The sequence below is a fragment of the Folsomia candida genome, unplaced genomic scaffold (genome assembly GCF_002217175.1).
Source record: "Folsomia candida strain VU population unplaced genomic scaffold, ASM221717v1 Fcan01_Sc040, whole genome shotgun sequence".
In the NCBI taxonomy this organism is placed as follows: domain Eukaryota; kingdom Metazoa; phylum Arthropoda; class Collembola; order Entomobryomorpha; family Isotomidae; genus Folsomia; species Folsomia candida.
In genome coordinates, this window is record NW_019091232.1 from 73,680 (window position 1) to 145,768 (window position 72,089).

The 72,089-nt window shown below is 32.5% G+C and overlaps 2 protein-coding genes across 5 annotated transcripts; both read right to left on the minus strand.

Annotated features, from left to right (window-relative positions):
• Nucleotides 1–2,267: 2,267 nt before the first annotated feature.
• LOC118433069 lies at nt 2,268–14,691 on the minus strand. Of its 4 annotated transcripts, none has more exons than XM_035844646.1 (7): nt 14,227–14,691; nt 13,099–13,373; nt 7,286–7,806; nt 6,835–6,913; nt 6,699–6,738; nt 6,071–6,277; nt 2,268–3,625 (listed from the first exon to the last, which is right to left on the minus strand). In XM_035844646.1, exons 2-7 carry the CDS (start codon nt 13,323–13,325, stop codon nt 3,215–3,217), a joined length of 1,485 nt encoding a protein of 494 aa, XP_035700539.1. In that variant the 5' UTR covers nt 13,326–13,373; nt 14,227–14,691; the 3' UTR covers nt 2,268–3,214. The 4 variants fall into 4 exon arrangements, with proteins under 4 accessions (XP_035700539.1, XP_035700536.1, XP_035700538.1 ...); XM_035844643.1 differs by lacking the exon at nt 14,227–14,691 and adding an exon at nt 14,066–14,219; XM_035844645.1 differs by lacking the exon at nt 14,227–14,691 and adding an exon at nt 14,112–14,178.
• Nucleotides 14,692–37,398: 22,707 nt separating this feature from the next.
• LOC110861304 lies at nt 37,399–39,477 on the minus strand. Its single transcript, XM_022110408.1, has 3 exons — nt 39,161–39,477; nt 38,780–39,080; nt 37,399–38,733 (listed from the first exon to the last, which is right to left on the minus strand). The coding sequence occupies exons 1-3, from the start codon at nt 39,475–39,477 to the stop codon at nt 37,399–37,401; spliced, it is 1,953 nt and encodes a 650-aa protein (XP_021966100.1).
• Between the last annotated feature and the right edge of the window lie 32,612 nt (nt 39,478–72,089).

Consider the following 72,089-nt stretch of genomic DNA (forward strand, 5'->3'; position numbering starts at 1 on the left):
GTGTTTAAAAATATTCCACGCCATGATAATAAATGGTAATCTGTGATCACGGTGAAAATGTATGAGTTGCAAAAAGCAATTAAACTAAATCCAGATCAATTAATGGCAGTATGTTTGGAATACGTCAAAGTTTCAACGATTTTCCCATTAACGGCATGCCATTTATTGGCATTTATGTCCAATATTAAATCATATTTCATCCTAATACCAATTTTTTAATGAATAGTCACAGAATTTATGCCATATTCAAAATGAGCATTCACTTATTTTCATAAAAGCTAAAAATGTGTGATTTGTGCGCCATTGCAAAAATGGAGTCCTTGTAAAATACTTTAAGATGTAGAATTGATTAACCCTGTTCAGAAGCCGTTTATAAATTATGTAATAAAAAATCGCGATTTTTTAAACACAGAATTTACGTCAAGCTCAAAATGATGCATTTTCGTGTTTTCATATAGATAAAAAATGCCAGGTTTGTAACCCATTTACAAAATGTGGCCTTTGTTTAAAGTAATTTACATCTTCTGATATCGGTCTGATAGGCGTCGGCATTGTAAATTACAATTTGTAATGAAAACGGTACTGGTCCATGGAAAATTGTTCCCATATTTCCAGGGAATTTAGACATTTATGACGTGACCTTTTCACTTCACCCAGTATGCGCAAGGAATTTATTTTCATAAAAACAATAAAAACGTAAGATTTGAAAGCCATTTACAAAATATGGAATTTGTTTTTAATATTGAAGGTAATTAAAGATTACTGAAGACCCTTGTTCAACTAGTAAAATTCAATGTTTGTTTTTTGTGAATAAAGAACGTCCGGGAATGAATGGGAATGCGCGCTCTAGCGAGTATATTGACAAATCAATAAACCCGCGAACTATAATAATTTAAATTTCTGAAAGCCCAATTCATTAGGGTCAATTTGGTATATCACTCTTAAATTTCAAAAATGGATAAGGGTAGAAGAAGCTTGTTTGAAAGGGAGCTGTTAGCAAAACGAGTGATGGAGTTCTACAACACGACAGCCAACCGAGACTCCAAGGTGACCTGGAACTTTTTTAAGCAGGAAGGAATTCCAAGTTCAAATGTGTATTCCTACATAAAAAAGTTCAAGGATTCCGAAAATGTGCAATTCAAGAAGCCAGCTGGTCGTCCGGCGAAGCTAGCGACCACTCGAGTGAAAAATAGAATTGAAAAAATTTTCAAAACCAAGCCATCAACGTCAGTAGCTGTAGCTGCCAGGAAAGTCAAAATTTCCAAAAGCTACCTGGGGGAAATTAAGGTCCATAAATTAGGAATCAAAGCAAGGACCAAAAAACCTGCACCAAATTACAAGCCCGTACAAGAAAGTCGGATCAAGGATTGCTGTCAAAAATTGTTGAAGAAAATGCGTGGAAAAGTAGTGATCCTGGATGACGAAACGTATGTTCCGGTTGACCCTTCAAATCTTCCAGGGCGTCATTTTTTTCATAGCTCGGATCCCTCTGAAGTGGCTTATGAAGAAAAAGTACGAAAAAAAGACAAATTTCCAAAGAAATATTGCATTTGGCAATGCATCTCCAGTCACGGACATGTATCAGACCCGGTAGTTCTCGAAGGGAATATCAATCAAGATATTTATCTGAAAAATTGCGTCAAGGCTGGATTGGAAGCATTTATTAATAGGTTTCACAAAAATGATAAAGTTTTGTTTTGGCCTGACCTCGCCACTTGTCACTATGCAAAGAAAGTGACCGAGTACCTCAGAAAGAAAAATATTGATTTCGTACCAAAAGATATCAACCCACCTAATGTACCCCAACTCCGCCCAATCGAAAAATTCTGGGCACGTTCTAAGTCAGTATACTCCCGGCTTCAAGATGTGCCTGACACCTTTCGAAAATTCAAAGGACGATGGAAGAAAATCACCTCGGAAGTGGCAAAAACTTCGGGAAAAAATTTAATGAAAAATCTTCGCAAGAAAATCGAACTAGTCGCCAACGGGGGTGTGGCGGCCTTAGCTATTAATTAAATTATGTAGGTACGTATTTGGTATTATACATATGCAAAAAGTTTAAAATTCCGATAACTCATTGTGATTTTATGACCACATTTTCAGACCATTCCCATTCATTCCCGGACGTTCTTTATTTTGAAACCACCACCGACACCAAATTTTTTTAAACAATTAAAATATAATTCCCATCACCACAAAATCCTAAAATTTTAGAATAGCATTTTAAAAATAATGTCAATCTTCCATCATAATCAGCATCCTCCTCCTTCTTTATTTTTAATGACAAAAGTAATTACAGATTGTTTTCAAATAAAAAATTAATTGATGAAGTTCCGATATTATTTTCGACCAATATTTTGAAACCACCATCAATACCAAATTATTTTAAACAATAAAAATACAAATTTCCACCACCACAAAATTCCAAAATTTTGATCTCACATCATAACACGTTCTTATAATACGCCAATTTTATAAGTAGCCCCAGAAATTATGCAATAATCAATGGCGACGAATTTACATAATTTCACTCCGATAGAAATTTGTAAGACAATCACAAAATGCAATCTTTAGTTTGAAGCATTTAACATATTTTAAGATGATTTGAAATATGGTGGATAATATTATGGAATACATTACAGTGTCAAAGTCACCCATTTTGGCATTTATTGCATGTCCGTCCGGTAATAAAAAATATGACATGACAAGGCCAATTTTAAATTAAAAAATTTTGACTTCAAAAAAATTATCAGAAAATTTATGCTACATATACTCGAACGAAATGGATCGATTATTTACATGCAGATTGAAAATGCTTGAATTGTAAGGCATTTACAAAAATAGGAACTATGTATTACTTTTAAGATGGGTCCAGGTATTTTAAGGTACGCCTACGCATATGTATGTATTATGTTATTTTGACACAAACTTTTTTAAACAAGTAAGATAAAATTCCACCCACCACAAGATTTTAAAATAGTGAGCGTATTCACGTCAACCTTCGCATATCGTTCTCCTTCCTTTTTAGTTTTAATGACAAAATTAATACAAGATTATTTCAAAATAACGGGATTAATTTGTAAACTTTAGTTTTTATTTTGAAATAATATTTTGAAAGCACCACCACCACCACCAAGTTTTTTTTAAACAATTAAAATAAAATTTCCATCACCAACCATAAAATTCCAAAACTTAAAAATATTTTAAAATAAATTCAATCTTCCAAAACACATGCACGAATCTTGTCGTTCTTATTTTTTCCACTGGTCCGACTTGTCGTAAGCCCTCGTTTCCCGTCAGTCCCACCACATCCCCGATTATTCGGGGCGGGACCGCCCAATCCTAAATTAACCCGGGGATGGGTCGGCACACCCACCGAAAACGGAGATGAGCTCGTCTGCACCACGCGACGATGACCATTTCCGTCATAACTGAATTTTTTACTTGTCGTCGACGACGTGGTGGCAAAATTATCCACTTCGAAATTTGCATCGTTCTCCTTCTTTGCGGCAGCAGCGGCGGCCGACTTATCGCGCGCTCTGCCTCTTGCAATGTCCAAAACGGTAGAAACGACCTCTTCCGCTATGCCGAAGGGGGCAACAGCTCGCACCACGGTGGTCACGATCTATGTATTAATTTATCACAAATTCAGTATTTTGATGCTGTGTTCTTCCCAGGGTTTGTATTTCCGGGGCTGTTACACCCACAAAAGGATGAAAATCTACGTGGAGAAGGCAACAGTAGCATAGCTGTTTACGTTCATTCATTTCACTGATTATGATAGTGAATGAAAATGAAATCCCTGTCATTTGAATGAAAATGAATGAAGGGTTCCGTCATTTCAGATTAATGACTGTGAATCAGAGGGTTTTTCACTTCTTTCATTTTTCACCCTATGCTTAATACATGGAGCGAAATAAGAAATGAAGTCGGATGAAGTGAAATGAAATGAGTTTGAAAGAAAATGACTGAATGAATGAAAATGTTCAGTCTGAAATTGGGCGGGATGACTGGCTTTGAATGAAAACTTAATATTTGAACAGGTAGATATGAACAGTCGTACGAAAATACGGGTTTTGTCAAGAAAGTACTTAACTTTTTATCGGGGACAAAATACTGTATTCATAAAAAATCTTGAAAACAATACATGAAAAATTTATAATCTTTGAAATTTTCAAATTCTTTACAGCAAAAAAGCTATTATCGGTTTTCATAAGTTCAAAAAAAAGATTTTTTCACGATTTATCAAAACGACGAATTCTGACACCGATAAAAATGCTTTATCAATGTGAAAATCCTGAGAATCTATAAATCATAGATGTCTGATTTTTATTAAGATAGATATATACAATGAAATAGTGTTTTTTTCGCGCTCTAACTATTTTCTAGTTAGATACCTTAAAATTTGCGTAAAATTGAGTAGATCAAAAATCCGTAATAAAATTGGGGGGCCCATTGGTGGATTTTGAGATCTGAGCCAAAATGTGCGAATTTTTTGCAAATTTTGGATTTTGATTCAAACTAGTCCAACTTTTGGTCAAATATCGCGGGAAATAATTTTAAAAATTATTTTACACTAGAATTTGGCCGCTGCCTCGATTTCTGACCCCAATTTTCCTAGGTGCTGAAGTTTGCAAAATAATTGCATTTTCCGTATTAGTATGCCACGATCGAATTATGGAATTTTGGTTAGAATTTTAAGTTAATCCATAGGTGTAATGATCTAGCGGAATCGCTAGATACAATTCGTTACTTATTCCGAATGTTTAAACCAATTGGGAATGTTCTGAATAGCCAGCTATAGCCGTAAATTTGGGACCGTAGTTGTAACACATTTTGCAACAAAATTTGAACGAAATCTAAATTAGAATATGAGTATGGAGTTCATGTTAATGTTACGGATTTCTGATATGTCCTTTTGCCAATTCAGAATTTTGAAATTAACGCAAAGTTTTGTTAACCACTCGGAATTTTGTTAATGCTGCGTGGACTTGTTTTCATTACTTTTCCTTAAATCTTGAAAACAATGAATTTTCACATGGAAGAAATTTCTTGACAAAACACGATTTTCGTACGACTGCTGCCTTCTCCACGTAGATTTTCGTCTTTTTGTGGGTGTAGCAACCCCAGAAATTCATGTAAAAATTTATTGTTTTCAAAATTTAAGGAAAAAAAAGATTAAGGGATCGGTAATTTTTATACCTTTTGTGTTTTAACATCGATAAAACATTTTCATCGGTGTCAGACTTTGCCGTTTTTTGACAAATCGTGAAAAAAAATTTGTATGGAGCCGATAATAACTTTTAATGGTGGTAAAGAAAATTTTTAAAATTCTATATTTTTAAGGATTAAGGATGTTTTGATTTTTAAGCTTTTTCCCATTAAATCGTGAATACACTGTATTTTAGCAGAAATAAAATGTTAATTTCTTTATATGAAATTTCATATTCAGATTTTCGTATGTTTGTAGGTGCAAAAGGTCTGGACATTTTTCAGCTCAAAATACTGTATTTGTTTTGAAAAGTACTTCACAAACCTCGCATATGAACAGAGCAACATAACTTGTGAAGTCTGCGAGATTGCATAAAACTACGGTTGGATAACCATGAGGGATTTTTTTTCGCAAATGGGCATGGTCTCATTTCGTAACATTATTTCGCAAACTCATCCTCACCGTCACAATATTGGATACAGCATCAAAATAGGTGTTTTTAGTACATTTGCGAGATTTACGAAGTCATATTTTGCGAATCCCCTCAAAACACAAATTTTTTGATATTCGCAAGTGTTCTAAATCAGTTGCGATAAGACGTTGCCTTAAGTACACTCTATGTACATGCATAGATTTTAACAAAGTATTTTGCAAACCTCGCAAATTTAGTGTACACATTTTAATAATAAAAAAAGTGAGAAAATTTTCAGATTTCCGTCTTTTTATAGCCTGGACACATTTAAGCTTAAAATACTATACATATTTTGACGACGTATTTCGCAAATCTCGCAAGTTTACTGTACACATTTTGCTAAAAAAACTACGACAATTCGGATTATTTGTAATGTATTTTAAAACCTTTGTGAATCCGTCCGTCACCGTTTTCCAAATTTCGTGCCTCGTATTCAGCCTCATTTGTCGGAGGCGGACGTTCATTTCAGAACGTCTCTCTTCTTGCAAAAGGTTATTCGATATTTCCAACTTTCTCGAGAAAACGTCCAACCCACGAATTCCGACACGCGCCAAGAGAAACATGACGCCAAAGACGAAAAGGTCTTTTGGACCCTACATGCATGCATAAATTGTTACCAAATTTAAATAACTTGTCCACATTCCAGGTTTATTTTTAGTCGGGTAGAATGAAGGTCTCCCAGCGTATGCGATCCGATTTTGAGCAAAATAGTGGAAATCGATGACAAATTTAATTAGGAAGAAATTTGCCAAAGACGCGATCTCCCAATCGGCACGTTTGGCAGAGATATTCGCATCCGAAGAGGAGAAAACGTACAGACAATTTGTAAAGTGTAAATTTTGTAAACTTTACTGCGCTTTTCTCCTCTTGGGATGCAAATATCTCTGCCAAACGTTCCCATTGGACGACCGCGTCTTTCGCAAATTTCATCCTAATTAAATATGTAATCGATTTTGCCAAAAAGCGGATCGCATGCATTTGGAGACCTCCATTCTTAGTTTTATGTATACGAACCAATTTGTCCAGAATTTTCTCCACCAACCATTTCCACCATCTGCGTAAGGAGTAAAATTCAACAACATTTTAACATAAGATAATTACATATTATTGAAAGTGAAAACAATTGATTGATTATCGTGATCTTTTTTACGGCTCTTCCGCAACCGGAGCGGGTTTTATTTCTTTGATTTGGTAGATCAAATAGGAGATGAGGACGCCAAAGATGATTTCTAAAAAGGATGCGAATAATTAATTTTACGGAACAATTAACACATATAGGACTGGATGTCTCATTACCAAAATCAGCTCATTTTTAATCATTTCGTTAGGAATTTATTTGAAAATTCTGGATGTAAGTTTGTAGAGTTATCGTTCCCAATTTTTTTAAATATGCACTAGATAGATTTTGACACATTTTAAAGGAGGAGATCTCAGTTTAAACTGCCTTCAAAAACTCAAAGCCATTCCATTAATCAACTCACTGACTGCAAATTTGTCGTGCAGAATTTTAAAATAAATTTCCAGAGGGGATAAATGATTAAGAATATGCAAATTTTTGAAGATTTTTATAATAAATAATTTATCGTAAATTAATTACTTACTCTCAATTGTCCAATTAATCCATAAGTATTTCGACAAATTCACATTTTGTGGGTCAGCCACCACTGCCTTATTTTTCTTCATCGAAATTACCGGAGTGGACACCTTTTTAGTCACCCCTTTAGTCAATCCAGTCTTCGTCACACTCGTCACACCAGTGACGTTGGTGGTCCCACTTAATTGACGCTTTTTCAGGGAAGCGTGGTCCCCAAAAGGTGTCATTAGCTTATGGTCCGAAATGATTTTAATCTTGCTCTTGCTTTCCCTCCGGGGGCAGACGAGTTCCGGTTTGACCACGCCGACCAAAAGGCCACCAGTACCACCACCGCCTCCATTTACGGGTGGCGTTATGGGGCTAGGGGTGACCTTTGGGGTCACATTATTGACATCCAGATTTGGCAGGGATGACCCCAACCCGGTCGTGGCGATGGAGGTGGAAGATGCGACTTTTCGATGTCTCATCTCCCTCAGGGGGACCGGAGGGGTGAAGGGGGACGGGGTGGAGGCCAGTACCGTCGTGTCCCTGGTGAGTGGTACAAATTTTGTAAAGAGACAAATTTTTTAATGGCTTTTTATGGATTTTAAGAATTTTTTAAGTTTTAAACAATTGGATTTCAATTTTTTAATATGAAAATTATCAAATACTATTTAGGAGTTTGATCAAATTATTTGTTTTCCGGCATTTCAGAAACTTTTTGGATTGGTTTTTTATTATATAAGATTTAGACTGTCGCTGGTTGGTGGTATGATAATTTTGTAAAGAGAGATTTTTTACGGATTTTATGAATTTTTTAAAGATATGGACTTGAATTTTTCCAAAAAATTTGATAATTTCCACATACTAATTAGAATTTAGATCAAACTATACATTTTTCCGCATTTTAGAAACTTTTTAAAGTTTAGTTTTAGAGTGGTAGTTTTTTAAATGTAAGATTTAGAGTGTCGCTGGTGAGTGGGGGTGATAATTTTGAAAAGAGACAGACTCTTATAATATTGATAATAATAAGGATTTATTTTTCACGTAAAATCAGTCCCTTACATTTTTTTAGCAAAATAAGATCAAACCCCATCAAGTGGAAAATATTTCCCACTTTACCTCATTTACAACATATCATACTTTATAGTTCATAGAATTTTCATCACATACCGTAAAACCTCTATTTATAGCCCTATTCTAATTATAGCCGGGTCTAGAGACCAAGATTTAAAAATTTTAGCCGGGTCTCTAACTATAGCCGGGTCCCCAATTATAGCCGGGTCTCTAATTATGACCCGTCTTATCAGCTCTGTTCCTGTTCACAGCCCATCCAAAAATGCTGTACATTCGGTGAATCCACGAATGAGGTCAAAATTTACAAAACTGTTAATTTCATTTGACCAAGAATGCATCTAATCATGACAAAAAGTGATTTTATAATTTTAAAAATTTGCGCGGAACAAAATTTGGCCGGGTCTCTAATTATAGCCGGGTCTGTGACACCCAGTTTTGTATTTTAGCCCCGGCTATAAATAGAGTATTTACGGTAATTGAATAATATAATTCGAGTAATTATAATTTTAACAAATAATCTCTTATGTAAAATTTTAGTTAAGATCTTGAGTTCATTTTTTTAAAATGTGCTAAGCATCCATTGAAATTTTGATTCCGATTTTGATTTTTGTATTTCAAAAACTTTAGTTAAATTTGTTATGTAAGATTTGGAGTCCAATTTATAAAAAATGTAAAAGCATCAATCCTCAATTGAAATGCAGATCGCTGATCCATTTCTTCAAGTACTTATTAGGAATAAAATTTGGGTTTTGCTTGCAATTATTTTCCATATTTTGCAAATCAATTTTTCTTATTTCTCGAAATCGAAATTTGCATTTTATTTAGTGGGTTCTTTTCGGAGTTCATATTTTTATGGAAGATTTGGGGTACATTTTTAATAATATGTTGATTTTCAAGTAATAGATAAATAAAGGTAAGGTTTTGTTCAACAATAATTCTGAATCAGAATTTCTGATTTGAAATTTCTAATTTGAAATTTCTGGCATGTTAAAACTAATTTTTGCATTAGCTTCAAATTCGCTGTTTAAGTTAATGTTTCGAATAAAATTTAACAAACATAATTTTGATCTTTCTCAATTATTTTCCGCATAATAATAGCAAATTATTTATTTCTCCGAGTCGGGGTCAATTCAAAGGACAATTTATATTTCATCCTCAATACATTATAATTTGAAATGGTTAGTATTTTAAATCTAGTTCAAATTCATTTTTCGAGTTAGATTTTTCATGCAAGATTTTAGCCCAATTTTAAAAAACTTAGTAATCTTCAAGTAACAATTAAAGCTACGATTTTGTTCGACAATAATTATAATTTGAATTTTTTCACATTTTAGAAACTATTTTTTTTATTGCTTACGATCGAAATTGAATGTTTATTTGATGGATGATTGGGTTTATTCAGAGTTTGTATTTTTATGTAAAATCTGTACTCCAATTTTTAAAAATAAATGATTTCCAAATACTATTTAAAACATTAGATTTTGTCAATTTGTCGTATTATGGTTCAATTTTGATGTAACGAACAAAGTTAGGATTTTTTTTCTCGATTATCATAATTTGAAAATTTTCCAATTTCAATAACCAATTTTATAATTTCTCGAAATCAAAATTGACCGTTTATTTAATGGAGTGTACTCACAGTTCGTATTTTTATGTAAAACTTAGAGTCAAATGAAAAAAAAATTAATTTACAAGTAACGAATAAAGCTGAGATTTTGTTCGATAATAATTCTAATTTGAATTTTTTCACATTTTAGAAACCATTTTTTTATTTCTTGAAATCAATCTTAACTTTTTATTTATCGAATTGTTGAATCTATTCAGAGTTCATATTTTTATGTAAGATGTACAGTCCAATTTTTAAAAAAATAATGATTGACAAATAACTACTTAAAAATACTAGATTTGGTTAACTTGTTAATTTTAATGTAGCGAACAAAATTTGAATTTTGTTCTCAATTGTTGTAATTTTAAATTTTTCGAATTTATATAACCGATTTTATAATTTCTCGAAATCAAAATTGATTGCTTATTTAATGGAGTATATTCAGAGTTTGTATTTTTACGTAAAGTTCGGAGTAAATTTTTTTTTAAAGTTTTTAATTTTCAAATAACAAATAATTCTAGTTTGAATTTTTTCACATTTTAAAAACCAATTTTTGTTATTTGTCGAAATCAAAATTGACTTTCTATTCAGTGGATTATTCAAAGTAAATATTTTTATGTGAAATTTGGAAATTAATTTTTTTTAATTTGCAAAATTCGATTTTGTCAACTTGTTTTTTCAAATTTAATATTTGATGTAACGAATAAAATTTGGTTTTCGTTATCAATTATTGTAATTCTAAATTTTTGCATTAAGATTTTGAGTCCAATTTTGAAATTTTAGTGATTTTAAAGAAACAAATAAAGCTTAGATTCGTTTGGTTGATTTCAAATTTAGATTTTCAAGAAATTAATAAAATTTTGCTTTTACCCTTTGAATAATTTGAATTTTTAGTGGCTTAAGAACTAATTCTGTTCTCGACTTCAAATTCAATGTTTGAGTTAGCATTCTTATGCAAGATTGGGATTCCTATTTTTAAACATTATAGATTTTTTGATTGATTTGACAAGTTTTTCACATTTTAGACAGCACTTTTTATTTGTCAGAATCGAAATTAACTGTTCATTTGATAAATTATTGAGTTCGTATTTTATGAAGATTTCCAGTTCAATTATAAAAAATTAAAGATTTTCAATTAGCAATTAGGAATATTAGATTCTGTTCAGATAATAATTCATAAGTGTGAATTTTCAAGTAACGAATAAAATTTAGATTTTGTTTTGAATTCCTGGAAATCTAAACTTTACGCATTTTAGACATAAATTTTGTATTTCTCAAAATCTAAATTAACCATTTATTTAATGTACTCTATTCAGTTTGTTCCTGTTTTAAAAGTAAGATTTTGAGTCCAATTTTTGAAATTTGTTGATTTTCAAGGATCAAACGGAAGTAAGATTTTGTTCGAAAATAATTCTAAATATTTTTTTGAATATTTGGAACCAATTTTTTATTTCTCAGAATCAAAATTGAGTGATTGTTAAGTGGAGTCTATTTATACTGGCGTTACATTACGTATTTTTACATTACATTACATTACATTACATTACGTATATTTATACGTAAATGCGAACTCATTTACGTTGGTAAATGCTAACAATTAAAAAAATAGAATGTATACGATTTTTTTAAAACCCAGACTGAAGTTTGAATTTTCAAGTGACGAATAAAACTGAGATTTGTTCCGCATTATTGAAAATTGAAATTTTTCGTATTTTTGAAACCAATTTTTTATCTGTCAAAATCGAATTTAGTGGAGTATATTCAGAGTAAGTTCATATTTTTATGTAAGATTTGGGGTCCAATTTGAAAAATTTGTTTATTATTAAGTCACAAAGAAAATTTAGATTTCTTCTTCAATATTTCTAATTTTAAAATTTAATATTTTAAAAACAATTTTGTTCTCAATTTCATATTTAGTATTTGAGTTAACTTTTTGTGTAAGATTTAGAGGCCAAATTTAAAAATTTGTTAATTGTCGAATAAAAAAAAATACAGTTTAGATTGTTGGGTTAGAACTTGATTGAAGTTTTTTGAATTTAAAAAATTATTTTCAAAATCAACTTCAAAATCAATGTGCTAGTTGGCTTTTTATGTAATTATGAGTCTAATTATTGGCAATTTTGAGACTAATTTTATTTTCTCAACTTCAAAGTATGTACGAGTTCGAGTTTGTTTATGTAAAAGTTGGCATCCAATTTGATACATTTGTTGATTTTGAAGTAATAAATAAAATATAGATGTTCCAGTATCTCAGCATATTGCCGAAAAACTATGCTTCGAATGTAATTATTGTTTTTCCCGTTATAAATTTAAATTTGCCCCCTTGAATTAAAATTTTCCCCCTCAAATTCAAATTCGATTAGTTCAAACCAATACCAAAACACAGGCCGCTTAGGTAAGCCAGATTTACACTAAAGGATTACTTACCCAGCCTCACAGTAACTATTTTTGGTCAGATTTTTTTTATAAAACATTTGTTCTCAAGTTTAACTTCAGCATATGAATTATTTGGAGTCCAATTTTTAAAAAATGTTGATTTTCATGAAATAAATAAACCATGCATATTGTAATCTTGTAGTCTAGACTCTAGACTCAAAGTCGAAGTCGAAAAGCACCAGATAGTTTTCCAAATTTGAATTTTGTCTTCCCTTTTAAAATTTGAAATTTTCCTCTCAAATCCAAAATTGAGTAGTTTAAATCTATACAACAAAACGTAGCTATATACACGAAAATGATTATTGCTTACCCGGCATCACAGTAATTATTTTTGATTAAACTTGTTTTTTAAACTTTTGCTCTCAATTTCAAATTAAGGATATAATTTAATCTTTTATGCATGATTTGGATTATACTTAAATTTGGTTCTTTACATTTATAATTTAAAATTTTTGGCATTTTTTAACAAAATTTTGTTAACTTCAAATTCAGGTTTTGAGTTAACTTTTTATGTAAGATTTGGAATCCGATTTTTAAAATTTGTCGGCTTTCAAGTAACAAATGAGGGTTAGATCATTTGAAAACCATACTCAAATTAAAATCGAAAAACTTCTTATAGTTTTTCAAAATTTAATTTTTTTCGTTTTCAAATTTTCCTTTCAAATTCAAAATAGAAAAAATCTTTAAAAAAAAACCGTAGCTAAACGAAAATGATTACCTACCCAGCCTCAGAGTAATTATTCTTGGTCAGAATTTTACACAAGTTTGACATCGGCTTATCCTGCTGGGTATCGAACGACGATATCATAGCCGCCGCAGAGACGCGTCTTCCTTCGTCAAAGTGCAACTTAAGTGAGGTCCCCCGTCCCCCCAAATTGTGAACATTTGAGTTGGACCGATTCACGCGAACGGCAGATTTCTGCATTTCTAACGCTTTACTTTGGATCATAAAGGTAAGGAAATTTTGCAGATTTTTGAGGATTATGTTTTCTTTGAACTTTTCACAAATTAACGTTGGACTCGATGACTCATCGTCAAAATCAGCACATTTTTAATCATCCCTCCGCTCTGGGAACTTATTTCAAAATTCTGGACGACAAATTTGTAGTCAATGAGTTGATTAATGGAATGGCGTTGAGTTTTTTGACCAGTTTCGACGAGTTCCAATTTTTCTGAAGGCTTCTTAAACTTGAGATCCCCTCCTTCAAAAAGTGTCAAAATCTGAAGTGTATATTTTCACAAAAATTTGGAACGACTTGCTCTACAAATTTTTGGACCAGAATCTTAAAAATAACTTCCCAGAGTTGAGAAATACGGTAACTTGTGACTTTAATATAGGACTCGATGATTCATCGCTAAAATTAGCAGCACATTTTTAATCATGTCTCCGCTCTGGGAATTTATTTTAAAATTCAAAACGATAAATTTGTAGAGCAGCGAGTTGCCAATATTTTAAAAATATACGATCCAGATTTTGACACTTTTTGAAGGAGAAGATCTCAAGTTTAAGAAACTTTCACAAAAATTGGAACTCGTCGAAACTGGCTCAAAAAACTTGACGCCATTCGATCAATCAACTCACTGACTACAAATTTGTCGTCCAGAATTTTAAAATAATGTCTGAGAGCGGATAAATGATTACAAATATTGCTGATTTGGACAATTTAGCCATGAGTCATCGAATCCAACTTTAAGAATAATTAGCAATTTCTCAAGATTTGTAATTTGCAATTACAAAATAATCAGTGCATTGTTCCAGCTCAACGTTTATAAAGATATTAATACTTGTCAATTTGTTGGATTGGCTTGCTGCTCATTATTCTCCACGATTTGTTGATCAAACCTCTCACCGAATATGTAAATGCGTCATCAGCTTCAAAAAAATCTTTGATGACTTAAAATATTGGCTGGATTACTGCAGGGGGGACGCTACGTAAGAATTGTCCAGAATTTCTTGGTAGAATTTGCTTAAATTGTGTATTAGGTACGTGCACATATGAATGTAGCTGGATTTTTTTAGCCCGAGTCAGGGCTCATGTACGCGTTGTGATTGTGTCTGTCTGTCTATCGATCGATTAAGCTGGTAAAACTTATCCAAAGGCAATTTTTTGGTACAATTTGTTTAAATTTTGTATTCGGTTACGTTGTACGTGTGTGTGATACATCGATACGATTTTTTAGCCCAAGCCAGGGCTTGTGTACCCGTCATGGTTGTCTGTCTGTCTGTCTATCGATCAATTACCGTCATCCCTAATTTCTTGGTACAATTTATTAAATTCTATACTTGGTACGTGTACATATGAATTTGGCTCGATTTTTAGGCAAAATCAAGGCTTATGCACCTGTCATGGTTTTCTGTCTGTCCGTCTATCGACTACACTCGTATTATTTAAAACTTATCCAATAAACTTAAAATTTTGGATAAACGTATAATACACTAAAAATTAGGAATCAATTTCTAAAATTTTCAAAATCTATAAAAAAAATTATGGTGGTCGTTACACTTCAATTATTGATAACACCCTGACTCGGGCTAAACAAGGCTGCAACACTGAGAATTTCCATGCATCCAGAAAAAAACGGTACGAAAATGACAAGAGCAGTGCCAAGAATAAATTAAAATTTCTTGGTGACACGAGAGATGCTGAGAACTAATTGATTTTTCTCGACAAGTGTTTACCTCCACTGTTTACAAACAACTTGACGTTGTTGTTCTGTTTGTTTGTAGGAGTGGATTTCAATTAAAAGTGAGTAATTCGCAGAGATCACTTGAATTACGTAAGGAATTATATAAGCAGTGTTTCGTCTGCAAGTATTAACCACTTGCAAGAAATAAGGGAGAGAAAGTGGTTTCTTTCAGGGAAATATTTTGACCTGCAAGAAATGTAAGGCGCTAGAATAAGCGCCCCGCCGCTATAAATACTTCATACAGCGCGTGGCTAGATGGTGCTTGTTTCTTGCACTTTCTCCCAGTTTCTTGCACCTCGCATTTCTTGAATTTTTTGCACCTCCCATTTCTTTCACATCGCATTTCTTGCATGGCTTGCTTCGCAGTGCAATAAATTTACCCAACCCAGAAGATACGCGTGCAATATGCATCACGTGAATACATCGTTTTTTTACAATTTATGAAAATAGTTTAATATTTACTGAGGAAAATTTAACCTGGTAAAAATCAGTAGGGAAACAATGCCTCAAAAATTAATAATTTTAAGAAACTTATTTGTATGTAGTTTGACGTCAGAACAGAATTTGCAAATTTAAATTGACCAATACGATTACATCTGAAGTAGATTACGAAATCAATCAATCTATTAATTTTTATATATTCAAAATTTCCAAATTACTCCGTTCCGGCGTCAAATTCTGTCCAGTTAAAAAATTTTAGTTGGCAACAAAATTGCAAGATTTATCTTCAAACAAACTTTACGAGAAAAATATTTGTTATATCTAATTTGTAAGACAGATGTACTATTCAAATTCAGAAAATAAGTTACTTATTTTGAGCTTTTCTTTAATGTTTACTGTAAACATGAAGAAAAGGCTTAACATTTGTTATCAATTTGATGCGTTAAATTCAACCTTGTAAAAATTAAGTGGAGTCAGGAGTGTAGAACAATGCCTCAAAAACTTAGAATTTTCACAAATTTGTTGCTTGCGAAGTTTAACGTCTGAATAGAATTATTTGGAAATTTTGGATCCACAGATAGTACTTTAGGTGTCATTTCTACTCCTAAATTTTATAATTTTGTTATAAAATGAAAGACGAAATTAGAAAATTTGTAAAAAATGCGTAAATTATTTTTTAGCATTAGGCGTATTCAACGACAACGTATTACTTCGCATCGCAACTCATTTAGCAAACTTGCGAGGATCAAAATATTCGTGTCGTGAGGAGATTCGCAAAATATGACTTCGCAAATCTCGCAAATTTACTAAAACACCTCTTTTGATACGGTGTGCAAGGATTTCTGGAATTTCTCGTGCTGGTTATGGAGAGGACGAGTTTTTGCGATATATGAACATGTCCAATTGCTGGGTAAATTTCAATCGCTTGGTTTTCCAGCAAAATTTTTGCGAAATTTCGTCTCGAAAAACTTCGCAAGTTATGTTGCGATGATCAATTTGCGAAATATGTGACTGTTGACATGAGCAAATGATTTTCATGAGCAAATGACCATATTGACAATTTGATACGATTTTATATAATTTAATTATGATTTCTACTTATCGACTTTGTAAAATGGTTAATTAATAAATTAAATGAAAATTAGTCTTTCAGAAATTGTTATTTTTTAAATGCGTACATTAATTTTAAACATTACCCACTACACTTGAAGGACCTAATTATATCGATCCATTAAAAATTTCCATATTATTCCGTTCCGGTGTCAAACTCTGTCAATTTTAGAAAAATTTAGTTGCAAAACCCTAAATTGCAAGATTTATTCATCACTCCGAAAAAAGATTTTTCATGCAAATTGTTCTTAATAATTTGTAATAAAAACTATGCTAAAACTCGGATAACAAGTAAACCCAAATCCCGGGGATGATTTGACTTGAATAAACAATTATTTAGCATGATGCGCACCACGTGAACTGAATGCTTCGTTTTTTAGAATTTATATGAAAAAGCTCAATATTTATTAGTAAAATTCAACTTTGTCAAAATAAAATGGAGGACAATACCTCACAAATTGTGAATAATTTTATCTTAATAATTTAACTATAATTTTATCTTAATAAATTTATTTTTTGCACAGATTTTGACTCCGGAGCAGATTAATTTGGAAATTTTTGATTAACTAGTATGATTAGATTTTTTCCAAAGTTTTGTTCAAAAAAAAATTCGAAGTGAATGCATTGTTTACTTTTACAATTTTTGAACAAAAAGCTCAGCATTTGTTGTCAATTTGATACGTGAAGTTCAACCTTAAAAAATTAAATGGGGAACAGTGCCTAAAAAAATTAAGAATATACATAAAATAATAAATTAGTCAATTTTGACTTCGAAGCAGAATAATTTGAAAAATTTGGATGGGACAATTACTAACTACCAATCTAATTATATACGTGAATATATCGTGGTAATTCAAAATAAATTGTTATATCGACTCTAAAATTTCTCGACACAAGTAAATCTAACCATATTTTTCAATGGGAAATTTCCAAATTGAACTGTAACGTCGTCAAAATCCGTCTGCCGAAAAAAAATTAGTTGTTAACAAAATTAAAAGCGCCACAAAGTAAAACTTTTAACTAGATAAAAAAATTTATTTTTTTACCCCAAACCGGAACAGATTAATTTGGAGATTTTGGATTTACTGATATGATTAAATCTAAACTGGATAATGATATTTTTTACCCAATAATATTTAACATACTTCACAATTAAATGAAAATTCGTACACTAATTTTAATCTTATTGTGTAAAAATTACACCACAATTGTGACAATATTAATGCAAGTTATTAAAAGTCAATTTTGCACAATTTGTTATTACAAAATTTGCAACCTTGTCTAAACATCGATTAGTGCAACCTCATTGGATAATTTTTAGTTTATGACTGAGCAATGTTTCGTCAAGGGTGTATAAAAATTCATCAATTCGGTTTTACTCAACAGGCCGTGCTCAACTTTATTTAGTGGGTATAGGAAATTATTAAAAAGTTAATGGTTTAATTATGAAATTAACTTTTTAAGTATTACCACATAAAATAATTAGTTTTAAATATCTAATTGCATTAACTAGTTCAAAATTTCCAAAATATTCCATTTCGGCTTCAAACTCTGTATCATTAAAAAACAATTTTAGTAACAACATGGAAAAACTTTGATCTCTCAGTGTAAGTAAATTTTGCGTGAAAATTGTTTTTAATAATTTGTAAAACACTAAATTTCGAATCCAAAGAAAAAGCAGATGTCCAAGCCATATGGATCTTACAATATTAATAAATAGGAAATCTCCAAATTATTTTGTAACGGCGTCAAATTCTTTGCACTTCAAAAAATGTTGAATTCAAATTTAATATAAAAATTGCAAAATTTGGATTAAGTAAACCTTCCGTGAAAATTTGTTTTACTAATTTGTAACTTAAAAAACTTCAAAATAAGATGGGAGCAACATAAAAAGTTCTCAAATTTGAAATTCCTTGCTGCAGAGATATTATCCGTGAAATAAGATTTATTTTGAAAATTTCCATAATTTTCATTTCTTGAAATTTCCAAACGCTTTTATTACAAAAATATTGATGTCAAATTCTATACACTTCACAAATTTTTTAGCCGGAAATCACAATTTATAACTTTCCGTGAAAATTTGTGTTACTAATTTGTACCAAATAAGACCATTTTTCTGTTCTAATTATAATAAATAAATGAACGTAAATGTCTTATTTTGACCCGTATAGTACAACACTTGAACTTTAAAATTAGTTGGGGACAACATAAAAAGATATCCAATTTGAATTTTCTCGCTTCAGTGATACTTTCCATGAAATACGATTTATTTTGAGAATTTCCAAAATTATAAATTCATGCAATTTAGTGGTTAAAATTCGATCTAACCATATTGAGCAACCACAAACCTCCAACGTATTCTGTAACGGGGTCGAACTCTGCCCAGTTGGAAAATTTTAGTTGGTAACAAAATTGCCAAATTTGAATCTCTCACTCGAAACAGTCTTTCCCTGAAAATTGATTAATAATGTACAAAACATAATACAAAAATTTGAGTAGAATTATATCAGCTAAAATCAGAAAATGATTTTGACATACATCTTCCACCTCTGCATTCAAAATAAGTTGGGATCACATACAAATAAATCGTTATACTGAATTTAAAATTTCTCGCTGCAGCAATAATTTCCGTCAAAAAATTTAATTTTTAAAATTAACAAAATTTTAATTTCTTCAATTTGTAAAAAATAATAATCCAATCCAACCAGGATCTATTTATATTTAGTAATAGTAAATCTCCAAAATATTCAGTTCCGTTGTCAAACTCAAGCTCTGTTCGCTCAAAAAATTTAGTTGTAGAAACCAAAATTGCACGATTTATATGTCACTGCAAACAAACTTTATGTGAAAATTGTTTTTAATAATTTGTAAAACAATACTAAAATTTGAATCGACAAATTTTCATTTTTAGCAATGGCAAATTTCCAAATTAATTTTGAAGGTAGGTTTACCTAGTAACAAAATTTCAAAATTTGGGTATATGACTCTAGGTAAACTGTTTTTTTATAATTTGTAAAACATAATAATACTAAAATTTAAATAATAAGTTAACGCAAATCTCGGAGATCATTTGACTTGCGTAAGCAATTGCAAGTGTAAGCAATTGCGTAACTGTTGTATAATAAATATAATACGCATCACGTGAATGCATCGTTTCTTTAGAAATTATGAAAAAAGCGCAATATTTAATTAGAAAAATTCAACCTTGCAAAAATTAAATTGGGGAACATTGCCTCGAAAATTAAAAATTTATTTATTTTATTTCTAGCACAGTTTGACGTCGGAACAGAATAATTTGCAGAATTTGGATTAATTAAATGAATTAGATGATGGATTCGACGATGGATTCGACGGACGACCATTAAATTAAAAAGGTGTTTACATGTGGAGATTTTAATATATTTAAAAATTAAATGGAAAGTACAATTAGTTTAAAATCATACCTGTTCATTTTCATTCATTTCGCTCATTATGATACTGAACGAAAATGAATTTTTTGCATGTCATCTGAATGAAAATGACTGAAGGACTCCTTCATTTCAGATGAATTATTATGAATGCAAGGATTTTTCACTCCTTCATTTTTCACACTATGTTTAATTCATGAGGCGTAGTGAGAAATGCAACAAAATGAAACGAATTTGAACTAAAATGACTGAATGTGAATGAAAATCTTCCGTCCGAAATCGGGATAAATTTTTGACCTGGTATGTATAAAATTATGAAGAATTTTCGTAAATTAATTTTTAGGTTTTTATCAAACTATGACCCCCTAATCTAATTATATTAGTCAACCTCAAATTTCTTGTGAATTCAAGAGGGTGGGGGTGAAATTATAAATGTCGTTAAATTGAACTTAAGTTAGTGTAGGAAATGTTACGTAAAGTTACGTAAAGTAAATTGTAAACTTGTATCACCCCCCATGAGTTGTCCAAATTATTCTATACCGACGTCAAATTCTGCACACTTTAAAAAATTTTGGCTGGTAACAAAATTTCAAAATCTCAAAATTATGATTCATCACACTAGATGTAAACTTTTCATGAAATTTGTTTTTAAAAAATGTAAAACATCTTACTAAATTTCAAATAATAAGTAAATGGGAGTTATTAGTTATCTCAAAATTATTTTGCTGTTGCACATCGTCCAACTCTAGATTCAAAAGATCAAAATCAATTGTCACTAAAAAAGAATAGAGGGATTATCAAAATTTGGATTTATCACTGTAAATACACTTTCCGTGAAATTTGTTTTACTAATTTGTAAAAAATATATAAAACCAAAATTCTGTTCTACTTAAAATAAACGCAAATCTCAAAATTATTTTGTCACACATGTTCTACCTCTAAACATTTTGAAGATAAGTGGGAAATTGTTATACCGAATTAAAAATTGTAGCGATTGCAGTAATTGCATAAAATAAGGGTTATTTTGAAAATTCCGATAATTATAAATTCATAAAATTTCTACGACGATTTGATCTAACCATACTCAATCATCGCAAATCTTCAACGTATTCTGCAAGGGCGTCGAACTCTGCCCAGTTCGAAAATTTTAGTTGGTAACAAAATTTCCAAATTTTTATCTCTCACTGAAAGCAATCTTTTCCTGAAAATTGATTTTAATAATTTGTACAATAGAATACTAAAATTTGAATCGAATTATATTAACTAACTACATTAACTAAAAAGAAATCTGAAAATGATTTTGACATAGATCGTCCACCTCTGCATTCAAAATACGTTGGGACCACATAAATTGTTATACTGAATAAAAAATTTCTCGTTGCAGCAATAATTTCCGTGAAAAAAATTAAATTTTTAAAATTACCAAAATTTTAATTTCTTAAATTTGTAAAAGCTAATAATACAATCGGGATCTAATCAAATTCAGAAATAGCAATTTTCTCAATTATTCGGTAACGTCGTTAAAATCAAACTCTACTCGCATAAAAAAAGTTATAACTACAAATAAACTTTATTTGTAAATTGTTTTTAATAATTTGTAAAACATAGTAATAAAATTCGAATCGAAAAATTGTCATTTTTAGGAATGGCAAATTTCCAACTTATTTTTGTAGGTCGTTTTATTTAGCTGGTAACAAAATTTCAAAATTTGGGTCTATAACTGCAGGTAAACTTTGAGTGAAATTTGATTTTTAACATAAAATTTATACAAAAAACGTACTTGTATTGGGATCTGGCTTGATGATGTTAAAAAATCGCAAATCTTCAAATTATTCCGTACTTACGTCAAACTCTGTCTCACAAGGGAACCTCAATTAATATCTCATCTCGATTTCCTTCCAAAGAGCCTTAATCGACAGAGAATTTAATGAAACTAAAACTTGCTTATAGAACATGCGGTGCAAAATCGCGAAATATTTGGCGAGAGCTCCACCAAAACCTACAATTTGCCTAATGCTTTTAACATAGCCACCAGCCTTTCGAATGATGAAATGAACTTGCATGAGTAATGGTTTTTACCTATCGATATTTTAACATGGTAAAAAATAAAATACAGTGATTAAAAAGTTGTGTAAAATAATTTTTACACTCGTACCACGGACAAGGAGTAAGAGATCTAATTATATTAATCCACTAAAAATTTCCAAAATATACGTTCCGGCGTGAAAATCGGTACCCTATTAAAATTGCAGTTGGTAAAAAAAAAGCTGCAAAATTATGATTTATCCCTGCAAATAAACTTCCCTCGAAAGTTGTTTTTAATAACTTGTTTTAAAAACATAATAAAATTTGTATCAAATCACAATAATAAATAAAAATCTCAAAATTAAATCATTTTGCCATGTCTCTTCCACTCTAAAAAGGAAAATAGATTTCTACTGATAATGGAGGTCTCCCAGCGTATGCTCTCCAATTTTAAGCAAAGTAGTGTCAGTCAATCACAAATTTTATTAGGATGAAATTTGCGAAAGACACGATCTCTCAATGCGCACGTTTGGCAGAGATATTTGCATCCAAAGAGGAGAAAGTGCGCTCTCAAGTCAACAAATTTTACGCCTTCCGAATTTACTATGCCATAAGTGGTACTTCTCAATTATTGGATCCAATTTAATTGGAGAGGCTTTAAATGCATGCCTTACTATTAGTTTGACGAAGGAACATAATTTTTTGATATATGTGGGTTAATTGGTGAAGAAAGATTTGTGAAGAAAAAGCTCAATATTTGTTATCAGCGTAATGTGTGCAGCTCAACCTTGTAAAAATTAAGTGAGGAACGATGTCTCAAAAATGCAGAATTTTAACAAATTTATTTTTCTAGCGATGTTTGCGTCGGAACAGAACAATTAAGAAATTTTCGATCCATTAAAAAACGATTATTTAGATTATTTATAAGTTGAAATTATCGATTTTGGTTAAAATGCTTAAAAAAATAAAGGAAACTTAGTTTTTGCGAAATTATAAAAAGATACGTAAATTTGTAACATTACACCACGTGGATGACCTAATAATATTAATCGATCCCAAATTTCCTAATTATTCCGCTCCGGCGTCAAACTCTACATTTTAGAAAAAATAGTTGAAAAAACCTACATTGCAAGATTTATTTATCACTGTAAACAAACTTTCTGCGAAAATCGTTTTGCATAATTTGTAAAACAAAATAATATTAAAATTCAGATAATAAGCAAATACAAATCTCTGAGATCAACTTACTTGCATAGACAATTGCATACTTAAATGCATGGGTTCTTTACAATTTATGACATCCAATTTTTATGGGTAACATTCAACCCTGATAAAAATTGAATGTTTCAAAAATTAAGAATTTTTACTAGGTAACAAATAAATTTTAACGCAGTTTGGCACCGGAACAGAAAAATTTGATAAATTGGTGATTACTTGGTACCAGTAGATTTTTTCAATTTTCCCGCAAAAATCCATTACAATTTTAGGTTACTCGAATTAAACTACCTTATTTTTTTCAGAATATTATGGTGAATACGAATATGAAGTGAAATTTTGAAAATATTAAGTTGTCCCAAAACAGATTTTCATTCAGGCATGTTTTTTCAAATTCATTTCACTTCATCGGACTTCATTTCTTACTTCGCCCCAGGTATTAAGCATAGGGTGAAAAATGAAACGAGTGAAAAATCCTTTAATTCACAGTCATTCTTCATCTGATATGATTGAATCTTTCAATCATTTTCACTCAAATGACGGAAATTTCATTTTCATTCGCTATCATAATCAGCAAATGAATGAAAGTGAACAGGTATGACCCCAATACCCCTAAAACCCGGGGTAGCATATTCTGATCCAAAAAATAAAAATTTGTACTGTAACTGTAAAATTTCTCGCTATTACAATACTTTCGGTGAAAAAAAATTAAAATTCAAAAAATTATGGTTTGGTAAAATTTTTCAAAAATCGACGCGTGACAAGTGGATATGACCATATTTAGCAATAGAAAATCCCTAAATTAGTCTGTAACGGCGTCAAACTACGCCCGCCCAGAAAATCATTAAAGGAATTGCAAGGTTCACTCATCACGGCAACTAAACTTTGCGTGAAAATTGTTTTAATAATTTGTAAAACCGACACTAAAATTTCAATCTAATCACTTAACAAGTAACGCAAATATTAAAATTATTCTTCCAATAAATTGTCCAAACCTACAATCAAAATAAATTTAGAGCAAAATAAATATTTATTCAATTTAAAATTCAAAGTTTCAAAGTTTTTCTATAGAATAACTTTGAAAAAATGTATTTTGAAAATGCACAAAATCTTATGTAGTTTCGCAAAATTTCTAAACCGCCACCGACACAAGATGATCTAACCAAAATTCAAATCTAATAATAAATATCTATTAATAGTAAATCTCAAAATTATTTTTCCAGACATCGTCCAACGTTAAAAACATTTCAAATAAGTTGGGACCAAAATAAATAGTTCTCGTGAAAAAAAAATTATTTTGAAAATTTCCAAAAAAATATTATTTCCTAAAATAATAATTAGCATATAAAAGCATCCAGTTCAGTCAGTCCAGATCTAACCAAATAAAGAATTCACAAATCTCCAAATTATTCCGTTCCGGGGGAGAAAATCTGTCCGCAAGAAATTTTATGTAGTTTTCAATAAATTGCAAGATTTATTCCTCGCTGTAAACAAACTTTGTCTTCGATTGTTTTTAATAATTTGTAAAAAAAAATACTAAAATTTAGATCTAATCATAATAGATAAGCAAACGCAAATTATTTTGCTGTTGCGTAGCCTTTTCAAAATTAAAGATCAAGAATTTTAACTTGCAATTCTAATAAATTGGAACCAGCTTAAAATTTTAAGCCGGCAACAACTTATTTTTGCGCAGTTTGACGATGGAACATATTTTTTTGAAATATAATAGACTTATTGATACGTTTAGATATCATCCTGATTAATCCGTTGATTATGCTTGGAAATTAATGTAGTGTAGTTTAGGAAATTATTTAAAAATTTGCGTAATTTAATTATAAAGATGGGAGAATTTGGAATCTAATTATATTAGGAATTTCAAAAATTTCCAATTATTTCGTTCCGGTGTCAAGCTCTGGCCATTAAAAAAATTACATGGTAACAAAATTAAAAGATTTTCTGTACCATCAGGGGTCGCGGAAGCCGTGGGGACTTTAACATTGCGGGATGGGGGGAGGGTTGGGTTTATATAAGATGGGAAGATGATGGGGACACCGAACAACCGTGAGCACATTGTCCCTCTGTCCCCTCAAGCTTCCGCGGCCACAGTGCACAATTGCAAATAAACTGTGCGTGAAAGTTGTTTATAAAACATAATACTCAAATTTTAATCGAATTTTAATACATAAACGCAAATCTCAAAATCATTTGCTACGCTTCGTTCAACTCTGTATGAATTACCTTAAAAATAAGTTGGAAGCAAAATAAATGAAACTTTTAGCGACAGCAAATTGCTGTCAGCAATACTTTGCCTGAAGAAAGTTATTTCGGAAATTCCAAAGTGAAATCTATATACACTTAGTAATCACAAATATGCACATTATTTCGTTACGGCGTCAAACTATCCCCCAAAAAAGGCTACAAAATCGTATTATTTATTTGCGTATTTTTCACAACATACAAGCTTTGCGTAAAAATTCATTTTCATAATTTGACAAAAATAATATTAAAATTCAGATAAAAAGTAAACGCAAATCTCGCAGATCAGTTAACTTGCATAAGCAATTACATAATACACATCACTTGAATACATACTTTCATCCGAATTTATGAAGAAAAGCTAGATTTATTTTGTGTAAATTTAATACGCCAAATTCAATCAATTCTGAAAAATTCTTGAAAATTTTCATAATTCGTAAAAATTAACGCTAAAATGCAGATCTACTCATAATTAAGTAAAAGCAAATCTCAAAATTATTTTGTCATACATCATCCATGTCTACATTCCAAATTAAGTTGAGAATAAAATACGTAGTAGTTATCGAGGGTAAAAATTTCTTGTTGCAGCAACACTTTCCGTGAAAAATAGTTTTTGAACTTTCCGAAAATTTCAAATTTGCAAACAAAATGATGCCGTAAGAATCTAATTTTACTATATTAAGTGATATCAAAGTTCAAAACTTTTATATAATGGTGTCAAACTCTGCACGCTTACAAACTTTTTTGGCTGGTAATAAAATAGCAAAATTAGTGCACGTATACTTTACACATTTTTTTATATGATTTATAACAAATAACACTAAAATTCAAATCTAATCATAATAAATAAATATGTAGTAAACGTAAGTCTCACAATTATTTTTGTCACACATTGTCCAACTTTATAAACATTTCAACTAAAAATGGAACCTTTTTTAAGCTACACTGGAATTTTCCAGCGAGTTATATCAAGAAATCAAGCCAAAAATTAGGAATCACGTGACACTCGTATTTCCGTTGGGTGGCCCATTTGAATAAAAATACATATTGGGGGGCAAAGTCACGCGTACCGGCGCACGCCTTGTTTTTCGCCCAGTGGTGGAAAATGCGAGAGAGAATTAAAAAATGAATCGAAAAGTGAACTTTGCCGCAAAGAGTTTTCAAAATAAATAAAATTATTTTAAAAATTCACTAAATTATAATTTTTATGCTGTAATGAAAACGCTCATTATTTGTTGTCAATTTAATGCCTAAAATTTGAACCTTGTAAAAGTTAGATGGGGCCTCAAAAATAACAAATTTATTTTTCCCGTAGTTTGGCGTCGGATCAGAATAAGTTGGAAATTTTAGATTGATTTATACGATTAGATGCATTCTTCTCTATTGGGCTTGTAAATTTTGCGAAAATTCTGCACACTTAAAAAATTTTGATTGGTAACAAAATTGGTAACAAGATTTATATATATTTATCACTGTAAACAAGCGTTTTATGAAAATTATTTTTCATAATTTGTAAAATAAAAACAAAACTACTAAAATTCAAGTCATTAGTAAACACAAATTTTGGAGATTATTTAATTTGTATTTAAAAGTATGTAATTACAAGATACACATCATGGGAATATATCGTTTCTTTAGAATTTCTAAAAACTCAATATTTAATGAGTAAGATTTAACCTGGTAAAAATTAAGTGGGGAACAATCCCTCAAAAAATTAACAATTTTAACAATTTTTTAAGCGCACTTTGACGTCGGAATTACTCCCCTTACTCGGAATAGAAGAATTTGGAAGTATTTATTTTACTAATAATTCTAGAAGAATAATGGATAAGTAGGTTTTTTTACATAATATGTAAAAAGTACAATAATATTTGATAATTTGTAAAATTGATAATACCAATTTTAATTTGAAATTAAATCAAAATTGGTATCCGATAATTATTAAAAAGTCGAATAAATTGGTGTTTCAATTTGCACGATATTTCCAAATTATTTCGGTTCTGTCGTCAAAAAGCTCGGTTCGGTTACGGTTCCAAGTTTTTGAGAACCGGACCGTACTTATTAACTCAATTTGCAGATTTGTTTATAAATGTTTCATTAGAATCTTGGAAAGCTGCTCAATATTTGTTGTCAATTTAATGCGTAAAATTCAACCTTGTGAAAATTAAGTGGGTAACAATGCGTCAAAAAATTTTCAAGAATTTTAATAAATTTCTTTTTTTGAGCGAGAGTTTGGATTAATCTATACGATTAGATCTGAAATGAATTAAGAATTTTTTTACCGAACCATTTTGTGACATGCTTAAAATAAATGAAATTTAGTAGACTTGCGTACCCAATTTTATAATGAATATACACATCAACACATCATGTTGGATCTGGTTTGTCTAGAGTTTATGAACAAAGCGCAATATTTGTTACTAAAATTCAACCCTGTAAAAAATTGGAAACAATAAAATTTAGAATTTTTACTCAAATAACAATTGATTGATTTAGTTTGACGCCGGAGCAGAAAAAGTTAGAAAATTTGGGATTAAAATATATAATTAGATTATTCGGGAAACTTTGCAGAATTATTAGGAGTATCGGGATTGGGATTATTTGAAATTTATTAAGTAGCGTCAGCTACTTATTGTGGTCGTTTTGTCCGTCCGTCCGTCCGTCCGTAAGCAGGATATCTCCAGAACGAGTCAACTTAATCAAACCCCGTTTTCGCCATTTTGCTTCTAATTTTTAGTTCTCGGTCGAGTTCGAAAATGGGGTCAATCGGACCACACCCCACTGCGCCAGGGGGTGTGGTCCAAATTAAATTTAACTTTAATTTTCATATGGGGTGTCATTTTAAAGGAACTTGCACCACGAATTCAATGGAAATACCATTTGTGACCTCGTGACCTTAACGATGAGGTCAAAGGTCAAAAAATACATATCTGTCATATGGGGTATCATTTTGAAGGAAATTTGACTGCGATTTCAAGGACGTTAATATTTTTGATCTCATGACCGTTAGGACGAGGTCATATACGGAGAAACGTTATAGGAAACTTGAATCGGTCTGACGCTACTTATTTACATTCGTTTGGAGGGTTTATATGTTTATTTGAAGCTCAAATTGAATGAATTTGTAACATGCTAAAATTAAATGAAATTTAGTACAGGAAATTATTAAAAAGTTGGGTTAATGAATTTTGAAAATTGTATCAAACAATACTACACTAAGCTGTTAGAAATCTATTTAAGTATATTGATCCATCCAAAATTTCAAATTATTCCGTACCGGCGTCAAACTCTGTGACTTTTACGAAAATACTTGATAACAAAATTGCTATAAGATTTAAGCATTTTTTCCTCACAAAAAAGCTTTTCGTCCAAATTATTTTTCATAATTTATGGAACAAAATTAAAACTAAAATTCAAATCCAATTCTAATAAGATTTATTTGCACAACACTCTTAAGAATTCGGTATTAAATTAATACCAAGCGGTATTCATTTCATATATATGACTCTGTCAAATTGATATGTAATACCATGTAGTAATGGCTCGGTATTAAAGTTTTACCATCCCCGCAGCAAATGTTTAAGGACCGGTATAATTTTTACACCAAGCGGTAGCAACTTCAATACCAAGAAATCAAAACCATACCGGATTTGCAAGAGTGCACAACTTATGAGAAAAATGTTTTTCATAATTTGTAAAACAGTTGTAATACTCAAATTCGGAAAATAAGTAAACGTGCATCCCGTGACCATATTTTTCTTCAGAATTTATGGCGAAAAAGTTCAATATTTGGTATCAATTTAATGCATATAAAATTGAACCTATCAAAAATTTAGATGGAAAAATTTAGATTAGGATAATTCCTCAAAAAGTTCAGAATTTCAAAAATTTTATTTCTAGACAAGCTTTACGTCAGAAGAGAATAATTTGAAACTTTTGGATTTCTTGATAGCATTAGGTGTGTTACACAATATATTCGTTAGAATTTATTAAGAAAAAGTTCAATATTTGTTATCAATGTAATGCGTAAAACTCAACCTTGGAAAAATTTAGTGGGGAAGAATGCCTCAAAAATCAAGAATTTTAACTGGATAACAAATTTCTTTTTAGCCCAACGGAACAGCATAATTAGAAGATTTTTGATTATCGGAGCAAAATCAATTTTTATGTCGAACTTACAATTTCTCGCTGCAGCGATACTTTCCGTAAAAGAATTTAAACAAGTTTACTTTTCCGAGCAATTTGACGTCGGAGCAGAATAATTAAGAAGTTACTGATTTATTGAAGCGACTAGATGCACACATCGCCTGTAATCCATCCAAAATTCAGAAATTTTAAACATTTATCTTTTCCTGGACACCGTACACTCAAAATAAGGTAGTAATGAATCATTACCATGCGGAATGACTATGTGGCTCTACCGCGTCGGTTACGATTTGTCGTAGAGATGGTAATAATAAGTTTAGGGAAATTTAAATTTAATACATAATGGTATTCACTTCCTTAATATTTGGTAATGAATTTGAGTTTCCCTGAAATTATTATTACCATTTCTACGACAAATCGTAACCGACGTGGTAGAGCCACATAGTCATTCCGCATGGTAATGATTCATTACTACCTTATTATGAGTGTAGCAGAATATTTTGCAGATTTCGGATTAATTGATCCGGTCAGATGAAAAATGCACCAATATTCTTTTTTGCCCAACATTTTTTAACATATTTACAATAAATCAAATTTAGTATAGGAAATTATTAAAAAGTTGTGTAAATGAATTTTTTAAATTGTATCACAATAAAAATGTCTGAGATCTATTTACATTGTTCGATCCAAAATTTCAAAATTATTCCGTTCCGGCGTCAAACACTGTTTTAAAAAATTACTTGATTGCAAGATTTAAAAACTTATCATAGCAAACAAACTTTCCGTGAAACTTGTTTTTCATAATTAGTAAGAAAAATACTAAAATTCCAATAAAAAATAAACACAAATCTATAAATGCAAACATATAATTAAATGATACGTTGATACAATCACGTGATTATATCGTTTTTTTGGAATTTGCGAAAAAAACTCGAAAAATTCAATCTTGCAAAAATTTAATGGGATAAAAACGTCTAAAAACTTAATAACTGCGATAAAATTATTTGTAACGCAGCTTGACGTAGTAATAGAATATTTTGGGAATTTTGGAGTCGCTGTATATCATTAGATTTAGATGATTATTGGTGTTGACATTTTTTACCTAGCAATTTTCTAAATTGAGTAAAAGTTCAAAAATTTTAGTTGGTAACAAAATTCTAAAATTTGGGTTTATCACTCCAAATAAACATTGCTTGAAAATTAATAATTTGTAAAATAAAAAACACAAAGGATCAGATCTGGTCATAATAAATAAGTAACACTTTCCGTGAACAAAAAGTTGTTTTGAAATTTCACAAAATTATAATTTTCAAAAATTTCTGATACGGTCACATCTAACCACCATTAGTCGTCGCAAATCTGCAAATTCTTCGGTTCCGGCGTCAAACTCCGTCAACGCCAAAAATTTTACACGACAACAAAATTACAACAATTTTTCTTCACTGTAAGAAAACTTTGTGTGAATATTCTTTTTAATAATTTGTAAAACATAACACAAAAATTTGCATAATAATTAAACGCAAAGCTCAAAATGATTTCGCCCATCTCCGTCAAACCTTGCCCATTGGCAGATAGTTAAATTTTGTACTTATTTTATACTAATTATATTTGTGATCAATTAACGCTAGTTTGGTCCAAATCTGTAAGCATACGTTGGGACCTCCATTGTAAGTTTGACGTAAATTGTCCCATCGTTTCTTTAGAATTTATTAAAAAAGCTCACTAATTTTAATGAATTTAATGTATAACCTTGTAAAAATTAAATGGGGGTTAAAAATAAGAATTTTGAGCCGATAACAGGTTACTTTTAACCTAGTGGACATAATACTTGGGGTGCAAAAATTCAGAATAAATTAAATTGTCTAGTTCTTGTTGTTGTTAATCCTTTATTCATGTGTCAACAGAGATCAATTCATTACAAATTGGTTTACTCACCATGACACAAATAGCATATAATTTTTAAAAAGCAACTATTCTAATTAACTAATTTGATAAATAAATACAATCATTGGCACGTTATCCAAGGCACTAAAAACAAAACGTAAAACCATGTCAGGAGTCCAACTTGTAATCAAGAAGAATTAGAAAGAAAACAAGTTTAGCTCCATCCCAATGTGCCTCCGCATTCGCCACGAATTCTGTTTCAGGTCGGAATCGTCGTATTTAGTTCGTGAGAATTCGCCGACTTCATTCCGATCCAACATCAGAATTCAAATTTAATTCGAAATCCCGAAGTTGATACGACTCTTAATAACGAATTCGGGCCAAATGCTGATTTGGGGAGCAGAATTCGCCGACTTAGTAACGACATAAAACAGAATTAGGATTAAATGCGTAGTATCGCATTCATATCGAATTCGCTTAAGGGTTTCCTTTCAGATTCTGAATCGATTCGAGATATTCATATGCGTTTTGGCATCGGACATGAGAAGCCGGAACGAATTCGGCTGCACGCTTTACATCAGAATCCTCGTCGCTGAATCCGATCCGACTCTGTATCATCCTCCCCAGGAGAGAAGAGAACACGTGCATTAGTGGCATATCACTTTGATTCTTCCTCCATTCTTCCCTTGGCTGTAGTCTTATTTTTTGTCGATAAATTTAATTTTATAATGAGCAGCGAAATTAAAAAGTACTCCGTTGTCAATTTCCATGACGAAAATACAGTTGCGGCCGTGTGCTCATCGTGGTTAAATGAAGACAAATCCATCTGTTCGTGGCCAATTGGGCCAAACGCAGGGGACAAATTGCGTAAGAATCTTCCAGCAGATTTAGATGCGCCAAAATTCCCTTGTCAGTGGCTCATGTCTTATAGTAAGTAATTTGATAACAATTTAATATCGAATATAAATTGTAATGACAAAAAAATTATAAATTACACAATAATACAATAACCATGCATTTGGCTTTGTGAGCAGATTTGGGGATTCAATACTTTTATATTAACCTTTAGAGATATAATTTCAATTATTTAAACATTTGTCGGTTCGCAGATTCTCTTAAGTCAGCAAGGAAAGGATGTATTGCGGCTAAATCTACCGACAAGATACCTCCATCAGAATTTGAGGAAACAACTCATAAAAAACAGAGAAATACGCGAAAAGGGCAATCCGCAGCTAAATCTACTCCCTCTACAAAATATTCCGAGTCGACCAGTTCTGACGAGAGCAGCTTGTCGTCTGAAGAATGTGAAACATTACCGGTCACATCATTTATCCCGACCAGTGAGCAATTTTTATTCTGTTTCAGTACACATTAAATTGGGATAAATTTATATAATAACATTGTGGTAATGTTCCAGCACCCAGCATTAGTCTCAGCACAAATTCTCAAGTTCAGCCTTTGTCGGCCCTCCCACAATCTCATAATTCTTCCCAGGCGGAGGAGAATTTGTTTGATCAATCAGGCAATAACGAATGACGAATAATTTCTCCTATGTTGAGATTACGAATCCAGAAACTGTTGCAGAACTTGTGACACTGGTTCGAGATCTGAAGACTGAATCTCAAATCCTTCTCCTTTTGAGAACTACATGCAGAAAATTAAAATTCTCTTGAGCTCACATAATTTCCAATTAGAACAAGTAGTTAAACGGATTATAGAAATGGATTTGGTACGACAAGATATGAATGCGATACAAAAAATATCTGAGAATAAAAAATTCTCCCCTAAATCTAGCTGTAAGAATGGAAATAACTGCTTCCTGCTTAGGTCTGGTGGAATTGTAATTTTACAAAATTATACTTATAGAAAGAATGATTCTGTCGAATATACATGTCAACAGATTTTAAATCTACACTCTGTCCAATATTATCCCTTCGATAGTTCTAATTTAAAAATTTACTTTTCATCCGGTTTATCAGAACCGGTTAATATGGTACTTGAACCAGAAGATTTCTTGTTTAAATATATTAGATTACCTTATAACAGCGAGTTCTTGTTAGTTCCATTGTTACATTCAATAAAAATATAAATATTCATTAACGTGTGCACTGACTTTATATTTTATTAAAAAGCATATTTTAAGATATATAATTCACTAATCCGAAGAGCATCGGAATGGAGTCGGCTCCCGAATTCGTACTGAGTTCGAAGCCACGATGACGATCAGAATTAGCATTTCGAATTCGTTCCGAGTTCGAGCCTACGCAGGCGATTCGAATTCGGATTTCGAATTCGTACCAGGCACAACTAGGGCGACAAATCCGGAGTGCGTTCCGAATTTGGGCGACGACTTTAGAACGAATTCGTATCGAATGCGGAGGCACATTGGGATATTCCTCAAAATTACTTATGCATTTAAGTCATATTTCTGATTAAAAAAGAGTTCAAAATAAGTTGGGAGCAAAATAAATAATTATTCAATGTAACAATACTTTACAAAAATGTATTTTTAAAATTTCAAAATCGCCCCAGTTATTATAGAACCTGACCATATTTAGCAACTGCAATCTCGAAATTGCTCCGTTACGGCGTCTAACTCTGCCCGCTTTAAAAAAATTAGTTGTAGTACGCAAGGTTTATTTATCACGGCAACTAAATTTTGCGTGAAAATTGTTTTTAGTAATTTGAAAAATACTTACTATAATTTAGATAATAAGTACACGCAAATTTAGGAGATCACGTGACTGGCATAAGCAATTATGTAATTATATTATGCCCATCCCGTGAATTGAATATATCGTTTCTTTACAAATTATGAAAAAAACTTAATGTTTATTAATTTAAGGTGTATCTAAAATTCCGCCTTGTACAAATTCAATGGATCACAAAGTAAGAATTTTAACTGGATCGCAAACTTATTTTTAGCCCAGTTTGACACCGGAAAAGAAATTTGGATATTTTTGATTAGTTCATGCGTACTTAGATGAGTATCTGAGAAAATGTTTTCCATGTATACACTCTTAGAAATCCAGTATTAAAATAATACCAAGCGGTATTCATATATGACTCGACCAAAGTGGTATTGATAATTAATACTACGTAGTAATAGCCCGGTATTAAAGTTTTACCATATCGGTAGTAAATTTTTACCGACCAGCATAATTTTGATACAAGATGGTACTAGCTTTATTATCGAAAAATATATACCCGCGGGACTATACCAGGTTTACAACAGTGTAGATTTTTTTAGCATACTTAAAAATCAAATTTGACTTACTTAGAATGGACCTCTCTTCATATTCTTACAGATTTGGACCAAACTGGTGTCAATCGATCACACACCTGAAAAATACATTTTTAACTGGAATTTCCGAATTATTCAGTTCCGGCGTCAAACTCTGTCCGGCTATAAAAAATATAAAAAATTATTGTTAACATGATTGCAAGGTTTATTTATCACTGCCAGTAAACATTACGTGAAAATTGTTTTTAATAATTTATAAAAAAAATAATACTCAAATTCGGTGTTTACTGACAATGGAGGTCTCCCAGCGTATGCTCACAGATTTGGACGAAATTAGTGTCAATCGATTACAAATATAATTAGTATGAAATTTGCAAATGGAACTATCTGCCAATGCGCAGGTTTGGCTGAGATATTTGCATAAAAAGAGGAGAAAACGAACCAAAAGGCTGGCATATTTTTCATTTTCCAAATTTCCTGCGCATTTTTTCTGCTTTGAATGCAAATATCTCCGCCAAACCTGCGTATTGACAGATAGAGATCCCGTACTATATAGTGGTGATGGGGAACTTTGACCTAAAAATGGTCAAAAAATGATTCTTGAAATCTCAAATTTTGGGACAAAAACAAATTTCGTACGCAACTTCAAAGCGAGGAAGTCGGGAAACGAGTTTTTTGTACCAAAATAAGTACCAAAATCTGAGCGACAAAGACTTGAAGAAGGCTTGACTAAATTTCAACGGAGAGAGGTGTGGTCGTGCAAAAATTAGGACATACATAAAAAGGTATGGCGAATCCGAAAGTATCAACTTTAAATACGCACCACAAGAAAAAACCATCATATTGACCCCTTGAAAATAAAAAACGATTAAATTTATTTTTGGAAAGTACGGATCCACGCAGGGTTGCAGAAATCTCATCTCACCTTCACAAATCTCATCTCACTGAGATATAATGAGAAATAGTGAGACATGAGAAATATGAGATATAGTGAGATTTATGAGTCATGCACTAGCGCCACCTAGCGGACGTGGTCATCAACTACAAGTTTATCTCATTATTTCTCATATTTCTCACTCAGCCCCAAGTGAGATGATTGATATATATCATTAAATCTCACTAAATCTCACTCAGGAGGGGAGCTTGCGAGGTTGATAATAACAGATCCTGATGCCCTTTGGATATGTGGTAGGGTCCTATGAGTGTACTAAAACCCTGAAGTGGTTTGACTCCATGGCCACATTTGCGCCCGCCACACCCACTCAAAAATGCTCAAAAACCGCTTTCACTCCGGTTTTCACTCACTCAAATCCACGCCAAAAATCCAATTTTGCTCGGATTTTGAAATTTCTTTCACCATTACACTCCCAGATAGTTGCTTTCTTCAATTCGATATCAAACTCAATATTTTCGAAATTATTAGTATTTTTAAAATTTAAAATTCTGAATGAGCATTGTTGTAGTAATCCACAACGCAAATTATGCCTGCGAAATAATCATCATCAAAATTGAGTTTGACATTGGATTGAAGAAAGCAACTATCTGGGAGTGTAATGGTGAAAGAAATTTCAAAATCCGAGTAAAATTGGATTTTTGGCGTGGATTTGAATGAGTGAAACCTGGAGTGAAAGCGTTATTTGGGCATTTTTGAGTGGGTCTGGCGGGCGCAAATGTGGCTATGGAGTCAAACCACTTGAGGGTTTTAGTACACTCATAGGACCCTACCACATATCCAAACGGCATCAGGATCTGTTATTATCAACCTCGCAAGCTCCCCTCCTCAGTGATATATATCACTTGTAACCCTGGATCCACGTTTGTGCCTAATGCGACCATGAACTTGAAGATTAATCCAGACTATGCGCATCATATCAAGGCTCATAAGTTGTGGGTCAAAGCGTATTCAAAGAAATCTGCACCAAAGCATACGGAAGGTCAAGAACAAATGGTGAACGCAAGCCCTCCCAAGCTTTACAACAAAATTTCACCAAAATAGTTGGTCATTGGCGACGAGTCTTACGGCTTCAAAAACGTGACAGAAACTCCGGGAAGACAATTTTTTTGTGGGAAATATATCTCTCAACTGAAAACCGAAAAGAAATTAAAATGTTCTTCGAAATTTCTCAAGAAATTTCAAGTTTGGCAGATGTTGGGTAAATTTGGGCATGTATGTATTATGTGAGGAGGATTCCTACCCATAGGGGTAGACAACCAGCTGCGCAGGTCACCAGTTGGACCTATTGCAGACACCTCAATGCACTCGCATGCGATTATTGTGTCGGAGCCTCTCTCGATTCCTCAGCTACAAAGCTGGCGAATCTGCCAGACCTTAAAAAGGCCAGCACGTCTTTGAGAGGATACTCCCATACTTCCTCCACCCTTAAGGTAGAACGAAGGAGGGTCCTAAATCTCAGGGCACTGTAAGCGGGACAGTCTGTGAGTATATGAGCCATTGTCTGGTCCCCTTCCCCGCATTCCTCGCAGATGGGAGATTCAACTAGACCCATCTTATACAGATGCCCATTCAAATTACAGTGTCCTGTGATGGCAAAAGTTGTTAGCCTCATACCATCCCTCGTGGGCCCAAGTGATTTCCCACTTAGACCCTAGAACTTACAATTAAGTAAGTTGGACCAATAGACCCGATGATCATTCTGAGCCCATTGTTTTATTGCAAATTTTCCAATTGCTGAGTTGACAGGGATAACTGGCTCTGGACCGCATGTTGTTATACTAGCAGCCTCTTTAGCCAGCTTATCCACGTCTTCATTACCCCATAAACCCCAATGGGAAGGGATCCAATGTAAGGTAATGTCTTTGTGAATGCTCAATTGCTGCAGCGCCCTATGAAGCTCAACCGTGAGGGAGGAAACCAGCCGCTCACTAAGAAGAGAATCAAGGACACTGCGATTGACAACAAAGATATTCACTTCCTTGTGTAGACTTGGATTTTCTGACATGTAGTTGCACGCCGAAAGAACCCCAATCTGTTCAGCCTGGAAGACCGTAGCATAATTACCCAGAGGTGTAACGCCACTAGCCCCATCCATGAAGTTACCACCTTCACCAATTATGAAGGCTGCACCGGATCCCCCCTTACCCCTAGACCCATCCGTAAAACAGAGGAGCCCAGGTAGATCCAAGTAGTTGTCGTACATATCTAGCCATTCCTCCCGAGTAGCGACCCGTATTTTAAAATTACGAGCCTCGGGAGGTTTAACAGATTCATAGTCATAGGGAAAGCCCAACTCAGGAATATTCTGAGCCAGGCTAGAGCACATCTCAATGTGAGTGATTTTCTTCAAACCACGACCGTATCCAACCCAGTTCAACCATTGACCACGGACCCTTAATCTTAAATAAGATTGAAGAGCCACTTCCTGAAGTCTTAGCTGAATTGGAAGGACACCAAGTAGGGTTTCTAAGGCCGCAGTCGGAGTAGTCGGAAGAGCACCAGTGACCATGCGGAGTGCAAGCCCCTGTACCCTCCGAAGCCGGTCGCAGAATTTTTTATTGGTCGCGGGTAGCCAGACCATCGCAGCATACTCCATGGCCGGCCGAACCACCGCCTTGTAAATCCAGAGACTTCTTTTTGGACCAAGACCCCAGGTAGGGCCCATAGCCCGTCTGCATTGCATTAGAGACACGGTGGCTTTCCGCGCCTTCGTATCGCAATGCAGTCTCCAGTTCAGTTTTGAATCCAAAGTGACCCCCAGATAGGTACAGGAGCCACTGTATTCTAGTTTTTTCCCCTCCAAGGTGAGAGGTTTCAGTCTGAATTTGCGCTTGTTCGTAAAAAGGACCAACGAGGACTTGTCATTGAGTGACAAGCCCACTCCGCGACTCCAGCGACCTGCAAAAGACAGAGCCTGCTGTGCCAAATCACGAACAATGCTTAGATCAAACCCAGAAGAGAGCAGCGCCACGTCATCAGCATAGCCCTGAGTGTAGATACCAGGGCAGCCCTTGAGGGCAGCCCTTCTTCACCCTCCTCGAGAAGGTTTGACCGTAAGTGACAAATTCCACCGACCGAGATGTAAGCATATGGGAAATAAAGTTGCAGCATAATGGATGGATATTATGCCGCTTTAGACCAGAAAGCAAAACATCAAACGGGGCCTCGTTAAAAGCCCCCTTGACATCCAGAAACACACCCAAAGTGCTCTCACTGGATTTAAGGGACCTTTCAATACGAGCCACGACGTTGTGCAGTGCATCCTCTGTAGAAAGACCACTCATATACGCAAACTGATGACCACTTTTAAGCCTCTCCACCAGAGCGGAGGACCTAATATGGTCATCAATCAACTTTTCAAGTGTTTTAAGTATAAAGGAAGTCAGTGAGATGGGCCTCCTTGAGGAACCCACAACTTGGTCAACTCATCTTCGCACTGTATCACTACGCTCCCGCCCCGACTTCTGACCCCGCCGAACTTCAGAGCACTGGGACCTCCAATTTTGTCAATAGAAGCCCTCAAGTGTTGCTGAAGGGAGACCATATCGTTCGGTCCAAGTTCCCCTCGACCATCAGAGAACCTGATAGCCAGTAAGGAGCCCCCGCCCTTAGATTTGTGGTCACGGATGTTGGGACGTTTCGGCGGAGCCTGTCGCGAAGTGTCAGGGGGTGTAACCTTGGGCCTCTTTCGGGACCCTTCATTTGAAGAGCCGCTCGGAAATTTGGGCATGTTTCGGACCCCTCAGTTCAAAATGGCTGTGTAGAGGAACAAATTTGTTTTCGAAAATGTGAGATAGACCGTCTGACTCCTTTCATCAAGGAGTATCAGAAAATATAAAATGTAATTTTTTGGACCGACCTAGGACCTATCCATAATTCAATGACTATCAAGGAAGAAATTGAAAAAAAATCAGTTTGACGCTGAAAAATGAAAACCTCACATTCAACCATTATCTTCATGCAATAACAAAATTTGGGCGATATGTAAGAAGACATACTCCCAGCTTTGTGAAACAGTCGAAACTTTAAGAAAATTTCAATTCAGGTAGGAGATAATTACCCTTTAAGTTGCAAAGTCTTCCGAAAAAGCAGTAATGGCGGGCGTGAAGAAAAAGGTTAAATACGAGATTGACAATGGACTTCAGTCTTCTTTGTTCGCAAATGTCTGTGGCTGGATATATTTAGGATATTATCCCCAAATTTGAGATTTCTAGAATCATTTTTTGACCATTTTTAGGTAAAAGTTCTCCATCGCCACTATATAGTACGGGATCTCTAGTTCCATTTGCGAATTTCATGCTAATTATATTTGTGATCGATTGACACTAATTTCGTCCAAATCTGTAAGCATACGTTGGGAGACCTCCATTGTAAGTAAAACGCAAATCTCAAAATCATTTTATTACATATCATCCAACTTCAAAATACATAAGTAGGGAGCAAAGTAAATTGTCTCCAAGTGTAAATATTTCTCGTTGCAACAATACTATCAGTGGAAAAAAATGGTTTGAAAATTCTTTAAATTATAATTTCAAAAAATTTCTGAACCGCAGTTGTCCGGATCGAACCTGACTATATTAAACAACGACAAATTTTCAAATTATTCTGTGATCGCGTCTAACTCTGTGCACAAAAAAAATTTGTAGTTGATTTGATATATAACCAAATTGCTAAAATGTACTTTACTACTGCAGAACTGCAAATAAAATTTATGTGAAAATTGTTTTTTATAATTTAAAAAAATAATACTAAAATTTGGAACGCATTATAAGAAGTAAACGCAAATCTCAAAATTATTTTGTCACACATCATCCAACTCTACATTCAAGATAAGACCGGAGCAAAATGAATTGTTGTCCCGAGTGTAAAACTTCTCGCTGCAGCAATACTTTCAAAATTATTTTGAAAATTCTGTAAATTATAATTTCATAAAATATCTGAAACCCGTAACTCACTAGCGGAACTATAAATTTGGGGCCGGTAGACACAGGTTCGCTGGGGCCCCTGTCCCTGACAGATTTGACAAAACTTATGAAAATAGGAAAATTTTCTGGTTTTTAAATAAACTTGATTCAATGCAAGGTAATTATGTGCTGTGTGGGTAAACGAAACGACCAGGGCTTAATTAAAATATCGTTTCAATAAAATCACAATTCAACAACTGATTGTCGAACTGGCAGATTACACTCACAATGCGACGACCCGCTACAATTTTGACGAAACCATGCTCCTTAGGGAACCATGGGTAAATAATTAAATACGTGTTTAAGGATTTTTCATAATTCTCAGTTTAAACGAAATTATGATGGAATCCATGAGCGAGAATTTCCATTTTTTAGCCCGAATTTTTTCTCGCGAGGGACAAAAATACAGATTCTCGCTTACAGAGTCCATCATAAATAAGTGCACATGAATCGTTTTTTGCGGTTTTAAATTTGCTCGCACACCGAAATTAGCGTACTTTAGCATTTTCATAAAGGCGACTATTTTCTGAATTTTTAATACATTTTCAGTCAAAATTAGGATTTTAATAAGATTATAAATTATGCAGTTTTGATGCTACCTAAAGAGCGAAGGAACATAAAAATACTTCCATAAAACTTCCATGATTATTTCCTGAACTCAAAATTAATTCCATACAAGTATAGAAATACTTTTCTAAAAACTTTTAAAGCAACAAACAAGAAATGTTGAAAAATTAAATTTTTTGACTAGTGCAGATTTAGCATGAATTACGTAATTCTGTACAAAAACTTTATTCTCACTCATAGATTGTCATAATATGTCATTTCGTTTAAACTGAGCATTATGAAAAATCCTTAAACACGTGTTTAATTATTTATCTAAGGTTACCTAATTATCATTGTTTCTTATAAATCGGAGCGACACTGCTGGCGTCATTGCATTGGGTTTCAGTTTTCGCAGTTGCTAGATATGACTAATTGAGTTAAACGACCAAAGTAAATTTGTAATTTTTAAACCAACTATAATCAACGTCAGGATCATCCTGGCAAGATGTGTGTCATGTCCTTGTCTTATCTGGTTCAATTTGTTTCATTTAAAATATTTAAAACTATTGGTAAAGTTCGGAGATGCGTGCATAGCCTGTAGAAAAATAACTATCTAATGTCATAGTGGTGACTCCCATCTTATCATTTTTAAACTGAAAATTATAAAACAAAATGTGGCAGAATTTCTTAACGTAATTTGGGCTAGTTTTAATTTTTTTAATGACCTGCCAGGGAAAATGAGATTCTAAAGGAAGAACTGTAGTAACTTGGGCGGTGAAGCCGCATTGAGAGACACGAGAGCCGGTAATATTCGTCTAATTTTATTTTGTCCAGCCTCTTTTTCCACCACCGTCACCACTTTGCTTCAGTTTTTTGGCAGCCAGCCACCACCATGCTTTATGTACTCCTCCGCTCCAAATCAGTTCACCATATGCTTGCTCTCTTGCATAAAATTTGTGTTTACATTTCTCACTACAATTAAATTTGTAAAAATAATTACCCTAGTGGTTTTTGTAATTACTATCAACATGACAAATGCATAAAATGCTATTGGAATTGCGTTCTTGCGGAATTAATTAATTGGAAATACTGAGACACATAAAGACGTCTGAATGCAAGAGGTCAAACCTTCCCGTTTGTTCACACCCGGCGTGTCTCCGCCGTCGCAAGACGTGCCACAGCCGCCGGAACGTGGCTTATCGTCGTCATCACCGTCGCCACAACGTGCATGGTTGGAAAAGTTTCTTAAAGAATTAATGTTGTTTGGTATATTGTTGTCTTCAGAACCAGAGGTAATCATTTGGGCCATTTATGAAAGAATTGAGTTGTATTACAAACAAAGACATATCAACATATTAATTATTCTTCTCGAATTATTTTTAGGTGCAATATGTAGCTCTGAGAAACATCAATTTGATTGTGCAAAAGCGACCCGCTTGCTGCCAGCAGTTTAACCGAAATGACTCGAGATTAGTGGGACATTTAGTCGCAGATACTTTAAATATAATTAATTTTATACATATCTGGAGATTGTAAAAAGAAAAAGATTTTCACTCATTTCGTACGTTTATTTCAGAAATAGTAAAATATATATGGACATGACATTCACAAACCGAGCAATACAAGGAATGTCTGGATTTGCAGTTAAATTCAATAAAAATAGTTTTGGGTTACTTCCAAATCAATCCTGTGAAGCGTCTTTGCCCGTTAATACTACTGGTCCTGTATGCCTCATTCATAACTTCATTCAGACTTTCCATAATCCTTTCTGACTGAACTTTTACCCTCGGTGGACGAAGTTTCTGTTGCAGTTGGACTGGTTTCAGGTGACCAAATGTTGGATTGAGGTCGAGGACTAGATACGGATGACGATGGGGAGCAAGGCGACTCGAAGCTTCCACTAATTTCCGGCTGCGACACGTCCAACGACGGCGGTGACACGGCAATTGATGTTACTTCTTTTGGTAAAATAGGGATGAATTTAATACTGGGACTAGGTCGGATAATTTCACTGGGTGTAGAAACTGTTAATAATTGCTCCTGCGACACAAAAAATCTTGATGGAAGGGCGGATGGTTTTAGTCTTCTTAGAATTGTTAAACTGATCATCCTTAAAATGTAGGTCGCAAATCATGGAGACGGGGGGAACATTTTGACAATCGAGATCCAAATACTCACACCACTTCTTGAATCTAAGCGATAGAAAATATTGCAACTTAATATTCTTTATTAGAATGCCAAAATTATTTTCCATTTAATTTATTAACACGCCTGACCTGTCTGGCTGGGATGGAAATTGATAAAACTGAGCTTCCGGATTTTTATGGTTTGTTTTAGCACACCTTGGATATTTACAACAGGTTATTTTCAGTGTCCTTGGTGGTGGTGACCCCCACGGCTGGGTCACTTGATTTGAAGGCAGGGACACGTGGAGGCTGGAAAATATTAACCCGATGTATTTAATGTCTTAATTCAAAAAAAAATTGCTCAAGTAATGTTTACAGTATGTGTGTATGTGTGTTATATAATTTAATGTGCAAATAGATATGTGTACTTACCATGTACTGCCGAGGGGTACACTGTTTAATTGCAAGTAACTTTTTTAAATAATTAATTGAGGTTAATCGATAATTAATCGATCGGACTGGAACTGTATTTTTCTTTGCCACGCAAAGGAAACCATGTGGTGGTGATTGAATTGCATCAGCTTTTTCTCATGCTGAAACTGCACACAGTTATTTGGCCGATCTGTTAAAGCCGCCCATTTGCAGGAAGAACAAAATAATATTAAGCTCCGCTGGTTGGCTGCTGAGCTCTTCCATAAGCTTCACTCAAATACATTGCATGAGTCGTTCCTCTTCCCCTTGTTTATTTCATATTCCATGACCTTCTGCAAGGCTTGCCCCTAGCTTTCTGTTCGACACTGTTCGACATGTAACAAATTTTTTAAAAATTGGAGCAGCTATAGGGGCCCCCATAGAGTGGGGCCCCTAGGCCATGCCTACCCTGCCTACCCCTAGTTTCGCTAGTGCCGTAACTCCAGTTGAAATCGGACTATTTTAAGTAGCCTCAAATTTCCTAATTATTCTGTTACAGCGTCAAACTTAACCTTTAAAAATAACAAAATTACAAAATTAGGACTTATCGCAGCGAATAAACTTTCGATGAAAATAGTTTTTATACTACACTAAAAATTCAGGGATTAATTATAAATTAAGTGGAAAATATGTCTCAAAAATTAAGAATGTTAACTAATTTATTTTTTATCGCAGGTTAACCTCGGAACAGAACAATTTGGACAATTTGGACAATTTGGACAATTTGGACAATTTGGACAATTTGGACAATTTGGACAATTTGGACAATTTGGACAATTTGGACAATTTGGATTAATTGATACGATTATATGAGAATTGGAACACTAATCTTTTTTACCGACAATTTTGTAACTTACTTAAAATAAATGAAATTTAGTATAGAAAATTATTAAAAACTTGTGCAAATGAATTTTTAAAATTGTATCACAATACAAGACTAGAAGGCATCTATTTATTTTGTTGAACTATAAATTTCCAAATTTGTCACATAAATTGAATGCATCATTTCTTGAGAATTTATGAAAACAGCTCAATCCTTAATCCGTGAAATTTAACCTTGTAAACATTTAGTGGACAACAATACCTCAAAAATTAAGAATTTTAGCTAGATAACAAATTCATTTTTAGCCTAGTTTCTCACTTGGCTGGAATTATTTGAAAATTCTTAATTAATTGATGCAAATACGATTAGATGTTTTCTGCATTACTGTTTTTTACCACTCAATTTTCTAACATGCTCAAATCAAAGGAAAGTTAGTACAAGAAATTATTTAAAAACTCCTTGAATTATTTTTTAATCCATAGAAAATTGAGTCAAGAGATCTATGTAGTAATTTTATTGATTGAGTCAAAATTTCCAAAATACTTCATTCCGGCGACAAACTCTGTACCCTTAAAAATAAATTTTAGCAGCAAATTTGCAAAATTTACATGTGTCACTGCAAATTAGCTTTACTTATTTTTAATATTCAGATAATAAGTAAAAATTCAAATTTCGGAGATCATTTCACGTCAGTAGGAAACTACATAATAAATAAGATGTACATCACGTGGATACATTGTTTCTATCAATTTATTCAAAAATCGCAAGATTTATTAATGACTAGAATTTAACCTTGTAAAAATTCCACGCGTTAAAAAGTAAGCATTTTAACTGGATAAAAGAATTTATTTTTAAGCCGAATTTGATACCGGAACGGAATAGTTTGGAGATTTTGGATTAATTGATACGATTAGATCATACCTGTTCACTTTCATTCATTTGACTTATTATGATAGTGAATGAAAATAAATTTCCTGCCGTTTGAGTGAAAATGAGTGAAGGATTCCGTCATTTCAGATGAATGACCGTGAATGAATGGATTTTTCACTTCTTTCATTTTCCACCATGTGCCAAACACATGGGGCGAAGGAAGAAATGAAGTCCGATGAAGTGAAATTAAATGAATTTGAAAATTACTGAACGCAAATAAAAATCATCAGTCAGAAATCGGGATGACCGAATTCTGAATGAAATTTTTTTATTGAACAGGTATGGATTAGATATGAATTGGTTTGTGAAGTTTTTTACTTATCGATATTTTAACATGCTTAACAATTAAATGAGAATTAGTACAGGAAACTATTAAAAAGTTGCGTTAAATTTTTAAAATTGTACCAACAAAACAAAAGATTGAGGAATCTAATTGTATTAATCTATTAAAAATTTCCAAATTGTTCCTTACCGGCGTCAAACTCTGTGCATTTAAAAAATTGTAGCTGGTAACAAGTTAAAAAATTTAGATTTATCGCTGCAAGTAAATTTTACATGAAAATTGGTTTTAATAATTTATAAAACAAAATACTAAAATTTGAATCCAAATCGTGAATCGTTCGACCATCTAACAATTTTAAGTAATCCCAAATCCCCAAATCATTCTTTAATGGCGTCAAACTCCGTAAACTTTAATAATCTCAAATTTTAAGAGTTTCAGTTGTTAACGCAAGCTTCCATGACGCGCCACCTACGTCATAACAGTGACGTCACAACCCTATATTTTTAATTATTTCTCAACAACTAGGACGAATTTCGAAATTCTGGTCGACGATATTGTAGACCATCCCGTTATCTTTGTACTCGAGCCGACATCAAAGATTTTGGTAGCTTGAGAATGGCTGGATGCCACAAATAGTGTAAATTCCATAAGAACACATGCTAATCATCAGGCAAAATTGGCTTATCCATATTAATCAATTTTAAATGCATATTTTTAAGCAGATAATTATCAACAATAGCGGTGTACAGAAATTCGATCTCCAAGTCTCGAAAAATTAGTTTGAAAGGAGGAGGCACTCTCCTTACGTGAAATGCCCCGCCGTGATATTCGGCTCAATTTTTGATATGTTGTACATCTCGACATGCTGAACAAAAAATGTATTGGTCCCTAAGCCCTAAGTGACCTGGTTCGACCGGAAATAGAGGTCAAAGGTCAGTGCATTTTTTTTCGCTCAAAACCCCATAAACCGTATATTTTTGGAAAGCTACGGACCTCACCAGTCCGAATATACACCAAAACGTGGTCAAAGGTAAACCCTTGACCTTTCGAGGTCAACCCATGACCTTTGGAGGTGAACCCTTAACCTTTTAATGCCCTTTCCCTGCAAGGGTGCACTCATCCGATCAGAAGTGTACTCTGGTCACTTCTCCCCAAAAATCTCACCTTAGCCCAAGGCCATACTTCACCTCGAAAAGTTAAGGGTTGACCTCCAATGGTCAGGGATTGACCTCGAAAGGTCAAGGGTTTACCTTTGACCACATTTTGGTGTATATTCGGACTGGAGAGGTCCGTAGCTTTCCAAAAATATACGGTTTATGGGGTTTTGTGCGAAAAAAATGCACTGACCTTTGACCTCTATTTCCGGTCGAACCAGGTCACTTAGGGCTTAGGGACCAATACATTTTTTGTTCAGAATGTCGAGATGTACAACATATCAAAAATTGAGCCGAATATCACGGCGGGGCATTTCACGTAAGGAGAGTGCCTCCTCCTTTATGAATATTGCTGTGTATTTATGTATATAAAAATATGGGAAATCTTGTGACGAGTCGAGTCCGTTGACCTGAAGATTTACCCGAACGAGCCGAACTATTGTATTATTTGACACCACTTATTTTAATTTTGGCGTTTCAATTATTCTATTTCGTATGATTTAAACGTCAAAATAAAAATAACTGGTATAAAATCAATACTAAGAATAGCCGTGACTCACTGTGTTTGTCTGTCCAATTTGAACGTGTGCGCTGGAACTTGGTTGAACATGGGGCAAAATGCGACACAACTCAATGTTATTGTAAATTTAATAAAAAAAACATAAGCGCCCCACCTTGATTTTCAATGATTGGGGCATTATGAGATTATCGATTTTTGCATATTCACGCATTATGCGCCATCTATTGATACTGTTATGCCATTTATCAGGTCATCAATCATCAATTGTGTGTATTACATTATTATTGTGTAAAACATTACAGTTGGGGGTTGATTACATCCGCATCTCATATCACCCCAAAGTTGTTGAAAATCACGGTCACCGCCACCTATCGGCGTTTTGAGGAACTATTTTTAGCTGCTAGAGGACGTTCTTCGCTGAAAGTGCCAAAACCTTCACAAAACGTTGACTAGCAGAAAACCGAGCACACAACTCCCCCGATTGAACCCGGCTTGACCCTTCGAACATCGCTTAGAGTCGAGACTCGATCTGTAACATGGACACGCCCCTTATACAAGGCGACTTTTGACCCGGGCTCTTGCACCTACCTTATAGTCGGAAGTTGACCCTGGACAAACCCCTTATACTTTTGACTTTTTTGGGAGTTGACTTTTGGATTAAGTGTTAAAAGGATTAAAGTTCTAAAACTTGGGATTAGAGATTGTGATCAACGACTAATTAATCCCCTATCCTAATTTCAATCTAATCCTAATCTAATCCTGGATTGACCAATTCGTCTCTGAGGCTAAAAGCCCGCAATGCGGGCTTCGGAGACTACTTGTAATAGGATAATTCGGCTCATTCGGCTTATGTAATTCAAAGTCCAAAGTGGGATGCAAATTTCTTGCAGTTTAAATTACTCAATGATTTCTTGAGACGACCACGTCATGGAGTCTAGCCTTAACAAAATTTCAAACCTTGGATTTATCCCTTCAAGTAAACTTTCCGTGAAAATTGTTTTCAAAAATTTATAACAAATAAGACCAAAATTCAGTTCTAATTATAATTAATAAAAAATGATTTTGTCGCACATCGTCAACTCTAACGATCTTAAATAAAAATAGTTAGGGACAAGATAAAAAGTTGTCAAATCTAAAATTTCTCGCTGTAGCAAGCTTGAAAATTCACGAAAATACGAATTAATAAAAAAAATTCTAAACCCCCCATTGGTGTAACTTGCATCTAACCGTGTTCAACAATCGCATATATTCAACATGTTCTGCAACGGCGTCGATCTGTCCAGTTGGAAAATCAAATCTTACAATCGATCGATCACATCGAATCGATCACAAATATAATTAGAATGAAATTTGCATATGGCCCTATCTGCCAATGCGCAGGTTTGGCGGAGATATTTGCATCCAATGCGGGAAAAATTCGGAGGAAATTTGGAAAATGAAAAATATGCCAGCCTTGGGGGTGCGTTTTTTCCTCTTTTTATGCAAATATCTCCGTTAAACTTGAGCATTGGCAGCTAGTTCGATTTGGAAATTGCATACTAACTAAATTTGTGATCGATTGACGCTAGTTTGGTTCAAATCTGTAAGCATACGCTGGGAGACCTCCATTGTTAGTTGATATTTAACAAGATTGTCAAATTTTGATCTCTGACTGCAAATAATCTTTCCCTGAAAATCGTTTTTAACAATTTATACAAAATAAAAATAAAATTTGAATCGAGTTATGATAAGTAAATGCAAACCTCAAAATGATTTTGTCACACATAGTCCAACTCTGAAAACCTTTAAAATAAGTTGCTATACTGAGGATGAGTCTAGGATTTCTCGCTGCAGCAATACTTTCTGTGAAAAAAAATGAAATTTCATAAAATTGTAGTTTCGTAAATTTTTTAAAAGCGACAAAGTGCCTAGAGGACCTCGTTATATTTAGCAATAGAAAATCTCCAAGTTATTCTGTAACGGCGTCAAACTCCGCCCTACCAAAAAAATTATCAAAGGAACTGCAAGGTTCATTTATCATTTATCACGGCAACTAAACTTTGCGAGAAAATTGTTTTTAACAATTTGTAAAACATAACACTAAAATTTAGATCTGATCAAAATAGATGAGCAAACGCAAATTATTTTCCTGTACGTAGTTCAACTTAAAAATATTTCTTACAAGGGAACATACCGAGGTGTCCAACGAGTTAAGGGTCGACACCTATACCAAAATGACCACAACACATGACTTATTAAACAAACTGAGGGAATTTCCGTGTAAAATTCACTTTTCGTCACGTTGTGACGATATTTGTGACGAGCGCAGGGCCATCGGGTTGCCAGAGAGGGAGAGGTCGGCCGCTGAACGATGAGGTCGACCACAGAGAAGCGTCATCGCTTCAGGGATATCGAATTCTTTCAAATTTTGAAACCATTTTGAAATTTTGAAGCAATTTTGAAATTTTGAAGCAATTTTGAAAACATTTTGAAATTTTGAAAACACTTTGAAATTTTGAAAACATTTTGAAATTTTGAAAACATTTTGAAATTTTGAAAAACTTTTTGAAATTTTGAAATTTCGAAAAAATTAGAGGTTTGTAAGTTATTTGAAATCTCATCTCTAAAGACAACAAGTGGTCGACCTGATCGTTCAGCGGCCGACCTCTCCTACTGGCAACCCGATGGTCATGCGCTCGTCACAAATATCGTCACAACGTGACGAAAAGTGAATTTTACACGGAAATTCCTTCAGTTTGTTTAATAAGTCATGTGTTGTGGTCATTTTGGTATAGGTGTCGACCCTTAACTCGTTGGACACCTCGGTATGTTCCCTTGTTAGTTGGGAGTAAAATAAGTAGTCGTATTTAATGAGTAACCTTAAAATTCGTCAAAAATCAAGATTTAAAATTAGTAAAACTTAAAGTTCTAATAAATTTGAACTCGGCTTCAAATTCATAAGTCGGTAACAACTTATTTTTAGCACAGTTTGACGACGGACGCAACATATTTGCTTAGAAATTTAGTGTAGTGTAGGAAATTGCTTAAAAAGTTACGTCAGTTAAAGTCTGTTGAATTTGAGTAGTCCCTGTTCGGGTGGAGCTTAAGTGCAGAACATTACCCGAATGAGCCGAGTTATTTTATTATTTGACACCACTTCTTTTTATTTTGGCGTTTCAATTATTCAATTTCGTATGATTTTTACGCCCAAATAAAAATAAGTGGTGTCAAAAAATAAAATAACTCGGCTCATTCGGGTAATGTTCCGCACTTAAGCTCCACCCGCACAGGGACTACTAAACTTCAACAGACTTTAATATTTAGCATCGAGGAATATCTAATTATATTAAGAAATTCAAAATTTTCAAATTATTAGGTTCCGGCGTCAAACTTTCTGCATTTAAATAATTTATTTTGTAACAAAATTGCAAGATTTATCTGCACCACCAGTGACCGCAGAAGCCGTGGGGACATTAAACCTGTAGGATAAGGGGAGGGGAGGGCTTATATAAGATAGGCAGATGATGGGGACATCGAACAACCGTGGGGACATTGTCCCTCTTTCCACACCCATGTATCCGCGGCCACTGCGCACCACTGCAAGTTAACTGTCTATGAAAGTTGTTTTCAATCATTTGTTAAACATTATGCTAAAATTTGAATCAATTGAATTTTAATTATTAAACGGAAAATTCAAAATTATTTTGCCACACATCATCCAATCTTCATTCAAAATAAATTGGGAGCAAAATAGATTGCAAAATAGTCCCAATTAGGCAAGATTTCTCGCTGGAGTAATGGTCCAACACTATACGTGATAAAAAGCTTTGAATTTTCCCAAAATTATAATTTTAGAAAATTTCTAAAAGCCTTGTCTATGTAGAATCTAACCATATTTAGAGATAGTAAATTTCCAAATTATTCCGTTCCGGCGTCAAACTCTATACAATTTAAAAAAATTAGTCAATAACAAAATTGCAAAATTTGGATTTATTACTGCAAGTAAACTTAACGTAAATACAGAGAAAAGTAGATAAGTAAAACCTAGAAGACTCAACTCCATAAGGATGCATAAGCCACGTTAAGAGCCAAATTGACCAATAGGAAGGGGGGACGAAGTTTTCTGTCCCTCCCCCAACTTTTTCCCCATAACCTCTCATTTTTTTCAGCTTATGAAACGATCACAAATATTAACTTGCTTTGATTTTGGCGTACAAACTGTACAATTAACTGCATTCTTGGTAAAGTTGGACTCGGAAAATAAAAAAAAAGATGTACGAAATAATATTTAATTGAAAGAATTTTTTGATTGGCAATTCACTTTTCGTAAAAATTGTTTTTAACAATTTGCAAAAATAATATATTATTAATACTAAAATTCGGATCGTATCATAAATATTTTTAAATAACTAAATTTTGCTATACGTACTCCAACTCTGCGTTTAAAATAATTTGCAGGGCAGGATTTCTTGCTGAAAAATACGTTCTGTTAAAAAAATTATTTTGAACATTTCCAAAATTTTAATTTCTTGAAATTTCCAAACCCTTTTGTTACAAATAGCATCTTACCACATTTAGTAATCGCAAATCCCAAAATTATTCAGTAAAGCTTTGTACACTTCAAAAAGTTTTAACTGGTAATAGAAATTACAAAAAATTAGATTTATTACTGTAACTAAACTTTCCGCGAAAATTGCTTTTAACAATTTGTAACAAATAAACCAAACTTCTGTTCTAATTATAATGAATAAGTAAACATGAATCTTCTAATTATTTTTAAAATACACTCATCGTCCAAGTTGGACAAAGACCTTCAAAATTAGTTGGGGACAACAAGAAGTTATAGAATTTGAAATTTCTCAAATTTCCAGGAAATTTGATTTATTTTGAGAATTTCTAAAATTGTAAATTCATGAAATTTAGTGATTAAAATTCGATCTAATTATATTGAGTGATCACAAATCTCCAACTTATTTTGTAACGGCGTCGAACTCTGTTTACTTGGAAAAGCCCCTGTGTTGTTATTTTTTAAATTAAAACCCTGGGTACTAGTGAAAGGCTTCTCTGGTCGAGGTCCCACCGGAAGCGTTATTAGGTTCGTAACAATATTCGGTTCGGATGGACATTTTTTCAACCGAAATATTCAGATTCGATTCGGATGGACATTTTTTCAACCGAAATATTCAGATTCGGTTCGGATGGACATTTTTTCAACCGAAATATTCAGATTCGGTTCGGATGGACATTTTTTCAACCGAAATATTCAGATTCGGTTCGGATGGACATTTTTTCAACCGAAATATTCAGATTCGGTTCGGATGGACATTTTTTCAACCGAAATATTCAGATTCGGTTTGGATGGATTTCGAAGATCATTTTACTTGTGTAAGGGATTACATAATAATAAATATGGTGTGCATCTACATCATTTCTTTACAATTTATTTTTTAGAAAAGCGCAATATATCCCGTTTACTCGAAGATTGGTGTTTTCCTTTTAACACGTTAAGTTAGAGCAGGTCTGGGTGAGTTATTTACCCATCCTCCCCCCAAGCAGCCCATATAGGACAGTGGTCTTCGCGGCAAGCCTCCAATTTTTGGGGTCGTGGGTTCGAACCCCAGTCGGGGCATTTATCCTTGTTTGCATTTTTCTTGTTTTTGTAGACCGTTTTTTTATTGGGGGTTTCATAACTTTGACGTATGATGACCTGCTGACCATGTGCACCGAAGCCGAATTATCCTATTATTTTACACCACTTCATTTTATTTTGGCGTTCGAATTATTAAATTTGGATAGTTGAATGATTTTCACGCCAAACTAAAATAAAGTGGTATTAAATAATAGGATACTTTATTTTAGAAAATCATTCAACTATCCAAATTTAATAATTCGAACGCCAAAATAAAATGAACTGATGTAAAATATTAGGATAATTTGGCTTTGGTGCACATAGTCACCAGGTCATCATACGTCAAAGTTATGAAACCCCCAATAAAAAAAATGGTCTGCAAAAACAAGAAAAACGCAAACAAAGATAAATGCCCCAACCAGGGTTCAAACCCACGACCCAAAAAATTGGAGGCTTGCCGCAAAGACCGCTGTGGTATATAGTGGTCTCAACGGTTCGGTTCGGTTCGGTTCTTGGAAGAACCGGTTTGGAACCGAGAACTGGAATTGAAGAACCGAAACAGAACCGAACTTTTTTTAACTGGAACCGAACCGGAACCGGCCAGAACCGTGATCGAACCGGCGGTTCGGATCAAACCGGTAGTGTTATCAATATGCAATAAGCAACAAACAATTCTAATTGACGTTTTTTTGATGAAATTTCAAATACAGGTCAATAACTTATCTATATTTAAACAAGCAAATTCTAATGCATGTCAACGGCAAATCCAGTTATTGAAGTTAGATAACAATTCCAAGTTTGGGATGTAACCACGTCAAAATTCCATTTTGGGAACTTTGGGGGTGTAACCAAGTAAAAATTTCATTTTGGGAACTTTGGGGTGTAACCAAGTCAAAATTCCAGTTTGGAAACTTTGGGGGTGTGACCAAGTCAAAATTCCATTCTGGAAACGTTGGGGGTGTGACCAAGTCAAAATTCCATTTTGGAAACTTTGGGGGTTGTAACCAATTCGAAATTCAATTTTGGAAACTTTGGGGGTGTAACCAAGTCAAAATTCCATTTTGGAAACTTTGGGGGTTGTAACCAATTCGAAATTCAATTTTGGAAACATTTGGGGTGTGACCAAGTCAAAATTCCATTCTGGAAACGTTGGGGATGTAACCAAGTCAAAATTTCGTTTCGGGAACTTTGGGGGTTGTAACCAATCCGGAATTCAATTTTGGAAACTTTGGGGGTGTAACCAATTCAAAAATTCATTTTGGAAACGTTGGGGGTGTCATCAAGTTAAAATTACATTTTGGAAACGTTGGGGGTGTAACTACTACAAAATTTCACTTGGGAAAGTTTGAGGGTGCAGCCAAGTTAAAATTTCATTTTGGAAACTTTGGGGGTGAAAAGTTTCATTTGGAAACTAGGAGGTGTAGTTCGGGAAATTCGGAAAAGTTTCGCTAATTGATTTATGTATGAGGTTCGGTTCACCCCGAACCGGCCGGTTCGGTTCGGTTCTCAAAGACTTGGAACCGGAACCGAACCGGTAATAAAAGTTTCGGTTCGGTTCGGTTCTCAGTATAAACCGGAACAGAACCGAGAACCGTTGCGACCACTAGTGGTATATGGGCTGCTTGGGGGGAGGATGGGTAAATAACTCATTCAGACCTGCTCTAACTTAACGTGTTAAAAGGAAAAGACCAATCTTCGAGTAAACGGGATATACCTGTGAATTTTATGAGTAAAATTTGACTCATAACATCCAACCTCGCCAATTCAAAAATTAAAAATTGTAAGTTGATAATAAACTTATTTTTAACGCAGTTTAACGACGCCACGGAAGAATTTGGAAATTTTAGAAAATTTTGGAAATTTCATAATTATTAGATTAAGTGATACGAGTAGATTCATTGAGTAATTATGGTTTTTAACCATCGACATTTTAACATGCTAAAAAATAAAATGAAATTCGTACCTGAAATCATTTAAAAGTTGCATAAAATAATCTTTAAAATCGAACCACCAATGAGCATAGGGATCTAATTATATAAATCAACTTAAAATTTCCAACATATTCCGTTCCGGCGTTAAACTCCGTACCTTATAAAAATTTTAGTTGGTAAATAAAATTCCAAAATTATGATTTATCCCTGCAAAGAAACTTGAAAGTCGAGTATAGAATTTCTCCATTTTTTCTGTGAATTTTTTTGAAATTTCCCATAATTATAATATCATAAAATTTCTTGCAGTTCATCATCCAAATGGGATTAAAGGAAATACAAATCTCCAAATTATTCTTTAACGGTATTCAAATCTGACAACGTTTTTTTACGTGTACAAAAATTATACATAAAATTCGGTTCGAGCTGTAAAAGTACATACCTGTTCAGAAATTCACTTTTCATTCAAAAGTCAGTCATCCCGATTTCTGATTGAAGATTTTCATTCACACTCAGTCAGTCACGTTCAGTCATTTTCGCTCAAATTCATTTTTTACTTCTCTTCATGTGTTAAGCATAGGGTGAAAAATCCTTCCATTCATGGTCATTCATATGAAATGACGGAGGCCTTCAGTCATTTTCATTTAAATGACAGTAATTTCATTATGATTCATTTTCACTTTCATAATCAGTCAAATGAATTAAAGTGAACAGGTATGTCACGGTAAAAGTAAAGGTAAAAGTAAACGGAAATCTCTAAATTATTCTGCTAAATCTCCTTCAACTCTACATAGTTTGGAGCAAAATAATTACATATGAAGTGTAAAATTTCTCGGTGCAGAAATTCTTTTAGTGATTTTTAAAATAATTTACTACAAATTCTTTATAAAAAAAATTTTAGGAAATTACTTGATAACAAGATTGCAAGATTTTATACATAAAATTCAACCTTACATGGGAGACAGTGGTTCAAAAATTACGAATTTTAACATGGGAGACAGTGGTTCAAAAATTACGAATTTTAACTTGATAACAAATTTAGTTTAGCGCCGTTTGACACCGAAATACAGAAATTTGGAGATTGTGAATTAATTGATATAATTAGATGGAAGATGGACGAAGTTTTTTTTAACTATAAATTTTTTGGAATAGTTAAATTAAGCAAAAATTGTTCTTTTTGTAGAATTTTTTTAAAAAGCTGGGTATATTAATTTGCAAAATTGTATCTCAATATACGAGAAGCAGCGATCTAATTAAACCTACTTAAACCATCTCAAATTTCTAAAATATCCATCGTCCGCGTCAAACTGTGTATGCACACTTCAAAAATTTTAATTTGTAACAAAATTGCAAAAAATTTGAACTTATCTCTCCAATTAAACTGTAAGGTGAAAATTGTTTTGAATAATTTAGCAAGAATAATACTGAAAGTCAGACCTGTTAATAAATAAGTAAATGTAAATTTCAAACACTTTCCGTAAAAAAATTATTTTGATAATTCACAAAAATTTAAATTGCGTAAAATTTCTAAACCGTAAAATTAAAATATCCACATAATCATCTATTTTAAGTGATCGCAAATACGAAAATATTCCGTTCAGGGTCAAAAAATCTGTCTTCTCAAACAAATTTTACTTGCTAACAAAATTGCAAAATTATGATTTACCATATAAAAACAATGTTTTCTTGAAAACTGTTTTTAATAAATTTGCAAACAAAATTCAAACTAAAATTCAAACCCAATTCTAATAAGATTTATTTGCACCACACTCTTAAAAATTCAGTATTAAACTAATACCAAGCGGTGTTTATTTCATCTATGACTCTGCCAGATTGAAATGTAATACCATCTAGTAGTGGCTCGGTATTAAACTTTTACCATCTCAGCAGCAAATTTTTAGGGACCGGTATAATTTTTATACCAAGCGGTAGCAACTTCAATACCAAGAAATCAAAACTATACCGAATTTCTAAGAGTGCACTGTAAATAAACATTATGAGAAAAACGTTTTTCATAATTTGTAAAATAGATGTAATCCTCAAATTTGGATAATAAGTAATCCTGCATCACATGACCATATTTTTCTTCAGAATTTATGACGAAAAAGTTCAATATTTGGCATCAATTTATATGTATAAAATAGAACCTTTCAAAAATTTAGATGGGAAAATTTAGATTAGAAGAATTCTTCAAAAAGTTCAGAATTTGAAAAATTTTATTTGTAGACAAGTTTTACGTCAGAGAATACTTTGGATTTCTTGATAAGATTAGATGTTTTACACAATATATTCCTTAGAATTTATTCAGAAAAAGCTTAATATTTGTTATCCATGTAATGCGTAAAATTCAACCTTGGAAAAATTTAGTGGGGAAGAATGCCTCAAAAATCAAGAATTTTAACTGGATACCAAATTTCTTTTTAGCGCAACGGAACAGTATAATTAGGAGATTTTTGATTATCGGAGCAAAATCAATTTTTATGTCGAACTTACAATTTCTCGCTGCAGCGATACTTTCCGTAAAAGAATTTAAACAAGTTTACTTTGCCGTGCAATTTGACGTCGGAACAGAATAATTAAGCAATTATTGAATTGATTTGTTGAAGCCACTAGATCGATATCGCCGATAATCCATCCAAAATTAAGAAAATTTAAACATTTGCCTTTTCTATGACACTGTAGCAGAATATTTTGCAGATTTCGGATTAATTGATACGGTCAGATGAAAAATTCACTAATATTCTTTTTTGCCTAACATTTTTTAACATGCCTAAAATAAATCAAATTTAGTATAGGAAATTATTAAAAAGTTGTGTAAATGAATTTTTTAAATTGTATCATGCACAATAAAAATGTCCGAGATCTATTTACATTGTTCGATCCAAAATTTCAAGATTATTCCGTTCCGACGTCAAACACTGTTTTAAAAAAATACTTGATTGCAAGATTTAAAAACTTATCACAACAAATAAACTTTCCGTGAAAATTGTTTTTCATAATTAGTAAGAAAAAAGCTAAAATTCCAATCAAAAATAAACACAAATCTATAAATGCAAATGCAAATGCAAAAAATGTTTCTTTATAATTTACGAAAAAAACTCGAAAAAATAAATCTTGCAAAAATTTAATGGGATAAAACCGTCTAAAAAATTAATAACTGCAATAAAATTATTTGTAGCGCGGTTTGACATCGGAATAGAATAATTTGGGAATTTTGGAGTAGCTGTATATCATTAGATTTAGATGATGATTGGTGTTGACCTTGTTTACCTAGCAATTTTCTAAACTTAACGAAAGCTCAGAAATTTTAGTTGGTAACAAAATTCTAAAATTTGGATTCATCACTCCAAATAAACCGTACTTGAAAGTTAATAATTTGTAAAATAAAAAACACAAAGGACCAGATCTGGTAATAATAAATAAGTAACACTTTCCCTGAACAAAACGTTGTTTTAAAAATTCACAAAATTATAATTTCCCTAAATTTTTGATACACAATCGGTACTGAATGTTAAATCTAACTATAATTAGCAGCCACAAATCTGCAAATTCTTCCGTTCCGGCGTCAAACTCTGTCCACTTCAGAAATTCTAGATGGCCACAAAATCACTGTAAACAAACTTTGTGTGAACATTTTTTCTAATAATTTGTAAAAAATAATTCAAAAATTTGCCCATCTCCGTCAAACCAGCGTATTGACAGATAGTTCCATTTGCAAATTTCATACTAATTATATTTGTGATCGATTGATGCTACTTTGGTCAAAATCTGTGAGCATACGTTGGGAGACCTCCATTGTAAGTTTGACGTTAATTGTCCCATCATTTCTTTCGAATTCATGGTAAAAGCTCATTATTTTTAGTGAATTTAATGTATAACCTTGTAAAATTAAATGGGGCTTAAAAACAATAATTGTAAGCCAATAACAGGTTACTTTTAACCTAGTTCGACGATGGAACATAATATTCAGGGTGTAAAAATTCAAAATAAATTAAATTGGCTAGTTCTTGTTGTTGTTAATCCTTTTATTCATGTGTCAACAGAGATCAATTCATTACAAATTGGTCTACACATCATGACACAAATAGCATTTAATTTTTTTAAAAAAAGTAACTATTCTAATTAACTAATTTGATAAATAAGTACAATCATTAGCACATTATCCAAGGCACAAAAAACAAAGCGCAAAACCGAGTCAGGATTCCAACTTGTGATCAAGAAGAATTAGAAAGAAAACAAGTTTAGCTCCATATTCCTGAAAATTGCATATGCATTTAGGTCATATTTCTGATTAAAAAAGAGTTCAGAATAAGTTGGGAGCAAAATAAATAATTATTCAATGTAAAATTTCTCGCTGTAATAATACTTTAAAAAATGAATTTTTAGAATTTACAAAATCTTAGTTTCGTAAAATTTCAAAATCTCCCCCGTCATTATAGAATCTGATCATATTTAGCAACTGCAATCTCGATATTGCTCTGTAACGGCGTCAAACTCTGCCTGCTTTAAAAAAATTAGTTGTAGTAAGAAGAATTCAAAGATTTATTTATCAAGGGAACTTAACTTTGTGTGAAAATTGTTTTTAATAATTTGAAAAATATTTGAAAACATCTCAAATTTGAATCTGCACAATCATTTAGTAAGTAACTCAAATCCCAAAATTGTTCTTGAGTATATTGTCCAAGTGTATAGTGTCCAACCCTACATTCTAAATAAGTTGGGAGCAAAATAAATAGTTATCCAATGTAAAATTTCTGACTGTAGCAATACTTTTCATTAAAAAAGTATTTTCAAAATTCATAAAATTATAGTTTCGTAAAATTTTAAAACTACACCGACACTACAAGATCTAACCATATTTAGCAATAACAAATCTCGGGGCTCTGAGAGTGGCCCCAGGGTGTTCTGTAACGGTATGAAACTGACAACTTGGAAAATTTTAGTTCGTAATAAAATTTGTAGTTTCTCCCTGCAAGCAAACGTGCGAAAATTATTTTCTATAATGTGTAAAAAATAATACTAAAATTCAAATCGAGCTATAAAAGTAAACACAAATCTCAAAAGTGTTTTGTAAATATCGTTCAACGATAAATTCAAAATCAGTTGGGGAGTAAAATAAATAGTGATCGAAGTTAAATTTTTTTTTCATAATACTTTCATGAAAACTAAATATTTTGAAAATTCATATAATTATTAATACGCAAAATTTCTAATACTAACAAGTCCAACATGCGAAACACGAAAATACGAAGGTTGAATCTAACCATAATTAGTATTTGCGAATCTCCCAATTATTTCGTACCGGCGTCAAACTCTTTGCACTTCAAAAATTTATATGGGAACAAAATTGCAAGATTTATTCCTCACTGGAAGTAAACTAGGTATAGGCAATAATAATTTGTAAAACATAATACTACCATTTTAATCAAAAATTGTCATATTTAGCAATGATAAATCTTCAAAATTATTTTTGAAGGTGGTTTTAGCTGGTAACAAAATTTCAAAATTTGGGTCTATAACTGCAGGTATAGACTAAGCGTGAAAATTGTTTATTTTTAATATTTTTTAATAATGTGTGAAACAAAGCAATACTAAAATTTAGATAATAAGTTAACTCAACTCTCAAAGATCAGTTGACTTGTATAAACAATTGTATAATAAATTTGACATACATCACGTGAATGCATCGTTTCTTTTTGAATTTATGAAAAAAGCGCAATACTTGGTATAAATATTTTTATATAATATATTTTATACCATAGTTTGACACCGGAGCAGAATAATTTAGAGTTTGTGGATTAATTGACAAGATTAGATACCGTCTTTTCAAGTTTCTTTTTTGATTGACAGACAGTTTGCAGAAAATAAATTTTGCCAAAATAGTAACACAAATATCATAGAAGTACAAGGAGGCGAAATTATTGTCATATATGGCCTAAAATTATAAACCTCTAAAAGCACATTTAGATAAATACAATTTTTGCATTTGTTCCTGTTAAATAAATACCTTAAAATTAACTTGAGCTGTAAATGTAGTAGAATTGGTGAAGTTTTTTTTCCCAAATAGGATTTTGTTTTGGCGAATTTTTTTCACCAAAAGGGTTTTCACCAATCTGTCCGACATCCGCTTTTTTATCTATCAACAAATGATGTTCCTTCGTCAAACTGCCCTAAAAATCCCTTCCTGCTAATAAATTCGGAAAGCCTAGAATTTGTCGACTTGAGAGCGTATTTCCTCCTCTTCGGATGTAAATATCTTTGCCAAACGTGCCCAAGTGTGAGATCGTGAGATGAAAAATTGTTTTTTTAATTAATTACCAAAATTCCGATGATATTAAAAAACGCAAATTACGGAGATCATTTTACTTGCGTAAAGAATTACATAGCAAATAAGGTGTGCATCCACATCGTTCTTTTACAATTTATTTTTCAAAAAGCGTAATATTTTTGAATTTTATGACTAAAATTAAACCTGTGCGAATTCAACGCGTCAAAATTACAAATTATAGGTTTCATAACAAACTTATTTTTACCGCAGTTTAACGACGCGATGGAATAATTTGGAGATTTTAGATTAATTGATACGATTAGATCGGGATTCGATATTTTAACATGGTTAAAAATAAAATGAAATAATCACAAAGACAATAATTATTTAATAATTTTTAATCATGTACCACAAAAAGTTAGTTAAGGATCTAATTGTACTAATCGACTCAAAATATCCAAAATATTTCGTTCCGGTGTTAAACTCCGGACACTACAAAAATTTTAAGCGGAAAAAAGATTGTAAAATTATGATTTATCCCTGCAAATAAACTTCCCGTGAAAATTTTTTCTAATAATTTGAAACTTAAAATTTTAAGAAAAATTTGTAACTTTTAGATTTGTTGATACGATTATAGATGTATTTTAATTATGCCTTTTACTTATAGACTTTTTAAAATAGTTATAGAATTAAAGAAAAATTAGTTCTTGGGAAATTATAAAAATAAATAAAAATAATTAATTTTTAGCATTGCACTTTACACCATTACGGACCTCGGTACATTAGTTTATCCCAAATTCCCAAATTATTCCGTTTCGACGTCAAACTCATACCTGTCCAAAAATTGAGTTTCTATTCAAAAGTCAGTCATCCCGATTTCAGACTGAAGATTTTCATTCACATTCATATGTCATTTTCGTTCAAATTCATTTCACTTCACTTCATCGAACTTCATTTCTTAATTCGTCCCATGTATTGAGCATAACGTGAACAAAGAAGGGAGTGAAAAATCCTTTCATTCACAATCATTCATCTGAAAGCCATCAATGCTTCAGTTATTTTCATTCAATTGATTATAGGAAATTCATCTAACATCTTAGTCAATCAAATGAATGAAAGTGAACAGGTACATATGCCTCAAAGATGTTTAACTCGGTAATAAATTTATTTTGAACTCAGTTTGACGTATGAATCGAATTATTTTGAGATTTTAGATTAACGGATACGATTAGACGAATATTTGATTATTAAAAAAATATATTTCACACATTGAAGAAAAATTAGTCTTTAAGAAATTATTAAAATGTCGAGCAAATTAATTTTTATATTTTAGTTACATATTCTCCCTGAATTACATCTAACCCTATTAATCCATTCCAAATTGCTAAAATTTTCCGTTCTGGGGTGAAACTCTGCACACTTAAAAAATTTAGTCGCAAACGTAAATTTAGGATCTCATTTGACTTGTATGTGTACAAGCAATTATATAATTATACAATGTGTATCACGTGAATGTATCATTTTTTCATAATTTATGAAAAAAGTTCAATATTGCTTATCAATTTGATGAGTAAAAATTCAAACTTGTAGAAATTAAATGGGGAATAATACCTGAAAAATTATGAATTTAAACAAATTTATTTTTAGCGCAGTTTGACCTCGGGACAAAATAATTTGGAAATTTTTGAATTAATTAGAAAACAAATTTATTTCGAAAATATCGAAAATTATCCGTAACAAAAATTACCATGAAAATTATAATAAAATTATTTTATATAAAACACGGATTACGCAAAAATTATAATATCTCAAAATTTCGAAGACAAACAACCTATTGCCACTCAAATCTAACCGTATTTAGTAAAGGCAAACTTCCAAATTATTTTATTTTAACGGCGTCAAAATCCGTCCGCCAAACAATTTAGTTGTTAACATTTTTACAAAATTTAGATTTATCACTAGAACAAAGAAAATTTCCCTGAAATAAAATAAAATATAATTGATTATTATGCTCACAAATTGTGAGTCACAATTGCTACATGGGAAAATATAAATGTATAAAATGTATTAATCTCATCGTATAAAAATTACAAATATTTTCGTTCGACTTCGAACTATGACACTTTTTAACTAATTCAAGTAAAATCTGGGTATAAAATTTCGAAACTAAATGTTATGAATTTATTCCTTAATCGTTAATCTGAAAATATAAAAATATGGAAATTATTACTTACTATCAAATAAGAACTTTGAATGTGTTAGTCATCTTTTTTAATTTATTTAACAAGTTACACAAACATTGCGAATATTGGGTTCGAACTTTCACACTTTTTTACTATACGCGACTTTGCCAAAAGATTTGAACATATTTGACCTCCGATTTTTTGGTGACCTTATTTTACATTGAGAAAGAGCCTCCTCATAATTTTGACTACCTACTCTTTTCCTTAGTATTACAGACAAGCCCTTTTGTAGACTCTTTACGAGTATATGTAATACACTTGTAATTATATTATTATATTACAAGTATTATCTTTCATAATATGCATTCTTAATTAATTTTTATACAAAATACTCCCTGTGAAAAAAAATCTTTTGAAAATTCCAAAATTTTTAATTTCCGAAATAATGTCACAATTAGATCTAACCATATTAAGGTATCGCTAATCTCCAAAGTAGATTTAGACTTATCACCGTAAACAATCTTTCCGTGGAATTTTCCCGTCGTACTAATGTATGTAAGACAAAATTGTTTTTAATAATTTGTAAAACATAATAAATCTAAAATGGTTATCGAATTGTAATAATGAAACGCACATTTTAAAATAATTTTGTCACAGTTTAGCTGAAAACCTTCAAATAAGTTGGGAGCAAAAAATAATAATTTTTAAATTTCCTAAAATTTCCTAATTAGAAATCCTAATGATATCTATCCGCATTGAAGGATCGCAAATTTCCAAAGTACTCTTTTCGACGTCAAACTCTGTCCATATCAAAAATTTTAGTTTTCAACAAAATTGTAAGATTTGGATTTATCATTTACAAAAACTACTTTGCGTGGAAATTGTTTTTATACATAAAGTGAACGAGTTATGTACTGTGCAAGTGGAGCTTAAACCTACGGCCTCCTGAAATACCTTGTGCTGAGACTAGGGTTTCTCGTGAGTTTAGCTCCATTCGCACAGCACATAACTAACTCACTTCAAGTATAATAATTTAAAACACTAAAATTTGATTTCCAATTATCATACGTAAACACAAATCATTTTGCCATACACCGTTAAATTTTCCGTTCAAGTTTGGAGCAAAATAAATTGTTATCGAGTGTAAAAATTTCCCGTTATCGCAATCCTTTCCATGGAAAAAAAGATTATTTTGAAAATTTCAGAACTTATTATTTATCAAAAAAGTAAAATACAGGTTACGATCATAAATCTAACCTTAGATAGCAATCACAATCCTATAAATTATTCTGTACGGGCGTCAAAGTAAAATTTTAGTTGCTGACAAAATTTCAAGATTTATTTATCACGGCTAGTAAACTTTTTGAAAATTGTAAAACATAATACTAAATTTTAACCGAATTATAATAATTAAACGTAAATCTCAAAATTTTGATTTTGCTACTATTCCTTGAACTCTAAACACATTTAATATAAGTTGGGCGTAAATAAATTGTTATACCGAGTGTAAAATTTGCCGCAGCAAAAATATTTTCATGATAAAAATTTGTTTCTACATAACTTTCCCAAAATCATAGAGTCATGTCATAAAATTTCTAAAGTAATATTCTGGTATACGATCTACAACTATAATTGGTAACCTCAAGTCTCCTAATTATTCTATAACGGCTTCAAACTCCGTTCGCTTAAAAAATTTGTAATTGATATCAAACTTGCAAAATTTATGTTTATCACCGCAAACAAACTTTTCGTGGATTTTTCGCTTCTTACTAGTGTAAGACAAAATTGTTTTTAAAACAAATAAATGCAAATCTTAAAACTCCAATTTCTTCTGTATTCATTCTACTTCAAAAATCGCCCCATGAATTGGGCATTGAGTAAAAATGAATAATGAGAAAAATTATTCATTCTTCCCCATTAAGAAACGATTGATCATGTACATACTCATGCAAAAAAAATTGAACAAAATTATTCACGAATTTGCATATTTATGTAGGAGAACAAATGAATAAGGAACGAATAATTTTTCTCAATAGTATTGAGTCAATACTCAAAAGTTTTGAATGAAAAAATATTTTTTGAACAGGTACGTCGAGGATGGCATGAAATGCCATATGTATTAGGCTACTGTAATTTGTATTAGGCTACTGTGGATGATGCGTTGGCACGTAAGCTCACTTTTTCCGTATCAAATGTCTTAAAATGTTATTCCTAAAATTGGATCAATTCCATGAGTTTTAACATAAATGCAACTTTTGATATTTTAATCCAATGCTAATTTTTACAACTACAAATAAGTCACAATTTGAAACAAATGACCAATTTGTTTGCCATTTTCCACAATACATATCCTCGAAAACAAATTGGGAGCAAGATAAGTAGGTAGTTGGTGAATGTAAAATTCTCGCTGCAGAAGAACTTTCCCCATGAAAAAAATAACTGATTCGTTTGTCATTGTTTCGCTATCAATTTCCTCAAAATGAATTCACTAATTATTTAAAAATCGACTTGATTGTGTAACCAAAAATTATTTGCTTTAGATTAAAATATCAAACGAAGCGTTTACCTCAAAATTCATGGAATTGATTTGAAATTATCTTTCATCTCCAAAGAAGACCATCAAAATTAGTTACGAGCAAACTAAATTGCTATACTGAATTCAACATTTCTTTCCGCAACAATACATTCCGTGAAAAAAATTAGTTATGACAATTTCCAAAAACATAATTTAATAAAATTTCCAATACACGCATTGGGTTTGAAAAATTAAACTACAATTAATCTAAAATTCTGATAATAACTAAACGCAAATTTCAGCGAAAATCGGAGAAATTCTTGGAGAAAATTTGGAAAATTTTATGTTGCTAACAAAATTTCAAGATTTATGTATCGCTGCAAGTAAAGTTTATTTAAAAATTAATTTTACAAATTTGTAAAACATAATGCTAAAATTTGAACTGAATTATAATACGTAAACGCAAATATCAAAATGGGTTTGCTACATATCGCCCAATTCTGTATTCTGCAAAATAAGATGGAAGAAACATTAGTAGTTCTCGAGGATAAAATTTCCCTTTTCAGCAATACTTTCCGTCAAATAAATTTATTTCGAAAATTCCCGAAAATTATAATTTAGTAAAATTTGAGAAATTCCGATCTACATGCATAATTATAATTAGCAATCGAAAATATCCAAATTATTCCGTAACGCCTTCAAACTTTGTCCCTTTAAAAAAATTAATGGCAACAAAATTTCAAGATTTATTTTTCACTGAAAACAAACTTTGTGAAAATTGTTTTTAATAATTTGTACGATTTTAATTATTTTAAATTTATTTTAAACAAATTTATTTTTACCAAAGTTTGACATCGAATCAGAATAATTTAGAAATTTTGGATTAAATTAAACACGATTAGATTCATCAAACGGGACTATGATCTGATTATGTTAAAAAATTCAAAATTTCCAAATCATTTTTATCCTGCGTGAAACTCTTTACGCCTACAAACTTTTAGTTGCGAAAACAAAAATTGCAAGATTTATTTACTGCGTAAAATTGAAAATTGCAAAAATTAAATGGGGAATAATCCCATAAAAAGCTTACATTTTATTTTCTGGCAAATTTTTTTTCCTGGTGCAGTTTGACACCAGAACAGAATAATTGGAAGATTTTTGATTAATTGATACAATTAGATGGATATGTGTGAAGTTCTTCTATGTTGTAAATTAAACAAGAATTCGTGTTTATGAAATTAATAAAACGTGCGGTAAATTAATTTTTAAAGGTCTATCATAAATTGTTCTAAATCATAAATTCAAAAATCATAAATAATCATAAATTCAAAAATCATAAATAATCATAAATTCAAAAATCATAAGTAATCATAAATTAAAAATTTTTCCTCTTCGGCGTCAAACGTAGACGTAAACAAACTTACAAACTTACTTATTGTTAGTTCCATTCCAAACGTAAATTTAGCAGATCATTTGACTGACACATAGGCAATTATATGATTATACGATATGGATCACGTGAATGTATCGTTTTTTAGAATTTGTAAAAAAGTTCAATATTTATTGTCAATTTGATGCGTAATATTCAACTTTGTAAAGATTTAATGGGGAACAAGACCTCAAAAATTAAGAATTTTAGCATATTTATTTTTTGGCTCAGTTTGACCCCGGAACAGAATAATTGGAAAATTATGGATTAATTGATACCATAAGATTAATGATGGCACAAAGATTATTTTGTAGCCATCAATTTTATAAATTCAGTCAAAATTGGAGATTTTGCGAGGCCGAAGGCCGAAGCAAAATCGGAATTTTATATCTTCCGGAACCGGAAGACATCACGGAGTGATACAGTAGGTTCCGTTCAGGAGCCGGAGACATCTGCCTGATTTAAAATAAACTAAACATACCTCATGCACCACACGTACCACAAATCTCCTCACAGTTTTCAAAAGCCGAATCAACTTGTAATTTACTGGGGGTGGGTTGGAGGGTCCGTGATGTCTTCCGGTTCCGGAAGATATCATAAAATTCCGATTTTGCTTCGGCCTTCGGCCTCGCAAAATCTCCAATTTCATCTCATCTTCCTCCACCGTCAACATCACGGAGTGATACAGTAGACTTTTAAAACAAAGTTGATGAGGAAATAATTACATAAGAAATCATTAAGGAGTATGCATGACATGCTAGTTAGTGCACATTTATTAATATCAATGTCATAAGGATTCATATAAATACAAAATGTTATTTTCTCATTTCTAGCACTTTCTCAGAAAAATCATTTACACTAATAATAGGCCTATTGTAAAATTTTGCAAAAGTTTTAGAACCTGGTTTCCAACCTGCTCTACTAAAAATAGTATCAATATTTACACCTGCCACAGCGGCCTTTGAAGTAGAAGCATGTCTATAACTATGAGCATGGAAAATCTTGGTATCAATACCTGCTGTTTCTAGTACATTTACTAACCATCTACTTATCGTCTGAGAACAAACACGTTTGTGAGGTTTTGCATAACTAACAAATAATTTTGATTCATTACTCCTAAGCATTTCAGTTAATTTAACATATTTTCTTAAAGTATATACAGGACATAAATTTGTATCATGGAAGGGTGGTAATATTAAAATAGGATTACTATTTGTTACATTAGTTGTCTTTAGCCTATCTGATATTTTAATTTGTATACTATCATCCCATACAATATTCGTAATTTCTATTGAACTTAAAGTTTGCACTCTTTGCCCTGTAGCTAGTGCCAATAATGAAACTAATTTCAATGATAGTTGTTTTAAATTACATTCATCTGTGGACCACGACGACATTAGTTTTAAAACTTTGTCAGGGTCCCAAGTAATATGATATCTTGGGGCTGGAGGTCTCAATCTGCCAACTCCCTTCATAAAGTTAACAACTAGTCTATGTACACCCAATGGAGCCCTATCAAAATTCCCTAACATAGTTGACAAAGTGGATCTGGCAGTGTTAATTACTGAATAGCTAAGATTTTGATTATACAAATATGTAAGAAAACAAAGCACATCATTAACATTTCCATTCCACATTGAATAATTTTTTAACCTACAAAAATTTTCCCATTTCTTTAAAACTGATTCATACTGTGCCCATGTTCCCTTTGATTTCGAAGCTTCCATAATTTTTACTGTGTCTTCTGGTAAATTTAATCTGTCGAGGGCTTTCCAGATAAAACTACGGCCATTAGTTTGAGCTTGTTGTTGATCATGTATGAATTCCTGGAGTAGGGATCAAACAATAAATTTTTGTTAGGACCAAGCTCAACCACTTGCGATTTTGCTAATTTACTGAATAGTGGAAACCAAGCCTGAGTGGACCACATCGGCGCAACTACGATACCTTCACACTTATCGTGTGTAATTTTATTTATCACACGACCAACCAAGTTAAAAGGAGGAAATGCATAAAATCCATCCTGCCATTCATGTGTAAACGCGTCAACACCTACAGAATGTGGGTCAGGTTTCCAAGAATAAAATGCATTGCATTGCGTTGTTTGATAGGAAGCAAATAGATAAATATTTGGATTCCCAAATTCTTTTGAAATTTTGGTAAAGTAATTCGCACCTAACATAAAATCGGACACATCTTTCTCAGCCCTTGACAACTTATCGGCTATAAAATTATCTTTCGTATTTAGCCATGATGCAGAAATAGTGACTCCTTTACTTTCACACCACTGCCATATTAGTTTGGCCACATTAAAACACTGAGTGGATTTGCATCCACCTTGTCTATTGATGTACGCCATTGCCGTCGAGCTATCTACTCTAATTAAGACCTGAACATTATCCCGATTAACAAACGTTTTTAAAGCTAAGAAAGCTGCCCAGAGTTCAAGAACATTAATATGTAAATCTATGTGTTCATGTGCCCAATTGCCTTTAGCATGAAATTCACCACTATGAGCACCCCAACCTGTTAAAGACGCATCTGAAGTTATAATAATTGTTGGAAATGGTTTTTGTAAATACTGCCAATCTGAATCAAGATTTTTAATCCACCATTCCAAATCTAATCTGGTTTCATACGTGACAACCATTTTTGCAGAATAATCTCCCTTACTATGTATTAAACTTCGAGTCTTATCCATTTCTAGAGATCTTGTATACAAAAACCCGTACCTAGATGCAGGACAAGCAGAAATAAGTGATCCTGCTAACTCAGCCACTGTCTTAATTTTAATTTTAGTTGATGATAAAACTTCCCTGCATTTAGACACTATGCGTGCTACCTTGTCTGAGGGCAAAACCAATTTCATGCTGACTGAATCAATTACAAAACCTAAGTATTTGACCCTCTGTGAGGGAATCAACTGCGACTTTTCCCTATTTATGGTAAAACCAAGCTTTTCTAGAAATTCAGAAATAAAACTGAGCTGTTTAACATAGTCCGCGTACGAGGATCCTATAATTAATATATCATCGAGATAATAGACACATAAAATACCCCGAGATCTAAAATTTGAAACTACTGGCTTCAGTAACTTTGTAAATAATAAAGGAGCTGTGCATAGTCCATACGGTACACAATTGTATTGATATAATTGGAAATGTTAATGATGTGCTTTGTTTTCTTACATATTTGTATAATCAAAATCTTAGCTATTCAGTAATTAACACTGCCAGATCCACTTTGTCAACTATGTTAGGGAATTTTGATAGGGCTCCATTGGGTGTACATAGACTAGTTGTTAACTTTATGAAGGGAGTTGGCAGATTGAGACCTCCAGCCCCAAGATATCATATTACTTGGGACCCTGACAAAGTTTTAAAACTAATGTCGTCGTGGTCCACAGATGAATGTAATTTAAAACAACTATCATTGAAATTAGTTTCATTATTGGCACTAGCTACAGGGCAAAGAGTGCAAACTTTAAGTTCAATAGAAATTACGAATATTGTATGGGATGATAGTATACAAATTAAAATATCAGATAGGCTAAAGACAACTAATGTAACAAATAGTAATCCTATTTTAATATTACCACCCTTCCATGATACAAATTTATGTCCTGTATATACTTTAAGAAAATATGTTAAATTAACTGAAATGCTTAGGAGTAATGAATCAAAATTATTTGTTAGTTATGCAAAACCTCACAAACGTGTTTGTTCTCAGACGATAAGTAGATGGTTAGTAAATGTACTAGAAACAGCAGGTATTGATACCAAGATTTTCCATGCTCATAGTTATAGACATGCTTCTACTTCAAAGGCCGCTGTGGCAGGTGTAAATATTGATACTATTTTTAGTAGAGCAGGTTGGAAACCAGGTTCTAAAACTTTTGCAAAATTTTACAATAGGCCTATTATTAGTGTAAATGATTTTTCTGAGAAAGTGCTAGAAATGAGAAAATAACATTTTGTATTTATATGAATCCTTATGACATTGATATTAATAAATGTGCACTAACTAGCATGTCATGCATACTCCTTAATGATTTCTTATGTAATTATTTCCTCATCAACTTTGTTTTAAAAGTCTACTGTATCACTCCGTGATGTTGACGGTGGAGGAAGATGAGATGAAATTGGAGATTTTGCGAGGCCGAAGGCCGAAGCAAAATCGGAATTTTATGATATCTTCCGGAACCGGAAGACATCACGGACCCTCCAACCCACCCCCAGTAAATTACAAGTTGATTCGGCTTTTGAAAACTGTGAGGAGATTTGTGGTACGTGTGGTGCATGAGGTATGTTTAGTTTATTTTAAATCAGGCAGATGTCTCCGGCTCCTGAACGGAACCTACTGTATCACTCCGTGATGTTGACGGTGGAGGAAGATGAGATGAAATTCTGCACATTCAGTTAGAAACAGAATTGCAAGATTTATTTGTATCATAGCAAACAAAAGATTTGCAAATATGCATTTTTATACGATATACACGTGAATATATCGAGGCAATTCACGTCATCCTTCGTAATCGCGTAAACTTTCAAAGATAAGATTATGAATCATAACATGCCTCACATCTTCGTTAGGT

What these genes read in the sequence shown, in the direction of transcription:
- LOC118433069 (XM_035844646.1), bottom strand. Translation starts at nt 13,325, where the DNA reads ATGATCCAAAGTAAAGCGTTAGAAATGCAGAAATCTGCCGTTCGCGTG. An exon ending in AATAATTACTCTGAGGCTGG is followed by an intron (nt 7,807 to 13,098) that starts GTAGGTAATCAT and finishes ACCACTCACCAG; the next exon opens with GGACACGACGGTACTGGCCT. An exon ending in GATTAATTGGACAATTGAGA is followed by an intron (nt 6,914 to 7,285) that starts GTAAGTAATTAA and finishes CATCCTTTTTAG; the next exon opens with AAATCATCTTTGGCGTCCTC.
- LOC110861304 (XM_022110408.1), bottom strand. Translation starts at nt 39,477, where the DNA reads ATGCCCAAATTTCCGAGCGGCTCTTCAAATGAAGGGTCCCGAAAGAGG. An exon ending in GAAGATGAGTTGACCAAGTT is followed by an intron (nt 39,081 to 39,160) that starts GTGGGTTCCTCA and finishes TGACCATATTAG; the next exon opens with GTCCTCCGCTCTGGTGGAGA. An exon ending in GTCAAACCTTCTCGAGGAGG is followed by an intron (nt 38,734 to 38,779) that starts GTGAAGAAGGGC and finishes ATCTACACTCAG; the next exon opens with GGCTATGCTGATGACGTGGC.